Source organism: Nelumbo lutea, chromosome 3, assembly GCF_056320005.1.
Source record: "Nelumbo lutea isolate HS-2025 chromosome 3, American lotus-T2T, whole genome shotgun sequence".
NCBI lineage: Eukaryota > Viridiplantae > Streptophyta > Magnoliopsida > Proteales > Nelumbonaceae > Nelumbo > Nelumbo lutea.
The window spans coordinates 98,137,762-98,194,116 of NC_142686.1; the positions used below are offsets into that span (position 1 = coordinate 98,137,762).

General features: G+C 38.7%; 1 protein-coding gene and 1 pseudogene across 2 annotated transcripts; one reads left to right on the forward strand and one right to left on the reverse strand.

The window, feature by feature from the left end:
• The first annotated feature begins 10,516 nt into the window (after positions 1 to 10,516).
• Positions 10,517 to 12,016, forward strand: LOC148867086 (cytochrome P450 703A2 pseudogene; annotated as a pseudogene).
• A 4,283-nt stretch (positions 12,017 to 16,299) lies between these two features.
• Positions 16,300 to 47,629, reverse strand: LOC148867087 (serine/threonine-protein kinase 12-like). 2 transcript variants are annotated; one of them, XM_088978443.1, is made up of 12 exons: positions 46,859 to 47,629; positions 45,217 to 45,291; positions 45,032 to 45,106; positions 42,995 to 43,080; positions 42,745 to 42,865; positions 41,209 to 41,288; positions 34,947 to 35,009; positions 34,649 to 34,767; positions 26,222 to 26,307; positions 17,751 to 17,872; positions 17,059 to 17,170; positions 16,300 to 16,699 (listed from the first exon to the last, which is right to left on the reverse strand). In XM_088978443.1, the coding sequence occupies exons 1-12, from the start codon at positions 47,201 to 47,203 to the stop codon at positions 16,604 to 16,606; spliced, it is 1,380 nt and encodes a 459-aa protein (XP_088834569.1). In that variant the 5' UTR covers positions 47,204 to 47,629; the 3' UTR covers positions 16,300 to 16,603. The 2 variants fall into 2 exon arrangements, with proteins under 2 accessions (XP_088834569.1, XP_088834568.1); XM_088978442.1 differs by having other exon boundaries at positions 45,032 to 45,127; positions 46,859 to 47,610.
• Between the last annotated feature and the right edge of the window lie 8,726 nt (positions 47,630 to 56,355).

Consider the following 56,355-nt stretch of genomic DNA (forward strand, 5'->3'; position numbering starts at 1 on the left):
CAAAGTTGAAACCAATCATCTAAAGGGAGTTCCGAAGGTCCTTAGTTTGACAACTTGCAATAAGTCCATCTCTAATTAATACCTGATAACCTAGTAGAAAGAGATTTTATTAATTGCAAATAACATGTATATATACACATCTTGCATGCATGCATGCATTCTGTTTGGGCATTAGACTTTTTTATAACTTTCAATAAATAAAAATGTATTTTCTTTGGTAGTTAAATAGAAATGTATTAATTAGTCTAGCCCTAAAAAGAATAATATAACTGCATTTCCCTCTTCAATTATTGTATAATGAAATAATGCTATCTTATATTTATGTTCATATATTAATACACATTATATAGTGGATTATAGTCTATAGATATTATATAGTGTGGAAAGAAACTTTTGATAAACGTGATTACCAATTGTCAAAACACATCCTCTTAAGCAAGGTTAACAAAATTGACACGTATCAACCTGTATCAGTAGAGAAACCTTAAACCAACCCCGATACATTGGGAGCACCCCGATACAAAACCAGATTTAAAAAAAAAAAAAAAAAGTAAAAAGTAAAGTACCCATGTATCAATATTTAGAACCTTGCTCTTAACACACTCGGCCAAGTGATAATTAAGTTGAGAAAAAAAAGGGGTGAATAAGAAATGGAATGCAAGCTAGTATCAGCTTGACATGGTTATCGATCTGTGACTAAACAATGGAAGCCCGTGAAATTTTGGTCCTTGATGCAACGGAAGAAAAGGAAAAGAAATTAAATACTTCTCCTTGACTAGCTAGTACGTCTTCTACCCAAGAAGAAAGCTTATCTGTTACCCTCTGTCATCGAAAGAACTCATTAGTCATTATAAAATCTGCTTTGTGTTTGTGTTTTCTGTGAAAGGTCACAGACTAGTTGGATTTGTCTTATCAAAACCTCAACCATACTTTCTTTGGTGATGGAATCTGAACTCAAGAACTGATCAGGCGATTGCATTGGGATATGGATTTCCATTTTCCAAACAACAGGGACATGGATTCTAGCCTCTTTTTTCACAGGATTACGTACCTTGGATCAGTTTGGCATGCCAATTTGTTAAGAGTCCTAAACTACGTCATAAAATCCCTAATTTTAAATTTTTATTAAATTTTAGTATTATTGTTAGATAATTTAAATTGTGAAAGATATGGGGATAGGCTTGAGAAAATTGAAGAGTTTTTTGTTTTTTCTTTTTTGTGTCAATTAGATTAGGAAGGTTTTTTCAGTTAAAAACTTTATATATCAATTAACCATCATCTTGGTTCAACTCTGCCAAGTGTAGGACTCATAAATCCTTTCTTTTTTGGCCATGTCTTCTCAAAGGGAAAATCTACCATACCCAGTACTGGAAAGAAATGGTATCAGAAGAACTTTGACCAATCAAAGCACCCGGGTGAATTTTGATGAATACTTTTTGATTGGTCACATCTTTTATGACACTTAGTTGATTGGCTCTAAATTTTTCCTGTATATATCATGTCTTTCTGTTATCGTAGTTGAACCCGATTGGACTTCATAGGGATGGGAAAGAAAACCCTAGCTGTAAGGAAATGAAACAAAAAAAAAAAAAAGAAACACTAAGGGGTTTTGACCAAACTGTGTAAGGTTTTGTTTTCTGAAACCATATATGCACAGCAAAAATGCACCCCTAATTCTTGGTTTGTGTTCTCTATTTTAATTTTTTTTTCCTTCTTTTATTCTTTGTTTTGCATTCGGTATTTGTGTGTTGTCTTCCTAGATTTAAATCTGTATTAAATCATTTGTATTATTTCAGTCTTCCTTCTACAAAATCAATTTCTCATCCTTTTGATTTGATGGTAATTTTTCCATAAAATTTACTTTTTTATTCTAAAATTTGACAAAATGGTTGCAACTATGCTAGGGCCTATCTAAGAATACATCCCTACACCATAAATAGAATAATCAATCAATTGACTATTACATAATTCTTAGAGTGCTTTTTAAGCTTCAATAGACTTTTTTAATTGTATCTGCTACCATGCATCCAAATAAACACAGGAAGGAAGCAATATTGTTGCAATCATCATGTAAGCTGACTTTTGCTCATATTATATATCTTTTAGGTACCACTGAAGGAGAATCTTGAAATTGTAATTCTCTGTAGAAAAAATGGGTTTCAAGCCCGATGCATGTATCATCTCCCTTCTGTAGGGTTTCCTTGAATGTATCCCCTATTACAACAATCTATCCCACGGGCTATAGTGGGTACGCATTATCTGCCTACCTTTTTTCTTTTTATTGCTTTGAAACCTTTCTAGCTACACCAAAAGGTACCCATCTAAACAGGACCTTGGCTTAATAATGGGCTGGGCTAGATCAATACACATATCTTCACTAGCTTCATTAACAAAAGGGTTATGAGTAAATCAACCATTGGGAGAGAGAGAGTATAATAAATTAAGCATCCGACCAACATGTAAACCTCCAAATTTGGAGTGATCTTCATTATAAGATGAACAGGCCTAACCCATAAACTTTGGCAGAATATATAATTTGCCTTTGTTTCTAATAGAGGTTCTATTCCACACAGATGTGAGATGCCCAAAGATTGAAAGGAGAAGCTTCCTGTGCTATTCTCTTAGAGGAAAAAGTTTTGCTCCTTCTGTATCGTGGGCTACATGGATGAATTTTGTTGTGCATGGTGGAAAGAAGCAAAAGTGAAGTACTCCCTATAATTCGTAGGTCATATATATCATCATTTTCAGTCCCCATGTCAGTGGCTAAAGATGCAATGGTAAATTTTGAAAGAAATAGAGCTAGCTTTTTAAATCTCTTGTGCCTTAATTTGGTTTGGCACTCTTAGCCAAGCAGAAATTGGTGCTTCTTGATATTCTCTGTGATTTAGGGTTATGATGGATGATCAACTGCCTGAAGTGTTCTCTCATAGACTTTCTAATCTGTTGAGACTAGAGAGTACGAGACAAACTTAACTTACACAAAGAAATTAACTATGTAGTGTTGACGACTGGTGTGGCTCAGTAATTCAACAATCCACCAATTGCTCCACACCTTTTATCTTGCTGAAATTTAGGAATCACGTTCCCATTTTCTTCTCTATAAAAGGAGCTTCCAGGGAGAGATCAAATGGGGTGGTGAGCATCAAAGATCTCTTATACAGAGAGAGTAAAATTGAGAGAGCCACAATTTTGAGTGATAAACACATTGTCCTTTTTATTGATCGGTGTTTTTACAGAGCGTCAAGGCTTCCTTAAAAGCATCTCGGCACTATTAAGGTGACCAGTTTGTAGTATTCTCATCAAGGACATCAATAAAACAAGTTCTTCTCCCTTTCCCTCTCCCGTGGATGTAAGTCACTTTGACCGAAACACGAACCACGTAAATCTGGTGTCATTTTTACCTTTCGCTTTTGCTTTTATTTATAATTCACATATTTCTCCGGAGTATTAATCCTAACATGTAGTGTCCACCGTGATTTCTGAGCATTAAGATTCAAGCCATCTCCCACTTATGAGACCCTCCTTCCGATTCAACTAGTAGTAAGCGTCTGGTTATTTCACGTACGAAACAAAATAGAATCGCTTCTTCGAAACTCAGCAATTAGTAGATGAATCGCAACCAATAGCAGATGCAATAGGAACCAAGTTTCTGGCCTGCTGCAATCCCGAAGTGCAGAAAGGGTGTAATGGTCTTAAATCATCAGTTTTCATCCCATCTGGTTCTTAGCAATGGGGAAGGGTGTAAGTGTATACCGACTCCAGTATTCAACGGTCGATCGAGAGAGACTGCATAAATCCCAGAACCCACTGAAATTTTGCAGTTGTACGTGGAAGCTTGAAGATAGCGTGTTCCTCTGTGTCTCTAACGGTGCACAGAGACTTAAAGAGAAAGCAAATCTCATTAGAACCTGTGTGCCAAACCAGGTGCATCGATCGTTTCATGACAACAAGAGAGCGGTTTCATGGGCAAAATAGTACAGAAGTTAATAAAAAAAGTTATTCAATCTACTCTCAATGGTCGAGTTTATCAAGATTCTCTCCCATTCAACGTATCGAAAAGATTCTGGAGTTTCTTATTCCCACAAGAGAACGTAATGGAGCAATTGAATTTAGGGATTTCTGTCTGTCAATGTAGAATATCTGCAACCCATTCATGTACCCAGAAAGCCAAGAAATCAAAAGAAGAATATCTATAACTCATTTATTGTTGCCACATGTAGGACTCATCTAGAAGACAGTGTTCATTCTTTCGTACGTATTCTTGAATCAGCCAAGGGAATTTGGTTTGTAAATGAAACATCGGCCAGGCGCCCCAGAAAGATAATATATATAGTAGGGTTTTGCTACGATCTATTTTGTTCTTGTCCATGTACATTGACAAGAACAAAATGTAGTGTGAGGTTAAAAAAAAAATCAAATTTTTAGGTATTTTAGATCTTTGTTAAGTGTTCATTTGCATGGTCTATTTTTAGGTATCTGTAGTGAGGACGTACAGGGAAAAGATCAAAACATCAAACTCGATCGATCGTGACCAATCCTTACAATTTTATCCACCAAATTAATCAAAACTAGAGTAGAAAGTGAAATCAGAGGGTGAAAAACTACCCCTTTGGATCCTTTGTTGTTCTTCTCCAATGCAGATTCTGGGGTGGAATTGTTAGGGAATGGCAGGCCTCTGACACTACGTCTCTTCAAAGCTCTGCTCAATTCATCTCATCTTGTCCTGTTTTATTTTATGTTTGAGTTCTTGTGGTGTCTGGCATCTTGTTCTGCCTTTGTGGTCTAGTAGGGTTGGAGTTGTCCATGTTTAATTCACTTCGTTGTTCAGGGAGTTTCGCTGGCTTCGATTTCTCTGTGGAATTGAATTGAAGGCTTTTGTCCTTCGTCGCTGGCAGTTCTTGACTTTTGGCGCCGTTTGCGGAGGTCTTGCCTCATGTTCGTTCCTGGTGCTCAGTTTATTGGTTTCTGTCCAATCATTGAGTCTGATTTTGCTGGTTAGATCAATAGTTTCCGAGCTTGTTAGGTTGCATGTTTTTTAGGCTGTGTTTGGTTGCAATGCAAATAAATTTGCACTGATGCAAATTCATGGCAATGCAAATGATTTAAGTGTAAATTTCAAATTTTATGTTATTTTATTTGACTGTAATATAAATGAAGTAAATTAAGATATGAAACAGAATAAAGTAAAACCCAAAATAAAATTAAAAAAGAATTTACATTTTTTTCATTTGCACTCTCAAGCATTTATACTAGTGCAAATAAAATTGCACTGCAACCAAGCACAGCCTTATTTTGTTGGTTTCGTTGTTGAAAATTTGTAATCAAGGGTTGCCGGTCTCGTTGTTGTAAATTTGTAAAATTTTTGTAATCAAGGTTTGTTGGTTTCGTTGTTGTAAATTTATAACCACATGCAAATACAATACAATGTCGGTTTTTTTTTCCGCTGTCATGCACCATTAATAACTTCCCCTTGACTCCTTTTTTCCTAAAGTTTTAGTTTTGGGATTTGATTCCATGTCAATGTTAGAATAAACCAGCTAACACACCAACCAGTCAGCCCTAAGCTGATTAGTCGGTTTAGTTTTGGATGGATAAATTTACTTTTTTACCACACCATTTTTAGTTGTAATGAATATGTAAACATGAATTCCAAAATTAAATCTACCTTTTTTCTTTCTACAGTGATCAACTTTGAGTGCAAATTTTGCACCCATTTTTTTGATGAATGCAGAAACCAGAGTACGTACATGCCTTGAACCGACCTTTGCACTATTCCCTAGGGATGATGTAGAGGGGAGAATCTCATCGAACAGGAAATCCAAGTGGCAAAGTCGTGTGGCCTTTGTTTTTTGGAAGGAGAGAATCAAGTAAGAGAAGCTTTGAGCTAGAATCATAGAAAGAAAGGGAAAAAGAGCAACAAGGAAGTGAGGAAGAGGATAGGTGGGAAAGCAATGTTTTTCTTGATGCCAATGATGCTTTTAGATTTGGAGGTCATTTAAGCTGTTTTGGTTGAATAGAAGGGAGTAGAATTAGTCTGTGGAAGGCTGGGGTTTGGAAGGGGGCTTCTCTGTGTGTGGTTCTTTCTGGTTGTGAAAGGAATTGGTTTGGATTAGAATGTTGAAGTTTTCAGTGTTTGTGCTCATAGGCCGGAATAACTCTTTCTCGTCCTAAGGTTTTTGTTGGTTTCTTTGTTGCTTAGTCTCTCGGACTATGCCTCGGATGCAAAGTTCAAAGTATCAACATGTATTGACCAATAGGTATCATGCCGATGGTTTCCTGATACGCCCTTACAGGGGTTGTATTGGGTCAAACCATGATTTAGAGGGTGGTCGGGACTTAAACCGATCCCTTTGAACCAGTTTTGAAAAGAAATAATAAATAAAACAAAAAAAAAGCATTGATACAGGCCGATACACTCTATCAGTGTATCGGCCTGTGTCGATACTTTGAACTCTGCTCCGATGTTCCCTTGTATCTCCTTTTTTTCATTTTTAACAAAAATTTCCTTTATTTGTCAAAAGAAATGGTATTAGGCTAAACCCAACCCTCTCCAACCCACATATTGTTGAAATACATGTGAAATTATGTATTAGGTGTTGAATTTAATATTTTAAAATTTACGTGAAGGATAATTGACCCCATATATCTATATATATATATATATATGCTTTAATCAAATAAGTGGAAATTTTGATGCTTGTTCATGTTATTTTACCTGTTTATTGCTTATATATAATAAGAAATAATAGGAAACTAGACGTGGGTTCTAGACCCAACCTTCTCCACCCTTAAATGCCGAGAGAGTAGGGTTTGATATTTTCATGTGTAGGGAAGGTTTGGATTTTAAAAGTCCAAACAACTACAGGTTTTGAGGAGGATATAGATTAGGAGGTCTAGATAGATAGATAAGGTCTAAAATTTACAAAACTCTCTCCGAACCCACCCCATTGCCATTCCAACTCTTCCCAAACAGAGCCTAAATACCGATAGAGTTTGACGTATTGAGTTTTGGAACAACACACTTTATAAATTTTCTTAGTGCGTTCATGGGTCGGTATAAGCCCGTCTACCTCTTAAGGGTTAAAAAATAATAATAATAATAAAATTAGAGGAAGAATCAAAATATGATGAAGAGAGATATCCCACTAAGAAGTTGAAGAAAATCAACTAGACTATTGTTAAATTAAAAAGGATGGACGAAAATGTCTTAAAAAGATAGACTCACCACTACATCCCACTTTTTGGAAAAGACTCTAAAGCATTGAGAAACAAGCTTCCACTTCTTGTATTGAAGTTGGATGGAGCTACTGTTGTTTGCCCCAATACTTCTCCCCCAAGTAAACATGAAACTCACCCACATAGAACAATAGAAAGAAGACAAGCAATATATATATATATATAAGCCTATAACCAGAGAATCTGATCGATGGGTACCTAGCTAGGCTCAAACAATACTGTCCGATCATGATGATGATGAGGCATATGTTCATGAAAGTGGGCAAATGTCAAGTTCATTGAACCCCACAAATCATATTAATACAACCACCATCTTGTGAAAACCGAATAGGAATTCCTGTGTCATTTTGCAAGTACTAACGAGCCCGTACATGTTGGCCACAAGTGAGAAGTCAGGGCTCAGCGTTTGATGGGTCTCAGACCAGGCACTCGTCAACTTGGACAAGAGATGTGATATGTTGAAAGATGCTGGGTATGCTTAGGTGGAGGACCTTTTCTTCTAAAGCCCACTAAATGTAGGACACTAGGACCCTTCAATAGTCCAGTTTGGGATTTGGACCACTGAGGTTATGTGAATCCACCAATCTTGCTTGTAGTAGTAGTTAGAAAGTATTTATTGATCTTGGCCTCTTGCCATGTGACAAAGAAACACTCTTCTTGGCATGGGTCCGATACACTGGCAAGAGTATAAAGCTTATAAAGCTGATATGGACTGCACATTCAAGTTATATATGGCAGATATCACTTCACCTGATGAGCAAGTTGAAAGGGATCATAAATATAACCATGCATAGAATGTTTAAGCTTTGTATAAGATATTCAGCCAAATGCAAAATGCAGTCGACTACATGAATCCTATTTCACCATTCCATTCTATTCAGTGTCATGTTCATTGTAAAATAATGAAACCTTAAATCATTTTCTTTACTATTTCAAGGTATGTCCTTTTCGACATCTCTCTAATTCTTTTAGCCTTTTTACTTGCAATAGTTATCTTCATTTTCTATGTATGAACAAACTTATTATTATTATTCTCACAAAGTTTAAATAATGATAATGATGATAATAATAATGATAATAATGATAATGATAATGCCAAACATTTATGATGCATATTCACATATCAGCCAGTAAAAAAAGTAACCATGAATGGAGGGATGGGGTGACTGCAATGAGTACTCGCTAGAACAAAAAATAAAAAAACTACCAAGAATAAGGAAAGGTGGATTGAATTTAGTAAGCTTTTCTCTTTTCAACTTCCTATAACCAATCAAATACTCCCCACCATTGTGTACCTTATCAGACATGGACCAGACAAACTTTTTTTTTTCTTCTGGTTATTGGGTCACTAGTTAAATGGTTCAATTGTCCGATTCCTGATCCTAACAGTCCGACTGTCCGATCCATCGCGAATCTGTCAACACTGTTTAGAATATGAGATCATATTATTTACTGCATCCTCTGTGCTTCTCCATGAGATGAAGGACATGTGGATCTTCACTGGTGAGGCCACAGTAAAGATGGGTCATGCCCCACGAGGCAGATCAGACCCGAAATTCAAGACCCACGTCTCTATTCATCTCATGAAGCAAACAGGTGAGCCCAGACGGAGGAACTGTTGTTCAGATCCATTTACCCACAAACCTGACATTTTCCGGCCCGATTTGTGGGGTATAGGTCCATTGGAGGGGTCCCACAAGATGGGCCCAAAATCAAAATATGATACCGTCTGCATATGTTGGTTGTCATTATTCAGAAGCTGGGGAAATTTTAATGTTAGAATTGTTGGAAAGCTCACGAAGCAATGAATATATGAGGGGTGGTACAAGGTCATTGATTTTGTGGGTCCTCCATTAGGTGGAACGCGTTCACAGATGGCAGGTGATGGCTGCTCCCAAGCCGTAACAACTGTGTCGGCAGAACTGAAGACAGTCCCATTTTTGTACACACCACCAGTACCAATTATTTGGTGGGTGAGGTCTGAATCTGTTGAAACCCTTTAAATTAGGTTCTAAAATGGGCTGGGCTTGGTTGGGTTTAGGTGTCATAACACTAGCCCAACCCAAACCAGGTTGTTGAATACTTGAATCCTTGAACTTAATCCGACCCAGAATTTGGGAGTATTTATTTGAGAAATATAAGTGTTTATTCTAATAAGCGATTATAAGCACCAGTAAACATAATAAATATATATGTGTATTTATACGTAATAATATCTCCAAGACAAAATTATTTATAATTTATGGACAATTTTTGAATAGTTATAAGTGAATAATTCCTTAATTGTTATAAGTGGACAGTTTTTGGAGTGAGAATAAAGGACATATATGCTCTTTATATGCCCGCTATATGCTAGTTAGATAAGGAGTAAAATTATCTAATGAAAAGTCCAGAAATTGGGGCTATTCACTCTTTTATTAGTAGTATAGGTAGATTTGTTGAAAGAGCGCTTATTTCAAACAGGGGTAGTATAGTTATTCAACAGGGTAGGTCTGGGCTGGATCGGGGACCCGATCTTGAACCAAAAGCATATAAACCCGGTCCAACCTGGACTTTGAATGTTTGTAAGTTTTAAGCCTATAAAACCCTATTATTACCTGAGTTTATCAGGTCTGACCCGGTAAGCTGAATATGTTTGACAAGCCTTTGGTATTTTTGAAAGAAAAAAAAAATGCTAATTGGTTTGCTCTCTCTCTCTCTTCAAAATTTCTTATATATCCCCTAAAAATGATAACTAAACCATGGGAAACATATAGAAAATGTTGGGGAGATATTTATGTCAAGTGCTGGTCAGCACGTATAAAACCAGTCCTGACCCTATTATAAATTTGTAACCTCAACTTAAAAAAGTAGACCAAGAACCAACTCTATTGATAATCAGGAAATTGAACCAGACCCGGGTCGAGGATCGGTCCGGGTGAGGAAAAATAAAAATGAAAGGAGGGACAAATTTAAATGAATTTGTATAAATATTGTTAGCTACAAGCACATGAGGAACCACGTATTTGTCATTTCGTTGAAGTAGGTAACAATAGAGCCATGACTTCAAGTATGCCCTACCAACCACAATCTGCACCAGCCAACCCGGTATTAAAAAAACCATTTATTTGGCCAAGTAACCTGTCAACCCCAATTGATGGATGTTTAGTAAACCCTAAACCACATCTTTACTGAACTGTTTTTATCTTAAAAAGGTGCAGAATTAAGCTCAAACATGCCCAGATTATGATATTCTCACTAATAAATAAGAGCCATTGAATATTGTTTGTTTGTTGGTCAGATGGATTTAGGCACATTAGCCTCCACTCTTGTCTATGCCTTTCTGTTTGGCACAATCGTTTGCCTGAGGCTATGGCTGATGAAGTCATTGCAGAGCAAGGGAAGGCTGCCTCCAGGCCCACCAAGGTGGCCTATCTTTGGCAACCTTCTTCAATTGGGCCCCCTCCCACACAGGGACCTTGCTTCCTTCTGTGACAAGTATGGACCATTGGTCTATCTTCGACTTGGGAGTGTTGATGCTATCACCACGAATGACCTCGAGATCATCCGTGAAATACTTCTCCGACAGGATGAATGAAGTATTTGCTTCTCGACCTCGAATGTTAGCGGCAGTAAACCTAGCTTATGGATGTGGTGAAGTAGCATTGGTTCCATTAGGGCCACAGTGGAAGAGAATGAGGAGAATATGCATGGAGCACCTACTGAGCATCAAGCGGCTCGAGTCATTTGCGGATCATCGTGCTCGCGAAGCTCACCATCGGTCTCAAACCGGGAAGCCCGTTAACTTGAGACAATGTGACAAGAATGTTGCTAGGGAAACAATATTTTAGCATTGAGTCAGCCGGTCCTCAGGAAGCAATGGAGTTCATGCATATCACTCATGAACTGTTTTGGCTTCTAGGGTGATTACTTGTCCATATGGAGTTGGCTTGACCCTTTTGGGTGTGAGAAGAAGACGAGGGAAGTGGAGAAGAAAGGAGAGGATGATGACAGGGAGGTGGACTTTGTTGATATCTAGTTGTCTTTGCCTGGTGAACAAGGGAAGGAGCACTTGGAAGATGCTGAGATTAAAGCTCTAATTCAGGTAAGACTCTCACAAACTATCACTATTTCTTCACATTGTCCCTGAGGCCCATTTCAACTGGGAGTTGGGCTGTTTTGGTCCATCATGGCCCATCAGCTAATTAATGAAGGGGAATCTATGTATGGGCCATGGCAGAGGTGATCAAGCATCCAGAAGTCCTTGGCAAGGTCCAGGAAGAACTAGACTCGGTTGTCGCCCCAAATTGCATGGTTTCTGAGTCTGATCTGGCCCATCTCAACTACTTGAGGTGCATTGTTCGTGAAACCTTCCGAATGCACCCAGCTGGGCCCTTTCTCATTCCACATGAATCAATTCGTCCCACAAAGATCAATGGCTATGGCATTCCTGCCAAGACTCGAGTCTTCATCAACACTCATGCTCTTGGACTTGGACGGAACACCCGAATTTGGAATGATATCGAAGAATTCCGACCGGAAAGGCATTTGTCGGCCGGCAGATGGAAGCCGAGGAGTCGATCTCAAGTCATGGAATTGACTTGAAGATTTTGCCATTCAGTGGTGGCAAGAGGAAGTGCCCTGGGGCTCACCTTCGTCCTCATGGCTATTCCATTGCTTCGACTGGATTCCGCCGGAGAGATTGAAAGCAGAAGACATTGATACAACTGAAGTGTATGGGATGACCATGCCCAAGGCCAAGCCCTTGATGGCTATAGCCAGGCCACGCTTGGACTGCTGAGTGAGAATAATCTTAATGGCTAGTTTGAATAAAATAATTTTAGTTATTGTTAGTTTGGGAACTTCATGGAATCCAAACAAAGCCTAGCCTTGTGGGATTCAAGAAATGAAATTATAAACATATTGGCACAATCAATTTATTTTATACTATAAAGTTATGCATAGAAAACTGAAACTATATTGGGCTTTCTTTAGTGCTCTGGCCCATTTAAATTTTGAAAAAATTCTCAACCCAAAAGATTTAATTTATCTGTCATGGGCTGCAAAAGCATGGATAGGCCTACGCCTCCCACTTAGAGGCTAGATAAATTTTAGGGTATTTTAATTCAAAATAAATAAATAAATATATATATATATATATATATATTAAGAAATAATTCATGTTTTTTAATTACAAATCAAATATCACTTAAACTTATTATTCAAATAAATGGAATTTTTATGTGCTGACCCAAGAAACCATGGATGGTGGAGAAGGTGCCGTATTCAATACGGGTCATCATGCAACGTGGAGAAGGTGCCGATGCTTCTTTCTATCCTTACTTAAAAACTTATCTCCTTGCGGTTAAAATGGAGCCCAGATTTCCTACTCCGTTAAATGCCCCTACGCCGATGCTTCTTTCTATCATTACTTAAAAACTTATCTCCTTCTTGCGGTTAAAATGGAGCCCAGATTACCAGTCAGCCCAGATCAGAATTGCCCAGATCAGAATTTTCTAGGCCCAAAATACAGGGGAAATGCATCCTGACCGTGAATTGATGCCAAATTCACGGGCAGGATATGGTTTATAGGGGGAGAGGGCTAGCTTCCGGTGCAACGCGCAATTAAGCCGCGTACGTAAAAGAGTACCGTTGAAGCCTATATATATATATATATATATATGATCTCTTTTCCTCCTGAGATCAGATCATCGTCTCAAGGCTAACTGCCAAAGCAACCGCAACCGACAGTTAGATAATTTACCACTACCAGTCTTCAGCAGTCTCTCTCTGGTACTTGTTCCGATTTGCTTTCTGTCACCTCCTCCGGATCCGGCAATGGTCACCATGGTTGCACCGGCTGTGCGATGTGCTCTAGACGCTGCGGAAGAAAGGTTCAAAGCCCAGGACGTAGAAGGCGCGATCAAGCACGCCAACGCCGCCAAACAGCTTCACCCCCATCCGGAGGCCATCGATCAGTTGCTCGCTGCTTACAACGTCCATCTGGTTGCTACAAAGAAGAGGAAAAGAAACGGCGACATGGATTTGTACGCGCTTCTCAACATCGCCGATTCTGCATCTGCGGACACCGAGACCATCAAGAGGCAATACAAGAGGATGTCTCTCATGGTTCACCCGGACAAGAACAGCTCTGTTGCTGCTGAGGGCGCCTTCAAGCTTATCTATGAAGCGTGGAGCGTCTTATCCCAACCCACCAAGAGGCGCAAGTACGATCTTCGATCGGGTACCTACGCCCATGCACGTTCAACTCCATCTGCAGCGGCTGAGGCTTCTGGTTCTAGTTTTCCGACGACGACGAGTGCAGCTTTCACGGCAGAGATCAAGCCGTGCCCTTGTTGCAGTAAGCCAGTGAGTCATGAAAAGGCCAACAACGGTTTCTTCTCTATTGTGTGCCGGGATTGTGGTTTTAGGTTCAAGTACGTGAGTTCAGAATTCTACGAGTGGAGTACCAGCAAGCGCAAGCCTGTGACATTCTCTTTCACCACGGATGAAGGAAAAGAGATCAAGATTCGAACTTTCTGATGATACTTATTGGATGTTCACTCATTCTTTCATTTTTTCTTTCCTTGATAAAATGTACTCTGTTGATCATCATTTTCTCAAAAACAAATAAGCGATTATATTTTGTCAATTTTCAAGCTTTCATCTTTATCATCAGTGCATTTATGTAAGGTCTGAATTTGTAATGCTCTATTAATTCGGACTGGAAATGCCATCAAACGCGCGAAATGAAGCCTCTACTTTAGGCTTTGTTAGTTTTTAATGGGCTGATGAGTGCAAATTTTAGTTTACTTTGTCTTTCAGGTTTTACTTTATTTTGTTTGTTTGGGAGTGCTTCATATTCATTGCTACTTTTACATGAGATAGTATCAAGTTAGTGGAAAGTGGTGTAAATTTTGCATCAGCTAGGGGTTCTAAACCATTGGTTCCATTTGTTTCTAGTGTAAAAATCTAAACCAGATATGAAAAATGTGCATCCATCTCAGATTTGCTCCCACAAAATTTTGCGTCACTATTTTTACATCCTAAAATGATGTGAAATTAATATTGCATCCTAAAATGATGCAAAATTTGCACCACCTTCTTACTTCTATCATATAAAATGGTGACCACATTGTTTTACTTCCCACTATTTACTCCTACCACATAAACAATGTTCTTTTTATCAAAAAAAAAAAACTTTTATTTTAGTGGGAAAACATCAGTCTACTTCTCCCGAACAAAGAAAACAAAATAGAATCTCAAACAGAAGTAAACCAGATTTTGCATTTAGCTCATTTGCACTCCCATCCATTTGAATCAGTGCAAATTTTGCACTCAATTAAATAGAGCCAATGTTATAAAGAAATCAATGCAAATCAGAGCATGGCAGATTGTCCAAATTTGTATATTATAACCGCAAACCAACAGAGCCTAACTAATAAGAGGACCTTGTCTTGTTAGCAAGTTTGTATATTATATACATTCAAACGACTGAAGGAGAGTCGTGTAGATCTCCTTTGCCGGCAGGTTCTCCAAATTTAGAGACACGTAGAGAGATAAATTGGACAATTCAAACTGTTGAAAAACCAAGGTCCTATTGAGTTCATCGTGCATCAAATCAAAAATAAATATGAAAAAACACATAAAAGTAGATTACTTCTCAAAATAAATATAAACAAAACACATAAAATAGATTGTTTCTCAAAATAAATATTAAAAATAAACACATTCTTGATTATGTATGTGTTATTTGTGTTCAAAATTGAAACAAAAAATCAGGTTAATTAATATTATTATCTATAAACGGTATAACTTCTAAGGGAAATTCTTGATCGGTACCCTGAACTTTAGGGGTTGTGTCAAGTCAGTCCCTGAACTTCAAAATGTGTTTATGCGATACCCTTAATCCATATTAGTGCCTTTCAAAAGCCTCCTTTCAATGCTAGGTCTAACAACTATATATGTGCTCCAAGCTCTCAATATCACGGTCAAGCTGGCTGTTATGACAAGGAAAATCAGATGGATCTCTTAGAAATTTCTAATCCATTTTTTTGTACATACAAACCAAATGTGGATGGTGCTAGTCAGGTGAACCCGGGTGACAGTGGTGATGGTGGATGGGTCTCTGGAGGTTTTAGGTTTGCTTTCTACAATTTCTATGGCCTTGCTACCTCCATGTAAGCTGAGTTTTTAGTTCTTGACGGGCTCAACTTCTGTCTCCAACATGGATCACTAAGAGCTGGAGAGTGACAATGAAGTGCTGGTTGGCATCATTAATAAGACAACATCTCACCCATGATCGATTCCCTATACTTTAAGAAAGTTGAGCTCTTTGTAATATGAGGTATTCTATTTTTCATTCTTAAGAGAAAGTAACAGGTGTGAAGATTACCTTGCAAATGTTGGTATGGATTTAAAAAGTAATGCATTTTCGTTCTACTGGGCTTAGGGCAAGGTGGGCTATGTCGTATGTCGTCCCTTATTAATAAAACTTCAAAGGTAACTGCCCCTCCACTTGGAGTAAAATTTGTGTTAAAAATTGATTTAAAATTGGATATGGCTTTGAATAGATCGGATTGGTGATCACTCATATAATTGGGATAAAGCATTGATGATGATGATGATGATGTGCCCAATAGGCCCTTATAAGTGAAGAAATTTTGAACCATGCTAGAAAGTAGGATCCAAGTCTAGGGATGTGACCTATGTATGGGTCTGACCCGAACTTAACCCAGACCCAAATCCTTACAGCCACACCCGTAATCAGACTATAATTGACATTTCCTTTTGTACCCTGCTTGGAGCGCATGCGCAACCAAAAAATTGCCCAAAAGTCCCTTCCAAACGACTATTACCACTTCATTTTTCGGGGATCCTGCAATGATTCAATGAAGACTAACCGGTAGAAGAAAGAGCTCTTGAGGCATCTTGACAGCTAAAAAGGCCATAGAAAACCCATGAAAGAAAAAGGCATCCAACCACTCTCCCACGATAACCAATTCATCGATGGCTCTTGATCCTCTCTGCATTCCCTGATCCAAGTCACTCCCCATCCCTATAGATGACAAGAAAACCGAGTACTTTTTCCCATATTAACTCACCAAAGAAATCCTTAAAATGCATAAATTGTTCTTCTTATACATCATCAGCTTAAATGAACAACAATCACAGTATTTCAATTATATGTATACAAACTGTAGTTCTCAGCCCGGAAAATTCAAAGGGAGAGCCAACAATTGAACAAATGTTCCACTTACTCAACAGAGGACCATTTGTTTAAAGCAATATGCCTGACATCTACTTAAATCGCCACCATGCAGGAAAAAAAAGCTAAAAAAAAAAAACTCTCTTGATGTAATTTCCAACCGTAACAGTTGGACTTCATTCATCCATTTCTAGATTCACACGAACGGCTGCTCGGATTATAAGGATCTTTCTTCCATATTGCCTCAAGGTTCTGGAAGCACTTCAGTGGTCTAACCTGTACATAATACAAGAATATACAGAAGCTTAACGATCATCATACGTTATAGTCCTATCAACCCGCAGTCCATAGGCATGATAATCTCCATCAAACTATGCACCACGTCATAACTCAGCCAATTTTCCAACCATACACTTTTACAAACTGTTTAAAAGTAAGGAAGCCAGTGATTTGTGGATTACATGCAAGGCATGACACAATCTACTAATTGCAAGAGTCCAGAATGATGAGCATGGGTATTCTTTGCAAAGTGCTAGGCAATACTCTTCCATTATTACACCATTACTATCATATACACAAATGGAGAATGATCACTTTTTCTTTCTCAATTTTAGTGCATCAAATATATTACAGACCTTCCAACGCCTTTTGTGAGAAAGATGGTTATTAATCTCATCCAGCCTGCCAATTATTGTTTTGAATGTTGGTCTCTGTGATGGCTTCTCACTCCAGCATTCCTCGATTAACCTATGAAAAGCATAATAACATAGCTTCAGCAATTAAAATTGCCCTGTCATGCTACATGCTACCTAATATGAGGCGCTAAACATGAGAAAAGAACTAAAGCACTCAATAGTATTAACAAACGAGACCAAGATGAATTGAACAGCAAGCATTTGGATTATTAGATACAAAGAACCTCCTTTACCTGAATGAGAGAAAATAGCAATGATATCTTTAAGACAGATGCCTTGCTCATGATACTAAGGGAATATAACTAGCAAAAAGTTTACCTTAAAGAGAAAAATCCTCATACAAACATTATTCATCAATTTTCCTTTCAAGGACCAATCCCATTTAAGCATTAGCTTAAATCATAGATGTTGTAAAAGTTATATTACAGGCATGAGCAACCCTTCTTTCGTCTCTTCTGATCCCCCCCCCCCCAAATTAGTGCCTGAGCTTATCATTGTCTATTTTGGTTTTTAATGTACTTTATGTTAAACACTCCTCATATTTCCATAAAGAACAGAGATAATATTTGCACTCTGTTCAAATATTCCAAATATTCAATGGATGTTAAAACTGACACCATTGAAATACTTACTCTTTTAATCCATGCGGATAATGTTTTGCTGGAGCTCTAAAAGGTGGGCGTTCTTTTGCAACATATGATTTAGGAACTTCATCTTCATATTTTTCTGAAAAAGGTGGGCGACCTTCTATCATCTATAAAGTAGAGAACATAAGAGAAATTATTAGTTTGGTGCATAGCAATATAGCATACAGAGAGTTGTGTTCAAGACATGGAACTTCATAACTTATTCAATGTTGTAACAATAAAAATGTGAACATAGCAGTAGATTAAAATTTATGAAGATTAGTAGTTTTTACAATAATTTGTTGTGAGAAACAAAGCAAATAAGATTTAACTAATTGAACACTTGGGCTTTTCTTCATCTTGTGTCTGGGCTTTTTTTTTTTCCTTTTTGTTGGGATGAGAGGTCACCAGATAGAAATACAAGTATGGAATTCGATGACCAACAGAATATGAGTGATGGAACCCAACATAATTACCAATCATAACAACATTGCAAAGAGTCAATGTTCTGGGTCCTTTAGAAGTTTCAAATTAAAAGTCACTAGAAGAATGATTATCCACAACAATTCTCATGGGGCTCATTTTGATGGTTTTATCATGATAGGTATTTGGCATTTAGTAACAGTTTGAGGTTGTCTCCCGGATACACAAGATCGAAGGGCCCACAGATAGGAAAATGCTTGACTTTAACAGCTTCAGTTTCTAGTGCAGTTAGTTTTACCCAAGGATTTAATCATTTAAATATGGGAAAATCTATGATGTGGAAAAGATATGGTATCAGAAGAGCTTTGACCAATCAAAATCCACCCATGAATTTTGATAAATATCACCTGATTGGCTACTACGTTTATGATAGTGGTTGATTGGTAATATCATATCCTTTCCATATCATAGTGGAACCCTTGAAAAATAAAAAATTGAGGTTGGATTGATTTGACCCTAAATTGCCCAACGTGCCATACATCTATGTATTGAATCAACTCTTAAACCATTGGGCCAACTCGATTCTTGTGTTAATAAATGAAATGAAACAACTTTTATTAAATATAGTATCTACATGTAATCCAAATAAATAATACAATTTATGTTTAATAATTCCAACTAAAAACTAAAAAGAGTAATATTCAAATTAATATTTTATAAACTAATGGAATAAATAATCTATCAAATCCACATTAAAATCAAAAGATGAGATTAATCACAAGAAATTTATGCAAATAAATTATTAATAATAGAATAATTATTTTAGTACTTAAAATTAATATATATATATATATATATATATATTTTTTTTTTTAAAAGGTTGTTTATGTATGCTTTATGTCACTATTAGCACCGTATGGATTAAGTCCATGTGCTCTCTTATCCTCCAAACTGCTGCCCAGTTGGGTATCCTTGTATGGCGTGGGACCCAAACATTGATCTACACATCATTCACATGGGTTCAGCCCAGCCTCTGTTACAAGGCCTGGCCGAATTCATTGTAGGAAATAGTGAACCCCTGAGTCCATCACCATGGGCTCTTAATGGGCCCAACATTTACACTAAATGGTCCCCGGGTCAAGCCACCTTATAAAAACCCAAGGACTGTGGGCAGATGCAAGATTAGCCCATCAGGTATTACCCTCAATGGTCTTACAGTTAACCTCTCAGCCCATAATGATCAAACACTGCCCGACAAGAGAGGACCTCTCCCTCAGCTGCATGGAACAGTGTTGCACTCTCTACTCACATGGATCCTGGGAATTAAAACCTTTTGCAAACAATTTGAAACCATAATATATATACATATATGTATATATATATATATATATATATATATATATATGTATATCTCTATATAAATATATTTTGCAAAACAAATTTCAACGGTTGAAATCGGTTGCTGGCAACTTTGGTTTCCATTAGAGAGAGTGCATCCCCGATCATTCACTTTGTCCGAAAAAGGGGCTGATCCTGTCACTATGATCACCCACTCAGGTGAATTCTCGGACTGTCCCAACATACCCAGGTTTTGACCCCCTCTAAGGATCTCACTGATTGGCATATCAAAGACAGCCCAATCCAACACCTAGTGCAGTATCATAATCGATTCTAGGGGTAAGGTGTAACGTTCTAGTTTTTCCCATCTATCTCCAAGGTCCAGGGCAATACTGGAATTCTGGTCCAATTCAGGGTTTCAAGAAAACCCACACTGCATGTACCTCGGGTCTCACCCTGGCAGCTGAGACAAGCCACCCCAACCAACTTGGCAGCACATCAGTGTCAGCCTTGACAGGATAAATCTCCCCAGATCTATCCAACGGCTATGAAGATTCTAAACTAACACGAGTCTCATATGTGTCCAGTTTAAAGGTATTACACAGAAACACACCATAATAACATGAATCAAATATGTACTTTATTCATTTACATTAAATGTCATAAGGTACATCATTCTGATTGGAGCTAAGGACATACACTGTCTAACACTCAATGCATTGCACTTTATAACAAATGTTTTGTTAAAGTCCGGTAGTGTTAATGCCGGTGGTGAAGACAAGGCTGTTTTGAGATTTTCAAAGGTCTGTTGGGCTTCTGGGGTCCTTGTGAATGCATTCTTGCTTAGTAGATGTGTTAATGGGCTAGCAATGAGGCCATAGCCGCTAATGAAGCAGTGATAGTATCCTATCAAGCCCAAGAAGGCTCACAGTTCCTTCACACTTGTAGGTGTGGACACTACTGGATGCTTGCTACTTTCTCGGGGTCTGCCACTGCCACTCCTACCACGTGGCCGAGGTAGTGTACTTGGGATTGTCCAAAAGCACACTTGGATGCTTTCTCATATAATTGATTTTGCAAGAGAACCTTCAAGGTGATTTCTAGATCTTCCATGTGTTGGGCCCATGTGGGGTTGTAGACTAAGATGTCATCAAAGAAAACCAGTATAAACCGACATAAGTATAGATGAAATAAATCATATATGAGGGACTAGAATTTTGTTGGGGCATTTGTGAGCCCAAAGGGCATGACCTAGAATTCATAATGTCCACCATGCGTGCAAAATGCAGTCTTGTATATGTCATCCATGTGCACTCTAATCTGATGATAGTCGGCCCGTAAATCTAGTTTGGAAAAAATTTGGCCTTCGTTGAGTTCATCCAGGAACTCATCAATCACCAGGATAAGGAACCGATCCTTGATGGTGATGTTATTAAGTGCTCTTTAATCAATGCAGAAACGCCATGTCCCATCTTTCTTTTTGACTAAGAGGACTGGGGAAGAAAACGGGCTATGGCTTGGTTGGATGAATTATTTTTCTAATAGCTCAACTTGCTTCTCGATTTCATTTTTCTGAAATTGAGGATAACGGTAGGGTCTTACATTTATGGGGGCCGCTCCCAGAAGTAATGGAATACAGTGGTCATGTTCCCGTGAAGGCGGTAGATTTGTCGGCTCCTAAAATACTGCTGCATATTGCTGGAGGAGTGCTTTCAGCTGCCACTGCTATTCTTCTTGTGTGGTTGCAGTTCCCAGAGGATGGTTTGAGTGGGTTCCTAAGCTTGTTTCAGGAGGGACGAGAGGCTGATTGGGCTTGGGCCTCTGGCTGGTATACCTTGGAGGCGGATCTTGAACCCATTTGTCATGAACTCCATTGACAACTGGAGCCAATCACATAGAACCGGCCCCAATTGTCTCAGCCATTGTATTCCCAATACTATATCGGCTCCACTGAGCTCAAATAGGTATAAGTCCACCACAAATGGCTGCCCCTGGATTGTAAGCTCAATGCTTGTACAGATGCCTTCACTAGGGAGAGATGTCCCATTTGCTACTTGGACCATGAGTGTTGTTGTGGGTTGGCTTGGCAGCCCCAGTTGTTGAGCCAACACTTCCGTTATGAAATTCAAGGTGCTTCCACTATCGATCAGTATGGACACCTGGCAGCCTTTGATTCGGCCTGAAACCCTCATAGTTTGTGGGGAGTTGAGCCCGGTAAGGGCCTGGAGCGACATCTCCGGTGCCAGTTGCTGTTCTTCAGCCCAATTGAATCCTTGCAATTTGTTAGGATGTAGCCCACTTTCAGTTCTGTCTTCGGAGTCATCTTGGAGGGTGTAGATCTGCATTGTTTTACATCAGTGGCACGGCCCAATTCATTCTTCACAATTGTAGCAGAGACCTTTTTCTCTGCGGGCTTCCATTTCGGCCCACTATAGCTTCTTGAAGAGAATTGATGGGCCAATGATCATAATTCTGGGCTTACCCAGAATGTTGTCTTCCTTTCCTGGGCCAAATCCCTTGCTCCTGTGTTTGTCAGGCCTTGGAAAGTTGGCCGATCTTTGTGGTAACCAAGGCCGGCTGAGTTTCCTTGCTCTGTTCAGCCATTCTTCTTGGATCTTAGCCATGGCGACAGAATCCATGATCGTGGCTGGTTGGAGTGCCCTTACTTCCAGTCTGATGTCTTCCTTGAGCCCTCCGACGAAGGCTCCGACCAGCGCATGCTCTGGCCAATCGTGTTCTCGTAAAGCTAGGCACACAAACTCCGTCTAGTAGTCGCAAACACTCCCGGACTGTCGGAGTTTGGCAAAACTTTCATTATAATTTCCATAGCCTGAGTCCCCAAACCAGATGCAGAGTGCTTCCGTGAAATCCATCCAGGCTAATTAATCGTGGGCGTCACCATCAAAACCATTGGTACCAAAGGATGGTGTCTCCAAGTGGATTGCCGCTAACAAGACTAAATCTTGGCTAGGGGTTTTGTTGAATTCAAAGAATTTCTCTACCCTGTAGATCCCGGGAACAGGATGCTAACAAGACTAGATCTTGGCTAGGGGTTTTGTTGAATTCTGTTTGGACTGCTGCTACAGTAACCCGAACCAGCAAGAGGAGGAAGAAGAAGAGGGAGAAGAAGAGAAGAAGAAGAAAGAAAAGAAGGGACTGTCGAATCTGATGGGTAAACCCTATCAGTCGACCCCTTAATAGTTATTAGTCTCTAATCACATTTACAAAGACTAAACTGCCCTTACTTAAGTGTGGGGCAGAGTGTCTCTAATAAGACTGCCACATAAGCAAACAACTTAACAAAGATAAGATGACTAAACTACCCTTATTCGGCTCACGTTAACAAATTCAAAGAATTTCTCTACCCTGTAGATCCCTGGAACAGGATGCTAACAAGACTAGATCTTGGCTAGGGGTTTTGTTGAATTCAAAGAATTTCTCTGCCCTGTAGATCCCGGGAACAGGGTCGCCGCCGGAAAAGATTGTGATGAAATCTGTACCATATGCCGCAGAAGGAAATTTTTGTCACTTCCTCTTTTTTATTTGTCTTGGTCGCCCTAACATATACATAACAATGCTGGTGCTGCCAGCACTGATTCTTTTAGCTCTCATGTCTATTTTCTTCTTGCTGAAAACATGGTACCAGAGCAGGTCAGTGCTCTGTAAAATCTCCTCAACTGTATCGGCTGATTGTTCTGTGATTTCTGGACTGAGAACAAAGGAAGCATACTGATGTTCTGGACCTGAGAACTGTTCGGCTGCATCTCCTTCGTTTGTTCTGGGACAAAACTCGACTGAAGGGATTCCAGGAGTTGATGATTGGCTGAATCTTCCTAAGAGGTCGGCTGTTCTTTTTTTTCCCTTTGTTGTTCCCTACTTTGTTACTGGAAAACCCAGAACTCTCTCGGAATGATCAGGGACACTTTGTAATTTATTTTTGTTTGGTTCTTGGTGCTGATACCAAGAACAGGTTAAGGTTTTTTTTTTGCCTTGACCGAATGATATAAGGTGGGTTTAATCCCTTTGTGGGTCGGATGATCCAGAAAACCCTTTTATCTTGTGAAGAAATCTGTACGTCATGAGTGACCTGGTTTGGCTGACTGGTACAGCAGCTGTTTACTGATGTTTGTGGCTAATATTGGCGTTGGGGGATCTGTTACACCTGTGAGAATGTTCAGGTGACCAGCAACACAGCAGAAGTTGGGTTTTGATTGTTATTTACTCAGAGTGGGGGCTGTGTCTTCTCTTGTGGGTGTGTATAGACTGAAATCATGAACTCTGAAGATTCTGCAACTTCGGGAACCACCATGAATCACAGTGGAATGAGTAGTGGTCATGACTCCATGAATTTCACAATGACTATCACCCCGTTGGATGGTAGAAACTACCTGGCTTGGTCTAAGGAGATGAGGTGTATATCACAGCCAGGGGTAAGGCAGGATATATTAATGGGAAAATAAAGGAACCTAGGGCTGGTACTGCAGAATACGATAAGTGGGACCAAGAAAATTGCATGATTATGTCCTGGCTTTTGACATCCATATTACCATCTGTCAAACAGAATTTTATGTGGGCTGAGACAGCAAAAGAAATATGGGGCCAAGCACAAGCAACTTACTTAGAGCAGAGGCATTATGCTAGAATTTACCAGCTACAAGCGGAATCTTCGACACGTAAGCAGGGAGAAAGGAACCTATTGACATATTATTCTGCCCTCACTTTAGTTTGGAAAGAACTTGACTATTACCAGAACATTGAGTGGGAAAGTGAAAAGGATGCTAAAGCATATAAAAAGTTAGTTTCACAACAAAGGGTGAGGGAACAAGGAAAAACAACAGCCTTGATTGTCTATGTAGATGATATTGTCATCACTAGAGACTGGGTCTTAGAGATTCAGAGATTAAAAAAATTCCTTGCTACACAATTTGAGGTAACCTGGGGCACTTGCGCTACTTCCTTGGTATTGAGGTTGCTTTCTCTCAACAAGGCATTTTCATTTCCCAAAGGAAGTACACCCTAGATCTCCTAAAGAATACAGGGAAGCAAGGAGCTAAACCAGCTGACACACCTATAGATGTAAATCACAAACTTGGGGATTGCTGTGGTGAATTCTTGAAAGATCCAAGGCAGTACCAAAGACTTGTAGGCAAGCTTCTCTACCTATCCATGACTAGGCCTAACATAGCATATGCTGTGGATGTCCTCAGTCAATTCATGCATCCACCCAAGGAGAAACACCTTGAGGCAGCATACAAAGTTCTTAGGTACTTGAAGAAATTTCCAAGGATAGGTTTACTCTTTAAGAAGCATGGGCACATGAGAGAAGAGGTGTACACAGATGCATATTGGGCCAGCTCAGTGGATAACAGAAAATCCACCAGTGGATATAGTACCTTTGTTGGTGGAAACCTTGTGGCTTGGAGAAGCAAAAAACAGAGTGTGGTGGCCAGGTCAAGTGCAGAGGAAAAATACAGGGCTATGTCAGAGTTATTGGGGATCAAGAACCTATTAAGTGAATTAGGATTTCCTTTTGATGATCCTATGTCACTCTATTGTGATAACAAAGCTGCCATCAACATCGCAGCTAACCCAGTTCTCCATGATAGAACCAAGCATATTGAGGTGGACAAACATTTCATTAAAGAGAAAATTGAGGAGCAACTGTTCACTCCCTACATTAGGCCTGATGAACAACTTGTAGATGTTCTTACTAAAGGATTATACTCACTACAGCATTATGATCTTTGTGACAAGTTGGGGATGATTGACATCTATGCCCCAACTTGAGGGGGAGTGATGAAATCTGTAGTATATGCCATAGAAGGGCATTTTTGTCTTTCCTCTTTTTTATTTTGTCTTGGTCACCCTAACATATAAATAACAATGCTTGTGCCGCCAGTAGTGATTCTCTTAGCTCTCACGTCTCTCTCCTTGCTGAAAACAGATTGGAAATGTGATTTTGGTGTTTCTTTCTGGCCATGAACCGCTCCGTCAGTTGCTGCCATGCTTTCCTCCTTCGTTGGGATCGCGTCCTTGTTTCCCTCACCTTCTGTCTGATCGAGCTTCCTTACCAAAGCTGCTAGTGTGTCCTTCAATTCTCGAATGTCTCTAGATACTCAATGGAGTTCTAGTTCAACTTGGTCAACCCTGGTGTCCATCGAAGTTGCTCTTGTGTTCGGCATTAGGCTCTGATACCAATTTGTTAGGAACTGCCTAACACAGGGTTCTACTGAGGAACCACCTCTTGAGAATAGAAAGAGAGAGAGAGAAAGAGAGGGAGTGAGAAAGGGAGATAGGGTTTGTTTGAACGATTGTCTCTATTACTTCCTCCGATTGTATTTATACATGGGGTTGGTACAATCTGTTACAATCTTGGAAGTTAATTCCCACTTCTTGTTGCATTCGGTTATGCCAACCTGTCATTAGTTGGACCTGAGAGCTGACGTGGTTTCCTTCTTTTGTAGGTCTTGAGTTTGGGCTGGCTATTCTCATACACCGGCCTTGGTTCAATGTTGCCGCTTGTCCCAACATTATGGCTCACAAAACACAAAGATCCCTTAGTTGACTAACTTTAATTATAGAAAGAGAAGTAGAAATGAACTAATAGAAAAGAGAAAGGCTATAATATATAAACAAATTGCATATTATAGGAATTCATTAGAAACATATTTGTAAAAGAAATGTAATCCTTGCAAATGAAAAGGAGGAACTCTTACCTCTTGTAGAATTAATGCAAATGAAAAGACATCCACCTTCGTGTTATATTCTTCATTTCTAAAAACTTCTGGAGCCACATACCGGCCTATTCATTAGAGAGAAATTCTTCAGATTTCAGAAACAGAAAGCTCTCAAATTAAGAAAATTAGTATTAGAGAAAATGCTTGAGAAATGAAATGCATGTCCATGATACTGTTCATTTGGTCATACCTAAAGGTCCGTCTTACTTACTTAAGAGGTGAAGGTTCTAATTAACTGAAAATACTATCCAAGCATTATTTCCATCTAGTATATAGTATATCAGAAAATTAAGTCCTTCCCAGACCTTTAGACTGAACCAACATAGCCTTCAAAATGGCTGCTACACCAACTTCAACAACAGCCACATCCACCTTACCAGAGCCCCCACCCTCCCAATTAAAGCATCTCCACGTCTAGCCTAAAAGCCATGAATTTAAGAAGCCATCCATCCGGGTGAAAAGATGACCACCTAGCTGACTAAAACAAGGTGGGTACCTTGTTGCAATTCAATTACCATAGATAAGTTCTTACATCCCACCATATACCATATATGTTTTTTTCTTTATCAGCAAAAAATTGTTTTATTAAATTAGTTATATGTAAGAACAGTACAACATGATGACAAGAATGTCATCCCAAATATCAAAAGCTAGTTTGCAAAGAGGCCCAATACAATTGCTGCATTGCAGCTCCTTGTTTAGCAAGGGAGTCAGCTAAGCCATTTGCACTCCTTACCCACTTGAATTCAGCATTTAAATCCTTTCCAATCATTCCCACCTCCCTCAAAACATGTTTGAGAGTCCATGGGATATGTCTATTTCAACTCACTCATGAGGTAATTACTTTTGAGTCCCTTCCACTTCCACCTGTCTAAAACCCAGTTGCTTTGCCAACCGAAAACCATGCAACAATGCCAACAATTCATCCTTCATAGAGTTTGCAGTACCAATTGGCCCTGAATACAAAGCCAAGAACCTGCTCTCCAAATTTCTGATTGTACCACCTATTCCTGCCATACCCGGGTTACCAAGGAGCTCCCATCAAAGTTCAATTTTACTTTGCTGCCTTCTGGGGTCTCCACTCCACTCTTATTCTTTCTTATTCTCTAGAGGACTGCTACCTCATTTCATGCCCTTAAGATGTCAGTGATTGAAAAATTCTGAAAGCAGTCCAAGGTCTTCACCTATAGTTCAACCTTCACTTTTATGCTGTCTATTACCTCCTCCAAAATCCTACTCTTTCCAGTAAATATTTTGTTATTCCTCTCTCCCCACTCCACCCAAGTAAGTGCTACCTTGGTATCTCTTCACATTGCTCTCCCTCTGTTCTTTGGTTGCCTCAAGAAGTTTGGATCGAAGATATCCACAGCCTCGTATGTTCCTTGAAAATGACGATGTATCCATCATGGAGGTCCTAAATTTACGGAGAAAATAAAAACATTTGATAAAACTTTGGCTATCCAGCTCCACATTTTACAAATACATATCCATTTGCGTTTTACTAAAACGTCCCTATAGTTTTAAATATTTTACTTATTCAACCCTCCACTATTTTTATTAGGGAATGGCTATTGACCTCCTAAAGTATGTAGAAAATGTGAGGGGACATGAACCTAGGAAATGACCATTTTAACCATAACCCTCCTTTCAAAATCCAAAGAAAATAACACCCCCTAAAAGTTTTTATTCACATGTAGTCTATCCCTTTTCCAAACAAAGTTATAAGTTGGGAGAGGATTTATTTGTTTTCTAAAATGTGGATAGAAGAATTTATTTTTGGAATAAAAATCTTAGACCAATGCCCCTTCATATTTTAGACACACCAAATGTTCAAAGTTTAGTAAATGCTAAATGTATCAGAAAGACAAATTTAAGAGACCTATTGGGATACCCTTAGATATGCATAGATACATACGGAAAATTAAAACACAAATTGAAACGCATGAAAACACCAATAAATACACCAATAAATCATAAATATACATGAATAACATTAAATATAGTGCCCAAATGAGATATATATATACATAAAAATACATCCTTTAGTGATTATTATAAAAAACAATATATATCATAATCAATATACGAAAGCATAAGGGTATTCTCTAATAAGATTATAACTACAAAATATAAGCTTAATAATTATTTAATGAAATATTTTTATAATTTTTAAATGAGTATTTATTTCTTATTCAAACAATTATTTTTTGCAGCAAATCACACGTGTTATGCCATTCAAACAATTATATATATTTATATATAATATATAGAAAATATGTGACATTAAAAATATATATAATATATATAAATATATATACCGATCGGTTCAGTTAAGAGCCGGTTTTTTTGTAGGTTAATCGAAAACTGAACCGGTCCTTCGGTTTTTCAAAAATTCCAAACCAAAACTGAACCGATCAGTTCAGTTAACTGCATTTTGTGGTTTGGTTTTCTTGGTTCAGTTCGATTTTTCTGTTTTTCATGGACACCCCTACTTTGGCGCTTGCATGAAGAGAAAATAATGTGATAAAGAGATACAACCATACTCGTGAGTTGCATTCTCAAGGTTGTTATGATATCATGTGCCAATTAATTAGTTTTAATATTCTTCTCATCCAACCATCAATTAATGTTGATCTCTCAATTTAATCCTATGTAAGTTCATCTTTATGGGCTGAATTGCATAACGGTAATGTTAAAATTTCTTCATTCGTAATAACAGAAGCAGAGGCTGGAATGGAATTGTAACATTGCTGTTTACTACATTAAAAAAGACAATGGTTTCTTAATAAGAAACTTGCAATTATAAGTACTTAAATCTTGAAACTCATATAAAGACTTAAAAGAGATCATCATGTGCTCGTTTTTTAAATATTGCTTCAGCAAAGCATTTCATATAAAAGAACACGATCATACAATGATAGTTCTGAGTTCTACTTCATAGTTGTCCTTTGTTTCACATCGAAAACTCCTAGTTGACCCAGACAGTAGGACCGTTCGGCTTGGGAACTATCTTGGCAACTCGTTCCGTTTTACCCAAACCTAGTCCGTGGCCAAAAATCATTGAATCAGTCAATGATCCGTTGACCCGGGTAGTCGAACCGTCGACCCATTCAATGGTTTTTGGCCATTCTTATTTTTAATTATTTTTTATTTTTTAATTTTTGTTGTTAGAACAAGCCATCTGTTTGAACCGAACGGTTGAACCGTCGAGCTGGAAACCAGTGGCCAAAAAGGTTCCGTTTCTAGGTCATTTTTTTCTAGATGTCAATAATTAGATGAAATAACTTTGAAGTTATATTCATGGGAAGGGTGGGCATTGCAAGGGATTCCAAAACCTTGAAAGATAAATCCAAAGTGACCTTAAACACAAAAAAAAGGCAGTAAATCCACTAAACTGGAAAAAAAAAAACAGATCATATGAGTCACATGCTCGAATGACATAACGTGTATGATACTACTTAATGGGCTTCACACACTCAATGGTTCCGTTTTTTTATTTTTTTAATTAGGAACCATCCAAGCAATCGATTTCGTTTACCCCAATCCCGATCCCTATCCAAAAACCGTTGAAATGGTTTTTAGTCGTTTTTTATTTCTTTAATTTTTGTTGTCAAAACGGGCCATCCATTCAAGTCGGACAGTCAAATTGTCGACCTGAAAACCAGTGGCCATAACAGTTCCGTTTTCGGCTCATATGAGTCAAACGCTCGAATGACATAACATGTATGATACTGCTTAATGAACCTCACACACTCGATTTTTTGCCTGTAATTTTTGTTGTCAGAACAGGCTGTTCGTTCGAACTGGACAATCGAACCATCAACCTAAAAACCGATGGCCGGAACGGTTCTGTAATTTTTTGCTTGTAATTTTTTTGTTGTTAGAATGGGTCATCTATTTGAACTAGACGGTCGAACCACCTACCCGAAAATCAGTGACCAGAACGGTTCCGTTTTCGAGTCGTATGAGTCACACGCTCAAATGGCATAACACGTATGATATTGCTTAATGGACCTCACACACTCAATCACATATCGAATGGCATAACACGTATGATATTGCTCTCCCAAATTCTACCCCTACATAAGAAGCAACATATGAGGAGAAAGGCAAGAAAAGGGTCTTCTTCTTTGTAGAAAATCACATGTATTTTCCTTTCCAAGGAAGATTTCTCAGTGGAAAGCTCAAGTTTTTTGTGGGATAGGCTTACTCCAATTTTCTTTCACTGAGAAGTCCACCCCTTGAGAATTATGTGAGACAATATGTTTGAAAAAGGAGGAGAAAGTAAAGAGTACATCTGGGGGGATGAGCCAAATTCTAGAATCTTCAAGGTTTGAGTCCAGAAAAAACTACTTCCAAAATGTCAACTAGGTCAATGAAGGAAGTACACTCACATTCCCTTGGAACTCTTCTAAAACTAAGGTTCTAATGAAAACCAAGAGGAGGTGTTCCCATTCTAGATACAGTTTCAACCTTAAGGTTAGAAAAGACAAAAAGATTGGGAAGTTGATGTTTTAATGGTGTTTCCTCTATCCAAAGGTCTTCCCAAAAGCGGATTTTGTCAACCCTTCCCACATCATAATGGATGGAGTTAAGGAAAAAACGGTATACCCCAGAGGTTTACCATATATATGTTACTTATGTTTTATTTTAGGATTTCACTACAAATACAAGAGCTTCAATGAAATAGAAGAAAAGAAAACATTATCATCATATAATCCTTGTCCCAACTCCATGGGGTCAGCTAGAAGTAAAGAATAAAAAAGAATAAAAGAACAGGCCATACAATAAATAGAACAGGGACTCAATTGCCTCCATCCCTCAATATCTTTTGGATATGATGATTTTCCATGTTTGATATAAAGCCAATATCATTTAGTAAAGAAATTTGCAGCTTCTCAATTTGTAGGCATGCTTGGATGGGATATAAAACTCAGAAATTAGCCTATGATTTAGGTTTTTCTTTGTAAAATTCCATCACCTATGTGATTGGGCAACTTATTTCTCCACTAACAACTAGAATTGCTACAAACCTTGACAAATATGACCCCTTGCTGTACCTTTTCTTCCTAGCAAGTAGTAAGTCTTTACTTTAGATGATAGCCAGAGTAGGGGGAGGGGGAGGAAAATCTCTAATTTCTTAGTAACTTTAACAACCACTCAAGATGTCCTATTTGGCTATAGAAATTAGACCTATTCACGGGCCAGGCTTCGAGCCTAAGTATGGAACATATAATATAAACTTGAACATAATAAACATTACATCACACTAATAATATACTGAAAAGACAAAACTACCCCTATATAGTCGACTCTAACACTCCCCCTCAAGCTAGTGAGTATATATCATATGGTCCCAGCTTGTCACAAATGTAATCCATTCTTCCCCGACTCAACCCCTTAGTGAACAGGTCTGCCCATTGGTTTCCTATGTTTACAAATGCAATACTTATTACTCCACTAAGCACCTTCTCTCTCACAAAACGACAGTCAACTTCTATGTACTTAGTTCTTTCATGGAAAAATGGATTAGATGAAATGTGGGCTGCAACTTGGTTGCCACAATAAAGTTTCATGGGGTGACCACTTTGTACACACTAGTTCACATGTAGGTGTATAAATGTTATAATCCTAGTTCTCAGTGTTCTTTTGTTTGTGTTGATGTTACGTTCTTTGAGTTTGTTCTAGTTTTTTCGGGGTCGGATGTCTCCTCTTTTTCTCTGCCTCCACTTCTAGTTCCAATTGCAGATCACATCCCTCCTGTTCCAATTCCAGTTCTAGTTGTGTCTCATTCGTCGTCTCCAGTGCAGCTCCTTGCTGAATGACCACCTATCAGACAAGTGTATACGCATCAACAAGCATTGGTTCCTCCTTCAGTCTCTTCATTGTAAATAGATACAACAATTGTTTCAGCACCAGTTTCACCCCCTCCCTTCAACCTTGACCTTCCCATTGCTTTGGGGAAAGGTAAATGTAGTTGCACTCTTCATCCCATTTCCAATTATGTTTCAATATCTCACATTTCTACTTCCTATCAACAATTTGTTTCTTTGTTATCTTTCGTTTTTGTTCCTAAGAATGTCCAAGAAGCCCTTACCTCCCTACGGTGGTGCCAAGCAATGGATGAAGAACTCTCTACTTTGGCTCATAATCATATGTGGGATCCCACCACTCTTCCTCCTGGAAAATATGTTGTGGGTTGTAAGTGGGTGTACATTGTCAAGTATCTCCCAGATGGTAGTGTTGAGCGGTTCAAGACTTGGTGGCAAAAGGGTATTCACAGTTATATGGCATTGACTACACAGAGACCTTCTCTCTTGTGGCTAAGATTAGTTCAGTTTGTGTTTTGATTTCATTAGCTACTACGTATAATTGACCTCTATTCCAACTTGACATCAAGAATGCATTTTTACATTGTGACCTTGTTGAGGAGGTTTACATGGAGCAACCACTAGGGTTTGTTGCTCAGGGGGAGGATGGTAAGGTGTACAAACTCAAGAAGGCTATTTATGAACTTAAACAGACTCCACGTGCATGGTTTGGTAGATTTAGTGAAGTTGTGAAAGAGTTTGGCATGAGACGGTGTTAGGTTGATCATTCAATATTCAGCTATGATTCGTCTGCTAGGAAGATTTTGTTGGTGGTAATATGTAGATGACATTGACATCACAGGTAGTGATAGGTTGGGAATTGACAAGTTGAAGACATTCTTGCAATATCACTTCCAAACAAAGGACCTTGGGAAGTTAAAATACTTCTAGGGGATAGGGGTAGCAAGGTTTAAGCATGGTATTAATCTGTGCCAACAGAAGTATGTTCTTGATTTGGATGAGATAGGTTTATTAGGTGCCAAACTAGTTGAAACACCCATGGAACCGAATGTCAAATTGAGTATTGATGCAGGTGAGGAGTTTAAGAACCTAGGAAGGTACCAGGGGCTGGTAGGAATGTTGAATTATCTAACCATTACTCGGACAGATATATCTTTTGCAGTCAGTTCATGCAGAATCCTCAAGTTCCACATTGGGATGCAGTTTTAAGGAATAAGGATTGTCTGGTAATTGAAGGGAGCTCCAGGTCGTGGTTTGTTATATAAGGGTGGAGGAAATCTTGAGATAAAGGGATATACAAATGCTGATTGGGCTGGTTCAATATCTGACAGGAGGTCCACTATGGGGTACTATACCTTTCTTGGAGGAAATTTGGTGACATGGAAGTGTAAGAAGCAGACTGTGGTAGCAAGGGATGGGGTATACAACTGATCACCCCATGAAACTTTATTGTGACAACCATGCTGCACTCCACATTTCATTAATCCATTTTTCCATGAAAGAACAAAGCACATAGAAATTGACTGTAGCTTTGTGAGAGAGAAGGTGCTCAGTGGAGTAATAAGTATTGCATTTGTAAACACAAGAAACCAATGGGCAAACCTGTTCACTAAGGGTTTGAGTCAGGGAAGAGTGGATTACATTTGTGACAAGCTAGGACTATATGATATATACTCACCAGCTTGAGGGGGAGTATTAGTCAACTATATAGGGGTAGTTTTGTCATTTCAGTATATTATTAGTGTGATGTAATGTCTATTATGTTCAAGTTTATGTTATATGTCCCATACTTAATTAGGGGCATAAAAGTCTTTGTGTACTCAATTACAAACATATAAATACAATCTGGCCGACTAGAGAATAAGCTTACTTCTCTAGATCGAACCAGTTTTCTCCTCCTTCTCTTCTTTCTCTCTTCTCTCTCTTTCTTTTGTCTTTATTCTCTGCTAATCTAGGGTTAAAACCAGTACAGATTTGTTCTGAAACATAAACCTTCACCTGAAGAATTACCTTCCTTCCCTTTACCATTAAAGTTATCTTTGAAGATGAGAACTCAGGTCTAACAGTTGACCCTTCTCCTCAACTACTCCAGAATCTATACAGGAGAAATCCAAACGAATTATTACTTCAACATCACCCCCCCCCCAAAGTCCAATTCAGCACACTCTTTTCAACTCAAAGCTGTCACAACCTGTAGTGTCTCCAATGTGATATTGACTAACAATGATACCATTTATTTGGGATTTAGATGCAATTCATAAATGATGCCTTGAGTCAACATTTAGGACGAAAAGAAGAAAGAGAGAGATCAACTGTCTGAATATTCAAATAATAGGTATTTCAGCATTAGAATTTAGAAGATAAATAGTTTCTCCATGAGTCTGGAAAAACACCAAGTTAATAGAATCATTAACACGAGTCTTTCATGAAGCATCTTCCTCATATATATGCCATGTATTAATTGAGTTAATTGTAGACCTTTCTTTCATTTTGAACTATCCATAAACCCTTAAATGAGGATTTTTTTCAAAAAAGAACCAATGCTATAAATTATGTCATAAAGCAACAAACTTACATGATGTGTCTTGACATGTTAGAGGTCTATCTTCTTTAACTGTATTCGCAACTTGCAGTAACTTACTAACTCCAAAGTCTGCAACTTTTAGATGCCCAGAATCATCCCGAAGTATATTTCTGTTATCTTACTCGAAAGCAACACAAGAAAGTTCTAACAGTTTCAGACCATCCAGGTAGATAATAACTACTTCAAAAAAAAAAAGGAAAGAAAGAAAGTCAACTTGAGAACCAATAAAATGGTTCTCTGCACCAAAGGGGGAAGGGTGGAAAGAAAACAATGTTACATGAGAACTTACGAAGGTTCAAGATCTCGGTGAATAATTGCTTCTGGTTTATGCTCATGCAAGTAATTCATTCCCCTAAAAAATTAGCCAAGACATTATCACAAGGAAAACCAATTTGTTAGCAGAGACCGTGACAAGAAGAAACATTTAATGGGTGGGGTCTAGAATATGAAATCATCATCAGGTTCCAAATCTATGAGCCCTACAACCCATGGTTCAGAAAAAAAAAAAAAAAAAAAGTGATAGTAAACAATCTAAGACAAAATAATTATATTCAACATGCCAACACAATCAATTTCACAATCCACACCATTAGAACTTAAAAGAACATGACTGTAAAACCCAGTCAAACTGAATCATCATATTCATTTGGATAACTGGATAATCCCTACTGTCACTGCATTCCATGCCAATTCTTAGTCATCAGAAATCACTCATAATCAGCTGAAGTTTTTGTATTTTGTGGAGTCAATCAAATCCACTTACTAATTAATATACTTGTTTTTCATTTTAAAGATCCTCCATACCAAAGATTATAGCTTTCTTGCTTCTCTTTTCTTCCTTAAGTTGCTATCGACTACTGAACAGAGCTTCTCTAGAGATAGAATGAAAGTGAGGAGCGTTGCTGAAAATCGAACAATATCAATCAACCTCCTCCTTTCTATCTTGGAAAAAGAAAGATAAGATTGCTCTCACCAAACAATCCCAAAGCAAATTTCTCCTTTTTGTAACCACTAAAAGGAGAACCAAACACAGCCTAATATCACAACCTGACTTTCTCAGCCTCTAAGTCGTGCAGTACTCCACTCATCCCACGGGTAGAGTCAGCCTTGCCTGCCCAAGATCTCCCCTCTGCTATGGTGCTTGTGAAGACACACCCCTTGTGTATTATAAAAGCAACAGTGATGACAACATTCAACACTATAAAGTGTTTTGGAATGGTAGAATACTGATATATTTCATTCTATTGCCAATGGGCATATTTATACAGTAAGCTACTACAATAAATAGAAAGAAAAAAAAAACAGAGAAAGAAAAATAGAAAGAAGAAAAATTAGAAAGAAGAGAAAATATAAAGTACAAAAATAGAAAGAAAGAAATAGAAAGAAAAAACTTTCTAAATCAATCCTTCCACAATCCTAGGAATATATACAATTCTATTTTCAGATCTGAACCAGTAACCCCACGTTTTCCAACACTCCCCCTCAAGCTAGTGAATAGAGATCCTCCATTCCCAGCTTGGCTATAATTCTCCGAAAGTCTGTACTATTGAGCCCTTTAGTAAGTACATCGGCCAGTTGTCCTTTTGTAGACACATAGGGAGTGCAAATCAACTTGCTGTCCAGTTTCTCTTTTATAAAGTGTCGATCAATTTCGATGTGCTTCGTCCTGTCATGTTGAACAGGATTGTGAGCAATATTGATGGCTGACTTGTTGTCACAATATAGTTTCATAGGCTCTTCTCGTGGAATCTTCAGGTCTTCTAAAATTATCTTCAACCAGAGTAATTCACACACTCCTTGTGCCATAGCCCTGAATTCTGCCTCTGCACTTGACCAAGCCACTACATTTTGCTTCTTACTCTTCCAAGTGACTAAATTTCCTCCTAAGAAGGTACAGTAACCAGAAGTGGACCATCTATCTACTGGAGATCCTGCATAATTGGCATATGTATATGCTTCAAGAGTCAGTCCTCCATGTCTTCTGAATAAAATTCCTTTTCCTGGATTGGCTTTCAAATAGTGCAGAATTCGATGAGCAACCTACATATGAACTTCTTTAGGATTATGCATAAACTGACTTATTACACTTACAGCATATGCAATATCTGGTCGTGTATGTGCAAGATAAATGAGTTTTCCAACTAGTCTTTGGAACATCTCCTTGTCTACACTTGCATTCTCGTGGGCTTCTCCAAGTTTATGATTAGGATCTATAGGCGTGGAAGCTAGTTTACATGCCATATTTCCTATTTCTCTCAAAAGATCAACAGCATAATTTCATTGAGAGATAAAGATGCCTTGTTTAGAATGTGCAACTACAATTCCGAGAAAATACTTTAGTCTCCCCAAGTCTTTTATCTCAAATTCTCTGGCAAGGCAGTTTTTCAATGCTTCATTCTCCTTTTTATCATTCTCAGTAACGATTATATCATCCACATAGACTAATAGTGCAGTAACTCCCCCTGAGGTTGTGTGTTTGATAAACAATGTGTGGTCACCTTGACTTTGCTTGTAACCTGTACTTAGCATTACCTTTGTAAACCTTCCAAACCATGCTCTCGGAGATTGTTTGAGACCGTATAGTGCTTTCTTCAACTGACAAACTTTGTTCCCTTTAATGCCTTCTCCAAAACCCGGTGGAATGTCCATGTATATCTCCTCTTCTAGATCACCATGGAGAAACGCATTTTTTACATCAAACTGTTGCAAATCCCAATTATAGTTAGCAGCCAACGACAGTAACACCCTTACTGTATTCATTTTAGCTACTGGGGCAAAAGTCTCCCGATAATCTACCCCATAAGTCTGTGTATATCCCTTGGCTACCAGGCGTGCTTTGTACCTTTCTAATGACCCATCAGGTTTGTACTTAATTGTGAACACCCATTTACAACCTATCGTCTTCTTGTTTCTTGGTAGATCCACAACTTCACATGTGTTGTTTTTTTCTAATGCCTCCATTTCCACTCTCATGGCTTTTCTCCACTCCTTATTAGAAAGTGTCTCGGCTAGAGTATTAGGAATTTGAATGGTGTTAAGGCTAGCTAGAAAACTTTTATGGGATTTAGAGAATCTTTGGAATGATACATATTTGGCTAAAGGGTACAATGGGCGTTTGGTACATTCTCTGGTTCCTTTTCTCAGTGCAATAGGTAGGTCATACTCATACTCAAACTGTGAAGGTGTAGGTTCAAGATCTAAGCATCCCTCAGTTCTAGGATTAGGAGTTGAATCTTGAACTTGCACAGGTTAAGGATCTGGATTTTTCCTCCTAGAGTAAACCTGCATATATCTCACATTATCATGCACATCATTCATGGGGTTAACAGTGTCCGAATTTGGTTCAATGGTCGAGTTGTTTGACTCTTGTTGAGACTCGGGAATGTGGGGCTCAGAGGAATGTGACTCAGAGGGATGTGATTCTTGATGATTGAATGCCTGTGAGGAGAGTAAAACATCTAGGGAGAGTAGATCCGAGGCCTTATCTTCCATTAATGAGGGCTCCCCCTGAAGATAAGGTTGAGTGAAAAAAGATTTTCCTTCCTCAAATGTGACATCGATGGAGGTGTAGAATTTTCTAGTGGCTGGATGATAACATTTATAACCTTTTTGAGTTGGGGAATATCCCAAGAAGACACACCTGATTGCTCGTGGGTCTAATTTTCCTTTATTATGGACATGAACAAAGGCAGTGCAGTCAAAAATTCTTGGTGTGAGATTATTTGAGGCTCGAATATCAGGGTAAAATTAAGAAAGGACTTGTATTGGGCTTCGGTTGTCAAGAACTTTAGATGGTAGTCTATTTATGGTGTAGGCAGAAGTAAGGACAGCTTCCCCTCAATATTGTTTTGGGACCTGATTTTGAAAGAGAAAGGCTTGGGTGGTTTGCAAAAGATGGCCATTTTTTCTCTCAGCTATCCCATTCTGTTGGGGAGTGTTAACACGAGGATTCATGCACAATGCCTTCTTTCTGAAAAAATGGGGACAAATTCTGATTAAAATAATCTGTAACATTATCATATCGAAACCTTTTAATTCTCACACCAAATTGAGTTTTGGACCATGTTATGAAAGTTGGGAAGAATCGTACCCACATCAGATTTAGACTTAAGAAGAAAAATCAATGTGACCCTAATGCAATCATCAATAAAGGTGACGAACCATCTGGAACCAGTAATGTTGGGAATTTGAGAAGGGCCCCATATATCCGAATGAATCAAATAAAAAAGAGTTAAAGATCTTTTATTGTTGATTGGGAAAGAAACCCTTTTGTGCTTAGCAAGTTCACAAACATCATAATGAAAGGTTTCAACATCAATTCCTTTAAACAAGGAAGGAAGCATTGTTCGTAAAATAGGAAATGAAGGATGACCAAAACGGAAATAATGACGCCAAATTAAATCTTTATTGGAGGTAGATAAGAATGACTCGTGTGTGACATGCATAACAGTGTGAGATGATTTGCTGGTTGCTTCAAGGTAGTAGAGTCCATTTCTTTCCTTAGCAAGTCCAATCTTCTTCCTCGAAACCTGGTCCTGAAATACACAGTAAGAAGGGAAGAACACGACATTGCAGTTCACATCCTAGGTGAGTTTATGTATAGAGATAAGGCTAGTGGATAACTTAGGAACATGAAGCACATTTTTAAGTAATAGGGATGGAGTAATTTGAATATTCCCAATTCCTGCCACTGTGGTGAATGAACCATCAGCAACAGAAACTTTTCTATTACTAAGACAGAGTGTATAGGTGAGAAAATGTAATGAAGAGGGTGTCATGTGGTCAGTAGATCCATAATCAAGATTCCATGGAAAAACACTAGCCAAGGCATGTAATCCTAGAGATAAAGACTCACCTGAGAGAGCAAGAGATGTAGAACCACTTCCTGGTTTCAAGGACTTCAGGAAGCACCTTAGCCTTTCAATTTCTTCATCATTAAATGGTCCCTGACTTGAGTGTTCTTGCTACGGGGTTTTGGAGACATTATGGGCCTGTTGAACTCCTTTTGAAACTCCTCGATTTCCCCATTCTTTGCTAGTTGTGGGAGGTTTCCCATGAAGTTTCCAGCACCGATCTTTCTTGTGCCTGGGCTTCTTGCAATAGGTGCACCAGAGGTTATCATTAGAGTCACGGGTGGTTGTGTCACGAGCCAAGTTATGATTGTTCTCACCCTTTGGACCACTGTAACTTCCTCCACTTGCCACCATGGCTAAGCCTTCGGGATCTTTAGGCTCAAGCATGATTCCACGACGGCTTTCCTTAGCTCTAACAAGGGCTATGACTTCATTCAATGGAGGCACTTCTTCTTTGCCAAGAATTTGTATTCGGACCTGATCAAATTCAGCATTCAGTCCGACCAAAAAATCATACACCCTATCTCTTTCAATAAAATTCTTCAAGATCACAGCATCATCTGCGCACTTTGTCTCAAGAACCCAATAATGATCAAGCTCATGCCATAAATTTTGCAGCAGATTTGCATACTCTGTAACACTCCTGCTCCCTTGTTTGGCCGCCACAGTCTTCACTTTGACCTCATATACACGAGCAGCGTCATGGGCTTTGGAATAGGTTTGACGGACAGCATCCCAAATAGCCTTTGCAGAGGGAAGAAACATACAAGTATCACTAATCTCGAGTGTCATTGAACTCCACAACCATGACAAAATCATGGAATCCTCTTCGTCCCAAGCATCAAAATTTGGCTCGCCCAACCTTGGTCCTGTTCCAAGGAGGTGACTAATTTTTCCTTTTCCCTTCAAATAGGTACGCACTAGTTGTGACCACTTCAAGTAATTCTGTCCATTCAGTATATATGTTGCATGAATATTCTGCAAATCACCAGTGTGAGGATGAGAATTTGTTGCTCCTTCATCGGTTTGGACAGGAGCACTTGTTGCAGTCATGTCGGACATTGTTAATGGAGGAAAAATAAGGCCAACAGGAAAGGAGAATAAAGGAACACTTCTGGTTACAGATCAACACTGAAGGCCAAAAGAGAAAAACACAAAAAACTGGCAATGAAGGCCGAAAAAATCTCAAGGTTGACAAACCTAGAGCTCTGATACCATGTTTTGGAATGGTAGAATACTGATATATTTCATTCTATTGCCAATAGGCATATTTATATAGTAAGCTGCTGCAATAAATAGAAAGAAAGAAAAATAGAAAGAAAAGAAAATAGAAAGAAGAGAATATAGAAAGTACAAAAATAGAAAGAAAGAAATAGAAAGAAAAAACTTTCTAAATCAATCCTTCCACAATCCTAGGAATATATACAATTCTATTTTCAGATCTGAACCAGTAACCCCACGTTTTCCAACATAAAGACACATTGATATATAATATTTATACACCTACATCCAGTATACAGTATATGTAGGTATATGTGTGTAAATCAAACCCAGGTTAACATGGAACTCTTTAGTTCTAAGCTGGTTGGCTCTGCATTTAACCAATGGTCATTTTTTGTATCTAGACCGCTTCACTTCTTAAGTATGGGCAATGCTATACGACTGAGGAAAATCCAACATATAAACCAGTGAACAAACCTTGCAATATCAAGTGCAAATTTGATTGCTGTCATTGGCTTCAGTGCTCCTTTTCTTTTCAAATATGCACGAAAATCTCCCTGCACCATACAAAGAGCAATGCAAAGCATAAAAAAACTAGTGTTGTATTCTATTACAACCAACATTCTGGAAATCAGACTACATTGTTCAATTGAACCAGGCTAAACTGGAGCCAACCCCTAATCCAGTCAATGATTTAGACATTTCAGATCGTTTTCAGACAAACTAGCTAATTAAACTGGGAAGAACCAAAATCAAGCCCCTATGCAGTTCAATGTCCTGTCTGGTTTTCAAAGAAAATAACTTTTAGATTTTTTACAATTTCCATAATTACATCCACACATATTAGAAAACTTCAATCTCGAAATTGCATCTCAATATGCACCAACAAAAAGGCCATTACCAAATCTTGATCACTCGGTCTGTGAGTGGCCACTTTGTGCAAAAAATGCCAAAGGTAGGACTATATCCAGTCTACCCCTCCCAAGACCCCAAATATGCCAGCCCAAGATTTTACAGAAATGAGCGCAACAAAATTAAATAACTTAAATGCAAAGCTTTTCATTTTTTTGATGCCAATGAGGAATGAATTAACAATGAGAAGATAATAGGAGTGATTATTCTTCCAGCCTGCAAATTTACACACACACACACACACACGAGTAGGTGTGATCATGGGTCAGGCTTAGTACCTAAGATAAGGAGTTTAACCAAGGCCTCGTCCTGGCCCATGCTGCACCCCAAGCATGAATACTTATGAATTGATAAGACACAAAACATTGAAAATGTCCTTGTTTATATCACATATGATACATAACAAAAAAAGGACAGCCCAGTGCATGAGGCTCCTGCCAATGTGGGGTCTGGAGAGGGACAGATGTACACAGCCTTACCCCTGCACATACAGAGACACTGTTTCCAAGATTTGAACCCTGGTCACCTAGGTCGAGTGGAGCAACCCAACCATTGCACCAAGGCCCACCCTCACATTATGATATATAACATGTATCATATCATTTATAGTACATACTAAAAAATTATAATATATAATAATATCTATACCAGACATAAAAAATTCCAGGCTGGGCCCGGCCTAGAAGTATTGGGCACTAAACAATTGGGCCATGCTGGCCAAGCTAGAACTACCACCCTCCATCTACGCTATGGTATTAAAGATGGGCCATGTGTCATGACCTTGTGATAGTTGCATGCAGGGTTTGCCCCTATTTAGTTGAATAAATTTTACCATTTACTCATCAGAAAAGAAGTAATAGTTGAACTTATGTGAATCGCTTGTACTGTGTGACTTATAAGAATGAAGTTTTGAAATAGAAGTTAAATATGAACAATAAATGTGATAGTTGTACCAAAAAAAAAAAAAAAAAGATGTCATATTGAAACCTTCAAATGTGGTTAAAGAGGCAATGCAGAACAATTAGTTGTTAAGATAGAAGAACATGTGCTATACAAAAGACCAGTTGGCAATAAGCCAATAACACAAAGAAAGTGGAAAACCTTGGGTAAATATTCAGTGACAATCATCATTGGACTACTCTGGGTTACAGCTCCCAAGAACTGGACCACATTTGGATGCCGTATCTTTTGGAGCAATGCAAGCTCATCCCTAAATGCCGTCCTGTAAAATCCATAGATATGAAAATAACAAAGCTAGAAGAAAGATTAAATAAAAATGACACCAATGTCATTAATACTAAATAGCAAGGAAAAAGCTTTCCAATCAACTGATAGTGTATAACCAACCCACACTTTATACTCATCAGTAATGACATCATCCCCAAGCGTCTTCACTGCAACTTGTGTTCCACGCCATAATGCAATACGGAAGGTTCCCTATGATATATTTCATGTGATAGAGTAAGTTCCCAGCTAATGACAATACTGGTACAGGTGAATCATCATATAAATTCAAATTGATTAAATTTCGGTGAACAGACTTGCAAGAGAATAAATAACTAGGTAACCTTGATCACACGATTAAAATCCAGAAATAAGAGTCAAAACGATGCAGTTTCTAGCCACATGAATGATAACAAAAATGGGATGACATTTGTAGAATGCACAATCCAGAAACTCCAGTATGTGTCAAATTGTTTGCTAACAGAATCTGTTGGAGTATTCAGTTTGTATAAGGGTTATTTTATGAAGAAAAATATATAGTCAGGGACTTTAATGTAATATTAACTTCATTGGGGCTTTTATTGTAACTTTGGATGGTTTAATGTTGTATAAAAGTCTTTCTTATAAAGAAAGACAGATTGGAATGTGATGTGTTAAACTAATAAACTCTACTCTTTTCTTCTTTCTTCTTTCTTCTTTCTCATTATTCACAACTTAACAACTGAAATTCTGATTAACAGACATAATCACTATTAAGATTTTCATCATCATCAGATTTTTCTTGACGACAATGAAAAATCAAGAAAATCAAAGATTTTGATATTGTGCATGACTGCTTCTTTCCTATCTGGATAAAACATGGTGTTTAGGATTTGTTGGCCTTCTTCTTATGAGTTTTTGAATTCAAGTTGTACTGGTTTCTGTGACCAATTGAATGAACACCTAATTCTCTATCTATTTTGGCACCAAGGATGATTTCACCCTGCGAGATTCTATAAATCTTGGTTGTAAGCAAAGTATTGATTACAGTCATGTTTCAAGTTCTATTGGGATCTGAAAATTGAAGGACGGGGAGAGTGGTATCTTTTGAGAACATTAGCACATTCTTTTTTATTGAAGATCTATCATGGTGCATATTGTTGAATTGTGTGTGTATTTCCAACATCAAGATTCATTGTGCCTCGCACTTGTTCAAAACGCTTGAAATGCTACAAGCTTTTATTAAGAGAAAATCTCTTTTTATGTTTAAGGGTCATGTTGTTTAGTTGTACTTATGTGTCATTAGGTATTTGATATATTAATATTTCTAGTAGAGTGTTCCTCATACTGTCATGTTTTTGTTAAGTCTTTGTTAAGTTGGTAGTATTTCATTATTACTGGGGTATTTACCAAGGTGGACTTGATGATTGGTCATGTCTTGGGAAAGAGCTGCACAGCCACCATGTAATAAGTTGAAGAATTGCTTGCCATGGGTAAGAGCCAAAAGTGCCTCTGTGAGTGAAATCAAACTGACTGGATCCTTGTAGGTGTGGTGTAAGAGCTCTTGCTGTAATGCTGGAATCTTCAAGTTGCCTTGTTCAAGAGAAGCTATAGGGTTTTCTTGTAATTTTGTATAGTTTAAATTTTATGTAAAAAACTACTCTCATCAGAGAGAGACAAACTGCATGTGATACTGTTAGACCAATAATCTCTAATCTTCCCTCTTCTCTTCTTTCTTCTTTCTCATTATTTGCAATACAAACTTAGAATAACTTGGTATCCATGTAAAGCATGAGTTATTTGAAGGTGACAATAGCAACTCCTAATGCTGAACATACCTTTTTATTACTTAGCAAGAAATTAAGTTTACAATGGTTCGCATAGAATCACAAAGGCCAATTAAAGAGAACCGTTTCCCCACTGGGATAACAAAGAACCCTTTCCCTTCATCTTTTGAAAACATAGGATTCAGAATCCCGTGATCAAAGCAGAAAGGCTTTTAAAGAAGAAAATCAACTAGATGGAGTGGAGAATATTGACATCGTCCCTTTTAAATATAGAAGCCATTTCATGGCAACAGACCATTTCATGCAGATATTACAAATACAAGTAGATTCTCAACCAGGTTCAAAAAAGATAATGAAAAGAATTAAATAATCAACAAAGAGAGAATAGGTCCAAGTACCTTGGTTATTTCAACACTATTAGTAAAATCAAGCTCTTTAGGATCAATCTCGTATTCTGGAACTTCACGGGCATTCTGGACATGCATAGGGGCCATCTGAAGTTATTAAATCAGAAAAGAATAGTTACAATATGGACCACCAATTTCATTCCAATACAAAGGATGATCTAATATGTAACACATACCAGAGGCTTTGCACCATGTTTCTCCAAAAGTTTGATCACATCATGGTTTTTGTAATATATTGCATCTGCAAGAGGCTGTTTGAGGAACTCTAAATTATTGTGCAAGTCCTTAGAGATTTAATAAGATGATTCAGTCATCTAGATGGCAATTGAGGAAGCACTAAATCATTTGGCAGGCACAGCCAGCTCCATAAGATGATTCAGTCTTTGAGATGGAATAACACTTATATAGATGTCAATGAAAAACAAAAGACACTGGAAAAATCAAAAAACTGGTTTTGTAACTTCATCTTTAAGGATATATCATTTGCCAAAAAGAATTCTTTTTTTATCAGATTTGCTAAAAAGAATTCTTTTTTTATCAGCTTTGCTAAAAATAATTCTTACACAATTGAAACTTCTTAAAAGTAATCAATCTTCATTGGAGTCTGCAGGGTCTTTCGTACTGACTGTGATGGTTAGTCAGGTTTGAAGTATCACACAAAAGGAGCATAATGATATCGATTTACAGTTTTCTTTTTTTTTTTTTTTTTTTGAAAAGGTAGAGTATAATGAATTAATTGTATAACTTGAGTAGTTGTACATGGGATGAGATTTCCCCAAGAGAACTATAATAAGAATAATTACAAAAAGTAGGCATCAGTTGATAGATTAGCTGCCTTAGAACAAGGGAAAATTTTAGCTAATATGTTGTGTATAACTTCATCTATTTGTGAGGATTTGCCTTCAAAAATTCTGATGTTCCTCTCCTTCCATATGGTCCAAATTATATCCATGGGCAGCATGTCCCAAATGATTTTATCATTGCTAGAAAGGTCTTCAATGTATTAGCTGCTTAGGAAACCCAAGAAATACTACAAAAAACCAGTTAGATGCAGGTTAACCTGCAAATGGTTCCAAATAAGTCTGCTCACTGGGCAGTGCAGAAAGAGATGATCTGCACTTTCCTCTGCGGTATTGCAAAGGGGGCAATTGAAAATGAATATAGAGAATATGAAAGAAAGAGAATGAAAGGAACACGAATGACTTTTACCAAAAGAAATGCAATTCTATTTGGTTCCAAAATCAAGGTGATGCTTAGTAAAGCACAAACCCCGGTATCAGCCATGTGAAACTCAGCTCTAGCAGTTACAAAAGTACCAATTTGCCCAATGTCATTTTAGTTTTCAATGCAAATTGTTGCATCGAGACAAACAAAAGATGCTTTCTTTGCTGCACTCAACATGAACAAGAAAGCATAATTGACATTACCCATTCCCATTCAAACTTGCAAAATACAATGCCATTCTTGGGGAAAGTTCGTATTAAATTTCATTTTCATAAACTCAAGAAAAAGAAACTTCCAGGTACATCAGCATTTATTTCTGTTTTTTAAACACGAATTCTTTTCATTGATTCGTTACCGCAATGCATCAGCATATTGGTCGCTACATATTTCGATAAAACAAAAATTAATTCAAGGAAAAAAGGAAATACGTGTTCAATAAGATACAATAAACAAGTGAATGAGAAACAGAAAATCAAGATAATACCTCCATTTTCTCAATCCATAAATTCGAAAACATGAATTAGCACAATTAACCTAGAAAAAAAAAGAAAAAGAAAAAACAGAATCCATCTTAGTCCAAAGCAATGAACATACCGTACTACCCCATCGATCCTTGGGATCCACCTCGGCGCCTCTTCGTAGCAACAATTCAACAACATCAGTCCGCCACTGACAAGCGGCAATATGCAGCGCCGTCCGTCCATCAATGTCCTTGAAATTCACATTGGTCCCTGAATCCAAAAGCTCCTCAATCCCTTCAAGGTCTCCTTCGTTAGCCAAATACATAAGCCGAATAGTATCATCAATAGCTTCCGGAATCTCTTGCTCGTCAACCACCACCGATTCATCACCGCGCTCCGGTGGCTTAAGTGATGACTGCTTGCCCAGAGTAAACCTCCTCTGCATCATTGCTTCCATTTTCAAACAATCCAACGCCATGAATCCAAAAGAAATCCAACCCTCTTAAACCTTCAAAATTTACAAGCAAGAACTCCAAATTTCACAAACTAAACCCCAAACAACAGAACCCGCTCTGAATTTGAAAGATTTCAGAGAACCCTAAAACCTTGACTTTTCTAAGAACTGTAGGGTTTAACACAGAGCCAGAAGACCAGAGAATCAAAGACAGGTCACAAGAATCAGAACAGAGAAGAGTACAAAGGAGAAGCAATCGAATTTCAACGCCACAGTCTGGATACAAGAATACAGATAAGAAAGAAGAGTCTCAAGCGCACTTCGTCGAGGTCTGCAGTTTGAAAATTATTTAAAAGATAATTAATAAAACAAAAGACGGAATTTTTAATTAATTTGATTCGTCGTAATGACGGGGACGTCCTCCATATGGGAGGGTCATGGGACAGATCCGTCTTCCTAGAAAACACGGTGGGGTTTCTCGAAAAAGAGCACAATCATTTTCTGGCACGTGGCCGTGAGGTGGTTGGGTTGGCGCCTTGGCGGGCGTGGAAGGTGGGCTTTCGGAAAGTGCGGAAGCAGCAACGAGCCGACGTCAGTTAACCGCTTTCTAAATTCCAACTAACGTTCACGGTACGGTTCACACTCGGAGCGTAACGGTATCAGCTTTCCGAGCAAAAGGTGCAACACGGCTGCCAGGTGCCAGCTAGCTGGGCTGGCCGGTGGAAGACGAAATCTTGGATCTGGTCCGAGGCGCATGTTCCGCAAATGGGTTTGGGCGGCCATCACTTGCCACGTGGCTACTTTTCTCTTTTCACTGTAGAGCAAAGCCAAAGGCTCCATGTTTCAAGGATCACAGCCGAGCACAGCAGTAACTTGATGCCAGCTGTCTCCTTCATGCAAATGTTCGGTGGAAAAGAATTGTAGTAATGGACTTCTTGAGAAGATTGGGTCCGGATACATAAGGCCCAAAACCCTGTCTGAGCCCACATTTAGCCATCTTTTTGTAGATTTATTTGATCAGGATCCACCTTTTTCTTATATATATATATATATATATATATATATATATATATATATATATATATGTTTTTTTGCTAGACTATATAGGGCCCACCATATGGTGGGTTATGGGCCAAAATTCTACTTTAACAATAGACAAGGCCAAAAGGTTAAAGTTCTTACGCAAAGCGTGTGTTTTTTAAAAAGCAAGAAATATTCTAAGGGAGCTTCTTTGAAAGCCCTCGTAAGTGGGAACACTCAAGGTCGGTATAAGGACATTAATTAGGGTTCGTTTGGTTTAAAGTTGGAATTAGAATCGGAATGCTTGAAAGGGAATGAGAATTGAAAACAGTAAAAATGGGATTGTATTCTTAAGAAGGGGCAGGGAATGGTCATTTTCTCAAAGAAGAGAATATCATTCCAGCTGAAATGGGAATGAGATTCTAATTCCATACAACCAAACAGTTGGAATTGGAATAGCCCATTTCAATTCCAAACTCCTATTCTCGTAAACCAAACAGGGCTTTAATACACATCTACTATTGAAGGTGATGGAGCGCGATCCGGCTGGTCTTAGCTGTCCGCTGCCTTGCTTCCAAACGGGGTAGCAGGGAACCTGAAACAGAGGAGATGGGGAAGCTCCAGGGGGAACCCGGTGTAGAGGCTCTGAAGCTCAAGTTAGAATCCTTCAAAAGCAAGGTAATAGCAGATAGCACAAAGTTTGCATACCTCCGTTGTCGGGGGGCAGGTGGCTCTTATAGTCACTTCGTGCACTCGTCCCAGGGCCCTTGTCAGGGTCAAGTATGATTACCCTTGTGCTTGTCAATTCGGTCGTCGTCCTTTCTACTGAGATAGAACCGTCACTGCCTAACCGTCATCTAACTGGAGATGGCGGCGTCAGTGGCGGTGGCAGGTGGCCGTTTAGGGTGCTACCGCCAAACGTCAGATCCCAAGTCAGTCAGGCGCGGCGCCCTTGGGCACGAACTTCCTTAGTGTTAGGCGTGGTACGACTTGTTTGGTTTCGGTGCCAAGTGATGCGAAGTGCTGAGCGAGGCGGTCTTGAGCTCGGAGGTGTCTACAAGTCAGTTCGGCGAGGTGTATCCCGAACCGTTACAAGGTGGGTCAGTTCGGCGAAGTGTATCCCGAGCTGTTACAGAGTGGGTCAGTTCGGCGAAGTGTATCCTGAGCTGTTACAGAGTGGGTTAGTTCGGCGAAGTGTATCCCGAGCTGTTACAGAGTGGGTCAGTTCGGCGAAGTGTATCCCGAGCTGTTGCAGAGTGGGTCAGTTCGGCGAAGTGTATCCCGAGCTGTCACAAGGTGGGTCAGTTCGGCGAAGTGTATCCCGAGCTGTCACAAGGTGGGTCAGTTCGGCGAAGTGTATCCCGAGCTGTTACAAGGGTCAGTTCGGCAACGTGTGTCCCGAGCTGTTACAAGGTGGGTCAGTTCGGCGAAGTGTATCCCGAGCTGTTACAAGGGTCAGTTCGGCGAAGTGTGTCCCCTTGTTCCCGCCTAGGCTTGGCCCCTTTTGCCGAGCTGTTGTTTCTGCCACGTGTCACATAATAGAGAGGTCGGGCTGAATCTTCCTTCATCAGAAGGATTGTTAAGACACAATTTAAAAGGAGTACAAATACAAGCTGAGCTTAAGGAATAAGGACATTAATTAATACACCAAACTTGATCCCAATCCAATCCAAACAGGGCCTTAATACATGCATTTACTATTGAAAGATTGTTAAGGCACAGTTTGGAAGGAGTACAAATACAGGGTGAGCCTAAAGAATAAGTCCATTAATTAATACACTAAACTTGATCCTAATCCAATCCAAAATTATCATATTGGGTTTGGGTTAAGATTAGGGTTGGGAGTTCAACAACTAGAAACCACTTAAGGTATTTCATTTTATCCCCGAACCATTATTTCCCCAAAAGCCTTTGAATTAGTCAGCAATTTAGCAATCCACTGACCCATGTGATTTTTATTTTAATCGTCATGGACTGATCCATTCGAACTGGGTGATCGAACCGCTGACCGATTACAAGAATATAAATAATATGGGTACAAGATAAAATATTGACCCGATCCATTGACAACTCTAAAAAGCATGTGAAAGACAAATGCAGTCCAATGTTGTTGGACCTGCCCAGATGCTTATACCGTTTACCGGTCACTAAACTAATTACCCCAGATGCATGTTTAGGTTGCTTACTTGCTTTGTTCTTGGGAATATCGACTTTAAAACTACCCGAGATACATGTTTAGTGTTTCCTAGTTATTGAGTTTAAATTTATCGTACATGCAAGTTTAGGGTTTTCTAATTATTGGAAACAAGGTTTTTAAAATCAGATTAGACAGGGAATCATTCTAAGGTCTGGTTTTTGAGTTAAACAGTTTAACCGTTTGGTCTAAATGGATGGCCCGTTCTGACAAAAAATATTAAAAAACAAAAACAATAAAAAATCATTGTTCAGATCAATGGTTTGACCATCCACATCAGTGGTTTGCTAATCAAATCAACAGTTTTTTATCAAAAAGAAATTTTTGAGTAAAATGGAACCAATCAGGTGATCAATTCCCAGTTTTTCTAATCTGATTTTGAAAACATTACTTGAAAATATTAATCTCAAACTTACCCCGGACACAAATTTTAAAATATGTTATAACTGATATTGAATTAACTAAATGTAATAATTATTTTAACCAGCTGTGGAACCAATAATAACGCCTCACGCCAGTCATAAAATACATGGGATCCTTAATCATACAACGCACATGTCAATCATATAATACATGGAAAAATAACTTTAAATAACACTAGCTTTAAAAGACAATCTGGATAGCGCTGCAAATAAGGCTTGAGTTCAAACTGAGCTCCACAATGATCAGCTCGCAAGCTTTCTTATTTACGTATAAAAAATATATGTATTCTTAAAAATTAAATAAAAGGTATACATATATATAATTAAAAATTAAATAATATATTCACTCAAGCCTAGGGCTCAAATTCAACTCAGAACTCGTGTTGACAAACCAATTAAATTAATTGGTCCGTTTGGTTTGAAAGAATAGAGGTTTGGAATCGGAATCGGAATGGGCTATTCCGATTCTAATTGTTTGGTTGGACGGAATCGAAATCTCATTGAAATTCCTGCCGAAATGGCATTCTTCCATTTGAGAGAATGGACATTCCTTGCCCTTCCCTTGGGAATGAAATCTCATTCCTGCTGATTTTAATTCACATTCTCATTCCTATTTGAAGCAAACAGACTATGAGAATGGATCATTCTGATTCCGACTACAAACCAAATAGACCCTAAGTTTTTCACAAGTTGAGCTCAAATAGATCACGACTGATTTGCTTCAGACCTACCCCTACATAGACTTAAAAGTTCAAAATATCTTCACCTAACAATTGAATCCTTATCTACCCAAAAGAGATCTTAATAAGAATAATGATAATTAAAAGGCAAATCCCTTAAACCTCCCTTTGGTTTTCTGAAAATGCCTTAAACCTCCCCTCAAGTTTTTAAGGATATTTCAATCATCAAACATTTGATGATTTTTTTTTAAGGAGAATTGGCATTATAATATGTTTGAACCTATGACATTAGTGGTTGCTGTAAGATTATAAGTCCCTTTATCCCTAAAAGTCATCTCTTGGCCAAAAATAAAAGATCTATGACATTAGTGGTTGCTGTAAGAAAAATATACTCCTTGTGTAGTTTTGTTGACCAAATTGCATCTTCCATTGTGTAATATAGCCTCATTAGACTAGAAATGGTTAGTCGGTCCAAATTCCTAAGGTTATGTTTAGAAGGAGTACAAATACAGATATATACAATACAAATATATATAAAATAGTACAAAATATAAGATTTTGCCTTTTGCACTCTACATATTTGTATTTGTAATCCTTGATCCTTTCAAACTGAGCCTAATTGTATTCGGTTACAATGCAATTTTATTTGCACTAATACAAATGCTTGAGAGTGCAAATGAAAATAATGCAAATTCTGCTTTAATTTTGTTTTGGGTTTTACTATATTCTGCTTCAAGTCTAATTTTACTTTATTTGCACTGCAATCAAAACAAAATAAGGTAAATTTTAAAATAAAGATAAATCATAATTTACATTGAAATCATTTACACTTCTATAATCTTGCATTAATGCAAATAAATTTGCATTATAACCAAACACAGCCTATATAAGAAGCAACTTTGCAAGGCTCCAGCTTTAAAATTCAAATGGTAAGTGTTTCAAATAACCTGGTCTTATATGTCTGTCATTGGGACTATGTATATTCTATAGATGGCCCACACGGAGAGATGTGGCCAATGCAGATTGTGCATCAAATATGGGACCTACATGATAAACCAAGTCCTCGTACCTAGTATGAAAGCCTGAAGCTTCCTTCCAAGTGATCAAGACTTCGGTACTGAAGCTTATCCTGTATGGAGAGAGGGAACATGTGGAGCCCTTTTGATACCAACCAAACTATTCTTCCCTCCATTGGTCCTACACCCCCAAACATGGAAGTTTAGAGGAAAAAACAACTTTGTAGGGGGGAGAATTTCAATGCATCATTGTGAATTTTAATTCAATTGAGCTGAACTAATTGTTGTTCAAACAGTTCAAGAAGATACCAAGAACAATAATGGGAGATAAAGTTGACTTTTTTAATATATGGCTCACATCCAAATGCAAAAGGCCCAAGAATTTGGAATTTTCTAGGTGGTAGCATGGAATTTTCTAGGTGGTAGCATGGTTTATAGGGCGAAAGAACCTCACTTGTTCCCTTCTCTACCTCTATGCAATGTTTGGAGCAAATATATATATAAACCCAAATTATTAATCCTTTGTAACTTGCCAGTAGAATTAATTCCTTTTCTTCTATGTGCAATTTGTAACTTTTAAATTAAAAGGAAACCCAAATCTAGCTTGTTGTTTCTAAGGTTGCTAGCAAGCTGAGAAGTTTCTCCGAAGCTACTGCTTTCCATTAAACCCAAGTGTAGTTCGTCACTGTCCTGGTTCCAAAATGATGAATAGGTAATTAACCTAGATTTACATCTATAGGGCTGATTTATGGTTTCATAGAAAATAAGAGAGAAATATAAGTTGGTCAAATCGAACATAATGTAATCGCCAATAAGGAAGTCTTTTAGTCTAAGGTTAAGGTCCTTTTCACTTTTTGGTAAGTTATTTATCCACGTAAATGGCATTTATTCGGTTAATGCTATCCAATTCGAGGTGTTACAAATAGAGGATATAATCAGATGATCCTACCAATTGGGCAAGGTCAAAGTGGAAGGATTAAACCATATACCGAGATCTACAACCACAAGAAGAGTTAGAGGCCTGAGGAGTATGTTCTTCCCCAGATATGCACTCCGACACTCAAGTCAATAAGGTAATGGAGTCAGTCGGGATGAGCAAATTAGAATGATGTTGGTTCTAAGCCGAGGAGGTGATGTGAAAGGGTGCTGAATAATGAGTAGAGATTATTCGCCAAGCATCCATGTCCTGATCAGATTGGGCTTCTAAGGTTGTCCGAATGAGATTATTCGCCAAGGTCTTCAGAGGGTTCATCTTTCCTCAACGGAATTCATTTCCTTGTTAGTGTGAAACACTCCTTATGATCATGCTCTTTCTTCACGCGGTTCCAGACGATGACACTGATGTGGTCCAAAGAGAGCGGCCACGGAATCCACCATGTGGCTTCCTCGGCCAGCTCGAATACCACCCAAACACCACTCCCTCAGTTCCAAAGATAAGGAGTGTGATGCCCGGCCATGGTTGGGTGGAAGAATTCTAAGGTCCTCGATTGAGGAACTCTAGTTTCTTTGAACTGCCGGTCCAGGGTTAGATTGGTTATTGGGCGGACCAGGTGACTCGACGCTCATACCATCTCTGTTACAGGTTAACAGATGCATCGTTTCATATTCCCAAGGTTACATGCTTGTGAAGTACGGTGCTAAATCGGTGTCGTTGATTTGGTTTGATTTGGACTGTTGGCTGCCTTTATAAAAGAGGGTAGGTGAGCCATTTCGCTTGGTCATTTGCAGAGTGTCTACGTGTTGGAGTTCGACTAAAATCTCATGTTGTTTCCTTGCTTGGTGTTTCAAATGTCCCAAGCTCCTTTCTTCCTCAATAAGATTTCTTCCACATGTCTTCCCTTTCTTCTCTTTTTACTAGGTACACCTCGGGCGAGTGAGAGGAAGGGTAGTCCTCGGCGCAAAGAAATCGAGGTTAGGACACTGGAGACCGATGCCAACATGGTCAAAGTTGATGAAGGAAGCAATACAGTGATTCAGGGAGTTGATGCTCAGGAGGTCGGGGCCAACGAGGCTGCCGAAACTGATGTGGAGTCGAAAGGGAAAACCCTTGAGAGGAGATTCAGGGAGTGGTTCACCTCAGCTCCATGTAGCCTTTCTTCGGTTGATATGGCCCGAATCTAGGAAATGTATCACATACTAGAAGACTTTGAGTTGAGATGTTTGGGGATAGGTGAGAGGACCACTTCGGCCTAGCTTCTAACCTTAGGTTCCCTATAGATCCCAAGGTAGTGGTTGTATTGAGGTGATATCAAGTCCAGCCCATTCAATTAATGTCAAACTCATTTTGGTACTTGGTCGAACTGCTATGCTACTGCACTCTCAAACAAATCGGGATTACCCTCCAATGTTTAGGTACTTTCTCCACCTGAAGAAGCACAAGCAAGGTTACTATTACTTGTCAGGTAGGCTGAACACCAAGGTGTTCATCAGGGCTCCCTCTACCACTAGAAAAAGGGCTTCTTCTTTGTTAAGCACCAAAGAGGTTGGTTGTTCCCCCATACCCTATCCACACCAAGGACTAAGGATAAGGGCTTTCCCAGGCTAATCTATCGGAGGAGGTGGTTATCATATGGAGGAGAGTGTGGGTACACATTGTCCCGGATCTTAACCCTTGCTGGGTTAATGTGTCCACCAACCGACCAATCTTAATCCAGTCTATAGATTGCATGGTTCCTTCTCAATGAGCCTCTTTCTGTTTTACTTTGATTAGTTTTAACTGACGTGATGATTTGGGTAGATTCCAATATAGTCGGTACTAAGGACAAAGTTTGATGCGTGCAGGCCACGGCCATGAGGAAGGCCCAGGTGGAAAGGGTCTTGGGTGCGTCGTCGTGGCTACGAACCCAAGCACTATTCAATAGACAACACACCTTGACAAGTGAAGAGGTTGAGGTTGACAGAGAAGGTAGTGGTGGTTGATTCTAAGGTGGCCACTCCTCAGCTCGAGTAATCTTCGTCATAAAGGGGAGATGCTTCGCGAAACGTTTCAGCCGAGGGCGGAAGAATGGCTGGCATCTATGTGCCATAGTGGTTAGTCCAACCAGACGACACCCTCAAGACCACAGGGGTGGCAGAGCAGCTTGCCCGAGGCGTGATGCTCCTTGGTATTAGGAAGGAGGCTGGTAACCACACCAACAACTTCTTGGAGAGTTCAGCCATCCATAAGATCATGGAAATAATCTCAACTTCTTTCTTTTTTCCTTTGTTCCTTTTTCTTTCATGCTAATCGTGTGTCAACTGCAGTCGATGTGCTCAGTCGTCAGCCTAGTCGACTATCTTCAATCTGAGTACCCAAGTCACTTTGCATCGGCCTTCCCAATTTGGACCAAGCTACCCTTTCTGGGCTCGAGCACAATAACTTTGCAGAGGATGAGGTCGCCTGTCTTGAACTCCTTATGATGAACCTTGACATCATAGTACTTAGTCATCTTCTATTGTAGTGCCACCATCCTAACATGTGCTTGGTCTCTTGCTTCTTCCACCAAATATAGATTGTCTCCTAGGTCTTCATTATTCGCCTCATCATTGTAGAGCTCCATTCAGAGCGAAAGGGGTTTCTCCAATAGCTATTCTTGACATCTTCCTGTAGAGGACACTCGACAACTCTTCCACCCACCTACCTTTGGCCTTGCTAAGCCTTGTCTTCAAGCCATGGAGCAGGATTTGGTTAGTCACCTCTACTTATCCATTGCTTTGGGATTGGTGAACTGTCGTTGTGTGATGGTTTATCATGGGATCGGTGTAGAAGACCTTGAACTTTCAATCGATGAATTGGGAGCCATTGCCTGTGATGAGCACCTTGGGGATGCTGAAACGGCAGATGACATTCCTCTAGAGGAAGCCC

Excerpts from the sequence above, each read along its gene's own strand:
- LOC148867087 (XM_088978442.1), bottom strand. The coding sequence starts at position 47,203 with ATGGCGTTGGATTGTTTGAAAATGGAAGCAATGATGCAGAGGAGGTTT. Across the intron at positions 45,128-45,216 it reads AACATGGTGCAAAGCCTCTG|ATGGCCCCTATGCATGTCCA; the intron begins GTATGTGTTACA and ends TAATAACTTCAG. Across the intron at positions 26,308-34,648 it reads AACATGTCAAGACACATCAT|GCCGGTATGTGGCTCCAGAA; the intron begins GTAAGTTTGTTG and ends TCTAATGAATAG.